Source organism: Triturus cristatus, chromosome 11, assembly GCF_964204655.1.
Source record: "Triturus cristatus chromosome 11, aTriCri1.1, whole genome shotgun sequence".
Lineage (NCBI taxonomy): Eukaryota > Metazoa > Chordata > Amphibia > Caudata > Salamandridae > Triturus > Triturus cristatus.
Window position 1 is genome coordinate 902,284,134 of NC_140594.1, and position 72,089 is coordinate 902,356,222.

The following is a 72,089-nucleotide window of genomic DNA, read 5'->3' on the forward strand; positions in this document are numbered from 1 at the left end:
CCCTATGCACCCGGCTCCTCTGGGATAGGTAACACGGTTACCTCGGTACTCACAAGGGTACTGACCTTAGAACCTTCTATGTTCCAAAGGGTTTGCTTGAAGTCCTCTCCGCAGTGTCCTTAAACTGTAATTTTCCAACCGTGACTTTCCCATAGGATTGTACGGAGCTCACGCCTGTGTTCTCACACTGCACCCGTCCTCCGTGGGTCCCCTGTGTCACTACTTTGCGTGGTTCCTTGGGGTCCCAGTGATTCTATGTGCTCTAGGCACTGTGTGTAGTTAAGTCATGGTTGTTATACCACTTTCTTAGTATATGGTTCGGTCTCCCCCTGGAGCCCACTGTGTATTGTGCTATTTAGTGCCGTTCCAGTGATTTAATATTGTGTGCTTTGTGCTCTAATCTCATAAAGAGGTTAGTAGAGAGTGTTTAGTAATAAATACATATATTTTATATATCTCTTGTGTGGTTCTCTTTTACTTTGGTCATTCAGGAGGTTCTGATCTGGTAAAACAAGCTGGTTTACATTCCTTCGAGACTTAGCCCGAAGGCTGCTCTCCACAGCTACCAGTAGGATAGCTTTCTATAAAGGTTGTCTTTAACCTAATCATCAATAAGGGTTGTTTGGACTGGTACAAGGTGCCCACTTTAATTAGTGGTCAGCATATACCAGGCCAACTTCTCACATTGGTGTGCAGCGGTTGGGATTCAAGCTTGCAATGGTTTTACCAGATAAATCTCATTGAGTGATTAACTGAAAACCACTAAAGGTAATTGGTACATATAAATCAAGACTAGAATAAGTAAGTTATACTGAACTTGGAGTTGGGTAGTCAAGGGTCTAGCACACCCTTTCCCCAACTCAAGAGAGTTTAGTTCCCACTAGGTTAGGTAGGTGCCTACACCACATAACACTAGTATGTCTTCTAGGCCAGAAGCCAGTGGGCCTCTGACAACTAGATATGATAGTCTCTCATTCCAAGAATTGAGAAATATGTGCACATCTAGGAAACTGAAGACAGGGAGAAGTGCTAGCACTCACCGCCTCATAGAGATTCTACTTCTAGATGACCTGAGAAAGACTCCAGGGTCTGATGTAGTAGGTAGGTTGGGTGGGACAGGAGATGAGGACAGAGCAGGAAGTGAACGCTTCTTTGATCTGGACTCAAACCCTGGCCAGGAGGATCAAGATGATTCTATCCTGGAAAATCCAACTCTTCCTTCAGGTGGGGGGGGGGGGGAGGCCCCAGTGGCCCTCTCTTTACTGCACCAGGGAGAGTACAGAGTTTAAATCACAAAAAAGAGGGGGGATCTGGGAGCTAAAAAAAGGTCCAGTGTCCATGCTCCCTAGACTAAGTATATATCACCAGGAGGACAAAGTTCCTACGGGCGGGTGCAAAAAGTCACCCAAGCCCTAAAAGAGGAAAAAAGAGAGTGATAGAGTTCCTAGTTAAAAACCCACTCAGGTCAGTGGAAGACCACTCTATGTCCTCTGTTGCCCTCACACACCCCGAAAGGTGTCATGCTTCATCATCGGGCGGTTGCTCCTCGTGGGGCCGGCGCTGCAATTCCCCACGGGCCCCCGAAGGGTCACTTTGACGGAGATCTTTTAAGAACCGCCGGATGGTGCATGTGGGTGTGTGAAAAAGTGGTTTCGGTGTAGAGGGTAAAAAGGGTGCGTGCAAGTTTGTGAAAATATGGAGGGTCATCATGCAGCGAATCATATAGATGTACCCTGAGCAGAAATAAACTGCTAAAAAAATTGACCCTGTAGGTACATTACGCCCAGGAATCATGGATCAAAGGCCAACATGTTTCGCGCCTCTTGCGCCCAAAGGGTCGGTGGCGCTTCATCAGGACCATATTCTTTTTAAAAAAAAGGTGCACGTGAAATTACATAAACAAGTTAAAAATACCCTCAATATAGGTCTGGGCAATTGCCTGTACACCCTCAGTATGGTAACAGGTCAACGATGAAAAATCGCTCCAGATAAATATCTAGGAAAAAAGAAAAGAAAGAACAAAGGGATGTGTATCAGTACAAATTAATACAACATAAGTGTGCCACAGTCGTGTGCACATCAACCCCAAGCAAAGACGGGACACAGCGCCTAAATGTGTACGAGGGCACCAACATCATGTACGGCATCTTACACAATATCCCACCCAACAGTAGTCACTCTATGGCATGTCAAAAACTGTAGACTAAAAACCATATAATGGGCCAGGGTAACGAAATCTCGCATAATACATCACACTCCTAATACCAATAGGGAAAATACACCCTTAATAACAAAGGAAAAAAGCTGTATAGGTAGAGTAATAGGTTATGCCCGGAGCTAACCTGACTGGTAAAGGATGGATACTCCATCAGTTAGGCGTATGGACTTCCTTCATGTTATCGGGGATTCCGTCCGGGTAGTCACGTAGCTGTGCCACCCCCATCCATGCGGCTGCCAGAGATAATATGGCAACGGCAGTGCATGCCTCTTAAATAGGTCACGGGAACTAGTGACGGGATACTTTTTTGTTCCGGGTCCCGGGCTCACAACAACAAGAGCTGCGCATGCGTATAGCATTTCAGGAAGTGCGCGTGCGTGTAAGAGGAAAACTAATCCCCTCTAACCCAATATGGGAATGCCAAATACATAGGGAATCACGTCACTCCATCGCACTGCCAAAAATGAGCAAGATCGAAAGGTCTCCCATGCGCACCAAATGTGGAAGAAAGTTTGTATAAAAGTTATCCCAGGGTATATTCATAGTATTAGCAGTACATATGCATGATAGTGAGTATGTAAGTGACATGCAGGGTTGGGAATATACTGTTATTTAAAACTAATGGAACGGGGGGGAGTATCAACGTGAGGAAGGTGAATGTATTAACATTATAAATGCCCGTGGAGGATCAGCCCCATCAAATTCGCTGCCAAAATAACTGAAATAGGGTGAGTGGTGGACAGGTAGTGCCATATCTGGATCGTGTAGAGCACTCATATATTACCCATGTAATGATTATCAAGGCTTGTGTGCCCCAAGAAAAGGAACTACAGGTAAATGATCCCACGGCTGCACCGCCGTACTAAATATAAATCCCAAAAAAGAGGGGGGATCTGGGAGCTAAAAAAAGGTCCAGTGTCCATGCTCCCTAGACTAATTATATATCACCAGGAGGACAAAGTTCCTACGGGCAAGTGCAAAAAGTCACCCAAGCCCTAAAAGAGATAAAAAGAGAGTGATAGAGTTCCTAGTTAAAAACCCACTCAGGTCAGTGGAAGACCACTCTATGTCCTCTGTTGCCCTCACACACCCCGAAAGGTGTCATGCTTCATCATCGGGCGGTTGCTCCTCGTGGGGCCGGCGCTGCAATTCCCCACGGGCCCCCGAAGGGTCACTTTGACGGAGATCTTTTAAGAACCGCCGGATGGTGCATGTGGGTGTGTGAAAAAGTGGGTTCGGTGTAGAGGGTAAAAAGGGTGCGTGCAAGTTTGTGAAAATATGGAGGGTCATCATGCAGCGAATCATATAGATGTACCCTGAGCAGAAATAAACTGCTAAAAAAATTGACCCTGTAGGTACATTACGCCCAGGAATCATGGATCAAAGGCCAACATGTTTCGCACCTCTTGCGCCCAAAGGGTCGGTGGCGCTTCATCAGGACCATATTCTTTTTTAAAAAAAGGTGCACGTGAAATTACATAAACAAGTTAAAAATACCCTCAATATCGGTCTGGGCAATTGCCTGTACACCCTCAGTATGGTAACAGGTCAACGATGAAAAATCGCTCCAGATAAATATCTAGGACAAAAGAAAAGAAAGAACAAAGGGATGTGTATCACTACAACTTAATACAACATAAGTGTGCCACAGTCGTGTGCACATCAACCCCAAGCAAAGACGGGACACAGCGCCTAAATGTGTACGAGGGCACCAACATCATGTACGGCATCTTACACAATATCCCACCCAACAGTAGTCACTCTATGGCATGTCAAAAACTGTAGACTAAAAACCATATAATGGGCCAGGGTAACGAAATCTCGCCTAATACATCACACTCCTAATCCCAATAGGGAAAATACACCCTTAATAACAAAGGAAAAAAGCTGTATAGGTAGAGTAATAGGTTATGCCCGGAGCTAACCTGACTGGTAAAGGATGGATACTCCATCAGTTAGGCGCATGGACTTCCTTCATGTTATCGGGGATTCCGTCCGGGTAGTCACGTAGCTGTGCCACCCCCATCCATGCGGCTGCCAGAGATAATATGGCAACGGCAGTGCATGCCTCTTAAATAGGTCACGGGAACTAGTGACGGGATACTTTTTTGTTCCGGGTCCCGGGCTCACAACAACAAGAGCTGCGCATGCGTATAGCATTTCAGGAAGTGCGCGTGCGTGTAAGAGGAAAACTAATCCCCTCAACCCCAATATGGGAATGCCAAATACATAGGGAATCACGTCACTCCATCGCACTGCCAAAAATGAGCAAGATCGAAAGGTCTCCCATGCGCACCAAATGTGGAAGAAAGTTTGTATAAAAGTTATCCCAGGGTATATTCATAGTATTAGCAGTACATATGCATGATAGTGAGTATGTAAGTGACATGCAGGGTTGGGAATATACTGTTATTTAAAACTAATGGAACGGGGGGAGTATCAACGTGAGGAAGGTGAATGTATTAACATTATAAATGCTATAATGTCACTCTCTTTTTTCCTCTTTTAGGGCTTGGGTGACTTTTTGCACCCGCCCGTAGGAACTTTGTCCTCCTGGTGATATATACTTAGTCTAGGGAGCATGGACACTGGACCTTTGTTTAGCTCCCAGGTCCCCCCTCTTTTTTGTGATTTATATTTAGTACGGCGGTGCAGCCGTGGGATCATTTACCTGTAGTTCCTTTTCTTGGGGCACACAAGCCTTGATAATCATTACATGGGTAATATATGAGTGCTCTACACGATCCAGATATGGCACTACCTGTCCACCACTCACCTTATTTCAGTTATTTTGGCAGCGAATTTGATGGGGCTGATCCTCCACGGGCATTTATAATGTTAATACATTCACCTTCCTCACGTTGATACTCCCCCCCGTTCCATTAGTTTTAAATAACAGTATATTCCCAACCCTGCATGTTACTTACATACTCACTATCATGCATATGTACTGCTAATACTATGAATATACCCTGGGATAACTTTTATACAAACTTTCTTCCACATTTGGTGCGCATGGGAGACCTTTCGATCTTGCTCATTTTTGGCAGTGCGATGGAGTGACGTGATTCCCTATGTATTTGGCATTCCCATATTGGGGTAGAGGGGATTAGTTTTCCTCTGACACGCACGCGCACTTCCTGAAATGCTATACGCATGCGCAGCTCTTGTTGTTGTGAGCCCGGGACCCGGAACAAAAAAGTATCCCGTCACTAGTTCCCGTGACCTATTTAAGAGGCATGCACTGCCGTTGCCATATTATCTCTGTCAGCCGCATGGATGGGGGTGGCACAGCTACGTGACTACCCGGACGGAATCCCCGATAACATGAAGGAAGTCCATGCGCCTAACTGATGGAGTATCCATCCTTTACCAGTCAGGTTAGCTCCGGGCATAACCTATTACTCTACCTATACAGCTTTTTTCCTTTGTTATTAAGGGTGTATTTTCCCTATTGGGATTAGGAGTGTGATGTATTAGGCGAGATTTCGTTACCCTGGCCCATTATATGGTTTTTAGTCTACAGTTTTTGACATGCCATAGAGTGACTACCATTGGGTGGGATATTGTGTAAGATGACGTACATGATGTTGGTGCCCTCGTACACATTTAGGCGCTGTGTCCCATCTTTGCTTGGGGTTGATGTGCACACGACTGTGGCACACTTATGTTGTATTAAGTTGTAGTGATACACATCCCTTTGTTCTTTCTTTTCTTTTTTCCTAGATATTTATCTGGAGCGATTTTTCATCGTTGACCTGTTACCATACTGAGGGTGTACAGGCAATTGCCCAGACCGATATTGAGGGTATTTTTAACTTGTTTATGTAATTTCACGTGCACCTTTTTTTTAAAAAGAATATGGTCCTGATGAAGCGCCACCGACCCTTTGGGCGCAAGAGGCGCGAAACATGTTGGCCTTTGATCCATGATTCCTGGGCGTAATGTACCTACAGGGTCAATTTTTTTAGCAGTTTATTTCTGCTCAGGGTACATCTATATGATTCGCTGCATGATGACCCTCCATATTTTCACAAACTTGCACGCACCCTTTTTACCCTCTACACCAAACCCACTTTTTCACACACCCACATGCACCATCCGGCAGTTCTTAAAAGATCTCCGTCAAAGTGACCCCTCGGGGGCCCGTGGGGAATTGCAGCGCCGGCCCCACGAGGAGCAACCGCCCAATGATGAAGCATGACACCTTTCGGGGTGTGTGAGGGCAACAGAGGACATAGAGTGGTCTTCCACTGACCTGAGTGGGTTTTTAACTAGGAACTCTATCACTCTCTTTTTTCCTCTTTTAGGGCTTGGGTGACTTTTTGCACCCGCCCGTAGGAACTTTGTCCTCCTGGTGATATATACTTAGTCTAGGGAGCATGGACACTGGACCTTTTTTTAGCTCCCAGATCCCCCCTCTTTTTTGTGATTTATATTTAGTACGGCGGTGCAGCCGTGGGATCATTTACCTGTAGTTCCTTTTCTTGGGGCACACAAGCCTTGATAATCATTACATGGGTAATATATGAGTGCTCTACACGATCCAGATATGGCACTACCTGTCCACCACTCACCTTATTTCAGTTATTTTGGCAGCGAATTTGATGGGGCTGATCCTCCACGGGCATTTATAATGTTAATACATTCACCTTCCTCACGTTGATACTCCCCCCCGTTCCATTAGTTTTAAATAACAGTATATTCCCAACCCTGCATGTCACTTACATACTCACTATCATGCATATGTACTGCTAATACTATGAATATACCCTGGGATAACTTTTATACAAACTTTCTTCCACATTTGGTGCGCATGGGAGACCTTTCGATCTTGCTCATTTTTGGCAGTGCGATGGAGTGACGTGATTCCCTATGTATTTGGCATTCCCATATTGGGGTAGAGGGGATTAGTTTTCCTCTGACACGCACGCGCACTTCCTGAAATGCTATACGCATGCGCAGCTCTTGTTGTTGTGAGCCCGGGACCCGGAACAAAAAAGTATCCCGTCACTAGTTCCCGTGACCTATTTAAGAGGCATGCACTGCCGTTGCCATATTATCTCTGGCAGCCGCATGGATGGGGGTGGCACAGCTACGTGACTACCCGGAGGGAATCCCCGATAACATGAAGGAAGTCCATATGCCTAACTGATGGAGTATCCATCCTTTACCAGTCAGGTTAGCTCCGGGCATAACCTATTACTCTACCTATACAGCTTTTTTCCTTTGTTATTAAGGGTGTATTTTCCCTATTGGGATTAGGAGTGTGATGTATTAGGCGAGATTTCGTTACCCTGGCCCATTATATGGTTTTTAGTCTACAGTTTTTGACATGCCATAGAGTGACTACTGTTGGGTGGGATATTGTGTAAGATGCCGTACATGATGTTGGTGCCCTCGTACACATTTAGGCGCTGTGTCCCGTCTTTGCTTGGGGTTGATGTGCACACGACTGTGGCACACTTATGTTGTATTAAGTTGTAGTGATACACATCCCTTTGTTCTTTCTTTTCTTTTTTCCTAGATATTTATCTGGAGCGATTTTTCATCGTTGACCTGTTACCATACTGAGGGTGTACAGGCAATTGCCCAGACCGATATTGAGGGTATTTTTAACTTGTTTATGTAATTTCACGTGCACCTTTTTTTAAAAAAGAATATGGTCCTGATGAAGCGCCACCAACCCTTTGGGCGCAAGAGGCGCGAAACATGTTGGCCTTTGATCCATGATTCCTGGGCGTAATGTACCTACAGGGTCAATTTTTTTAGCAGTTTATTTCTGCTCAGGGTACATCTATATGATTCCCTGCATGATGACCCTCCATATTTTCACAAACTTGCATGCACCCTTTTTACCCTCTACACCGAACCCACTTTTTCACACACCCACATGCACCATCCGGCGGTTCTTAAAAGATCTCCGTCAAAGTGACCCTTCGGGGGCCCGTGGGGAATTGCAGCGCCGGCCCCACGAGGAGCAACCGCCCGATGAGGAAGCATGACACCTTTCGGGGTGTGTGAGGGCAACAGAGGACATAGAGTGGTCTTCCACTGACCTGAGTGGGTTTTTAACTAGGAACTCTATCACTCTCTTTTTTTCTCTTTTAGGGCTTCGGTGACTTTTTGCACCCGCCCGTAGGAACTTTGTCCTCCTGGTGATATATACTTAGTCTAGGGAGCATGGACACTGGACCTTTGTTTAGCTCCCAGATCCCCCCTCTTTTTTGTGATTTATATTTAGTACGGCGGTGCAGCCGTGGGATCATTTACCTGTAGTTCCTTTTCTTGGGGCACACAAGCCTTGATAATCATTACATGGGTAATATATGAGTGCTCTACACGATCCAGATATGGCACTACCTGTCCACCACTCACCTTATTTCAGTTATTTTGGCAGCGAATTTGATGGGGCTGATCCTCCACGGGCATTTATAATGTTAATACATTCACCTTCCTCACGTTGATACTCCCCCCCGTTCCATTAGTTTTAAATAACAGTATATTCCCAACCCTGCATGTCACTTACATACTCACTATCATGCATATGTACTGCTAATACTATGAATATACCCTGGGATAACTTTTATACAAACTTTCTTCCACATTTGGTGCGCATGGGAGACCTTTCGATCTTGCTCATTTTTGGCAGTGCGATGGAGTGACGTGATTCCCTATGTATTTGGCATTCCCATATTGGGTAGAGGGGATTAGTTTTCCTCTGACACGCACGCGCACTTCCTGAAATGCTATACGCATGCGCAGCTCTTGTTGTTGTGAGCCCGGGACCCGGAACAAAAAAGTATCCCGTCACTAGTTCCCGTGACCTATTTAAGAGGCATGCACTGCCGTTGCCATATTATCTCTGGCAGCCGCATGGATGGGGGTGGCACAGCTACGTGACTACCCGGACGGAAACCCCGATAACATGAAGGAAGTCCATGCGCCAAACTGATGGAGTATCCATCCTTTACCAGTCAGGTTAGGTCCGGGCATAACCTATTACTCTACCTATACAGCTTTTTTCCTTTGTTATTAAGGGTGTATTTTCCCTATTGGGATTAGGAGTGTGATGTATTAGGCGAGATTTCGTTACCCTGGCCCATTATATGGTTTTTAGTCTACAGTTTTTGACATGCCATAGAGTGACTACTGTTGGGTGGGATATTTTGTAAGATGCCGTACATGATGTTGGTGCCCTCATACACATTTAGGCGCTGTGTCCCGTCTTTGCTTGGGGTTGATGTGCACACGACTGTGGCACACTTATGTTGTATTAAGTTGTAGTGATACACATCCCTTTGTTCTTTCTTTTCTTTTTTCCTAGATATTTATCTGGAGCGATTTTTCATCGTTGACCTGTTACCATACTGAGGGTGTACAGGCAATTGCCCAGACCGATATTGAGGGTATTTTTAACTTGTTTATGTAATTTCACGTGCACCTTTTTTTAAAAAAGAATATGGTCCTGATGAAGCGCCACCGACCCTTTGGGCGCAAGAGGCGCGAAACATGTTGGCCTTTGATCCATGATTCCTGGGCGTAATGTACCTACAGGGTCAATTTTTTTAGCAGTTTATTTCTGCTCAGGGTACATCTATATGATTCGCTGCATGATGACCCTCCATATTTTCACAAACTTGCACGCACCCTTTTTACCCTCTACACCGAACCCACTTTTTCACACACCCACATGCACCATCCGGCGGTTCTTAAAAGATCTCCGTCAAAGTGACCCTTCGGGGGCCCGTGGGGAATTGCAGCGCCGGCCCCACGAGGAGCAACCGCCCGATGATGAAGCATGACACCTTTCGGGGTGTGTGAGGGCAACAGAGGACATAGAGTGGTCTTCCACTGACCTGAGTGGGTTTTTAACTAGGAACTCTATCACTCTCTTTTTTCCTCTTTTAGGGCTTGGGTGACTTTTTGCACCCGCCCGTAGGAACTTTGTCCTCCTGGTGATATATATATAGAGTACAGAGTTTACCTAGAAGGTCAAGATTTCCTTCTGAGGAATCTAATCATTCTGGTACTTCTGTAGGGATCTCTGCTTCTCATAAAAGGTACTCCTCTTATGAGAAGAAGTTTCAATTACTTGAGTATCTGAGGACCAAACTCAGAATCAAGAGGGAACAATTGGCCTTAGACAAGGAATCCCTAGAGCTCCAGAGAGCTTCCAGAATGTTGGGGCTAGAGCCCCATGGTGGCAGCAACAGTGTCCCTAGAGCTAGAGAATATACTCATGATCATAGGAACCTGAACAAGATAGTCCCTTCCTATCAGAGTGGGGATGACATCCACAAATGGATAACTGTACTAGAGAGGGCCTTAAAGTGCAGAGGGTCCCTTAAGAGCAGTGGGCAGCTATCTTGTGGCTCTCCTTTGCTGTAAGAGAAGAGGATGCTGATAATTACACAGTCTTGAAGAGTGCTCTCATTGATGGGTTTGGCTTAACCACTGAGCAATACAGGATTAAGTTCAGAGACACCCAGAAGGCACCCACTCAGGACTGGGTTGACTTTGTAGATTGTGCTACTAAGCTCTGGAAGGCTGGTTACTTGGCAGTAAAGTGTGTGATTTTAAAGGATTGTACAATTTAATTATGAGGGAACAGATCCTCAATAAGTGTCAAAATCAGTTGATGCATCAGTACCTGGTGGACTCTGATCTTACCTTTCCCCAAGAATTGGGGCAGAAGGCAGTCAAATGGGTCAGAACCAAGGTGAGGCAGAAATCCCAGAACCAAGGAGGTTTCTCCAAGAAGCAAGATTGTAAAACCTCAGAGAAGGGTGGGGTGAAGGGTAAAGACCAGAAGTCTTCTCAAGGGCCTCAAAAGCCTTCATCTGGGGGGGAGTCACAATCAAACAAGAATAAAGGAAAAAAGAAACCATTAAGTAATATCTGTAAACAGAAGACCCATTGGGCAAATTATTGTTCAAAATCCAAGGAATCTACTACAGCCACCACTGCCCCTAAGGCAACTGTTCCCCCTAGTTCAGCTCAAAGTGGGGATACACAGAATAAGGGTGTAGTAGGGTTAACCCTGGGATCTGAGATGGACTCTGGCCTAGTCAGAATTCCAACTCAGGCTCTGTTAGTCTGTGATGGAGGCATGGATATTGCTTCCTTATTTGTCAGTCCCAGTAATCTGGGCAAATACAGACAGCAGCCTTTGATCAATGGCAAGGAGGCCTTGGCATTCAGGGACACTGGTGCAAGTGTCTCAATGGAGACAAAAGATCTGGTAGCCCCTGAACAAATCATACTTTTGAAATGTACCAAGTGACCAATGCAAGGAATGTCAGGACAGACCATTCCTTGGCAGTTGTGAATTTCACCTGGGGAGGGGTAACTGGCCCTAAGAAGGTTGTGGTAAGTGCAGACCTCCCTGTTGAATGCTTATTGGGCAATGATTTGGAAACTTCAGCTTGGGCTGAGGTGGAACTCAGGACACATGCAGAAATGTTGGGCATCCCTGCAGATGTGTATGCCATGACTAGGTCACAGGCAAAAATGTCTTCCACTGAACAGGCCCTGTATCCTGGAATAATGGACCAGGTGCCATCCAAGAGAAGGAGCAGTAGGGGGTACGGCAGTGTCATTCCCCCCTGCATCAGAGTACAGATCAGTCTCTTGAGGAAGATGATCTTAGTCCTGAAGAAGGAACTGTCTCAGAGGAAATTGAACCTGATCAGGTTGAGTTCTTGGGGACAGGGGGCCCTTCCAGAGCAGATATGAGCCAGGAGCAGCTGAGCTGCCCCTCTATTGAACCCCTCAGACAGCAAGCTGCTGCTGAGGCTGCTGAGAGTGCCAGTGGGTCCCATAGGATCTACTGGGATGATGGACGATTATACTCAGAGGGTAGAGACCCCAAACCTGGTGCTACCAGGAGGTTGGTTATACCTCTGAAGTTTATGGGCTTCCTATTGACACTGGCACATGACATCCCATTAGCAGGACACTTGGGCCAAAACAAGACTTAGGACAGACCTGTTCCTCACTTTCCCTGGCCACATATGTTAGAGGACACAAAGGAGTTTTGTCACTCCTGTATCACCTGTCAAGCCAGTGGTAAGGCAGGTGGTACTACAAAGGCCCCCCTGATACCACTATCTGTGGTGGGGGTTCCCTTTGAGAGGGTTGGGATTGGCATTGTTGGTCCCATGGATTCTCAAACTGCATCTGGGCACAGATTTATACTAGTGGTGGTGGACCATGCCACTAGGTATCCAGAAGCAATTCCACTTAGGACTACCAAAGCTCCTGTTGTGGCTAGAGCCCTCCTGAGAATCTTTTCCAGGGTGGGTTTTCCTAGTGTCAGACAGAGATGCAAACTTCATGTCTAGTTACTTGACTGCTATGTGGAAGGAGTGTAGAGTAAATTACAAATGTACCACCTCTTCTCACCCACAATGCAATGGGTTAGTTGAAAAGTTCAACAAAACCCTCAAGGGCATGATTAAAGGTCTCCTTGAAAAGCTCAGGCGTAGATGGGACATACTTTTGCCCTGCCTTCTCTTTGCCTACAGAGAGGTTCCTCAGAAGGGGGTTGGTTACAGCCGTTTTGAACTTCTGTTTGGACATCCAGTTAGGGGTCCTTTACCTCTCAAACCCCCTAAACAGGATATTGTGGACTATGTACTTGGTCTCTGCTCCCGGATGGCTGAGTACATGAATAAGGCATCCAAAAACCTTGTGGCTAGCCAGGAATTGCAAAAGGCCTGGCATGACCAAAAGGCTGTGTTGACTGTTCATCAGCCAGGACAGAATGTATGGATGTTGGAGCCTGTGGCCCAGCAGCCCTGCAAGACAAGTGGAGTGTCCCTCATACAATCATTGAGCAAAAGGGAGAGGTTACCTACCTGGTGGACCTTGGAACTCCCAGGAGCCCCCATAGGGTGCTCCATGTCAACAGGCTCAAACCATATGTTGACATGGCAGACATGGGCTTGCTCATGGCTACTGATGAGGGACAGGAGGAAGAGAGTGATCCACTCCCTAACCTGCTCTCACAGAACCCTGATGATGGGTCAGTTGATGGTGTAGCCTTGGCAGGCAGCTCACTGACCAGCAGCAAACTGATTGCAGGAGAGTCCTGAATCAGTTCAGACATATGTTCGCACTGACTCCAAGTCAGACTACCTGGTGCACTCATGAAGTGGACACAGGTGACAGTCTGCCTGTTTGTTTTCAGGAATCCTAGTGCTGACCTAGGCATGCTAACATGCCAATCACGCCAGTGGTCTATTGGGCTTGCAGGGCTCTCTGGCAGCTGCACCTTACATTTAACCCTCTGTGGTGGCTCCCACTTGCTGGCAGTGCATCTGCTGATGTAATAATGATATTCATACTTCTAATTGGACTGCTTTCCACTGGAGGGGAGTCGGTGCAGGGATATGTGTAGTGCCACTTTAGAGCTTCGAAGTGCATTGGCACCTTATATGATAACTTTTGTCAGTGTTGGCAACAATGCTGCTGATATATTAACTTAGTGGCAAATATTATAGCAATGCTGCTACATTGTGCAAGATTTCCAGATATATCTTTGGAGAGTACATCACCTTGGCATTGACATATAAGTCTAAACACATCCAACAATAGAATCTGTTAACATTTATTAATTGTTAATGACAGCCTGGGAAAGAACAGGCCTCATTAAAAGCTTATATAAGTTACAAAGACAATGGGAAAATAGCACTCCAGCCAACTTGCCTTGGAATACTAAAGTCTCGGCCATGCAGCGCTACTCATAGTGCCTAGAGCTATGATGTCACTGCCTCAGTCCCCCTTACTATATTATGAGTCAGGCTCGCCGCAGTGTTCGGAGCTTGAACATGGCCCTTGTTGAGGCCCCCTTGGGCAACCAAATCAGCTGCCTGCAGCTCTGCAGATCATCAAGGACAGCGAGGTCAGTGAATCCTCAACAGACAAACACCTGGGAGGGTTAGAGCTGGCAAGGTGTGAGAAAAGAATGCAGTCTCTTACTCACACATCTACCACAACACTTCCATAAATGCATTAATAACTTACATGACATACCTTGGTGTGGCTAGGCAGGAATTATAGTGAGAAATAAATGCAGTCTCTGCATGCATTCTTTTAAAATAATCATGTAATGTATTTTTTAAGAATATAAAAACACCTAGGTGTTGGTACCTGATTGGTGTGAGAAAAGAATGCAGTCTCCCACTCTCAAGTGCCTAGTAGAAAAGTACCTTAGTGTGTTCAAGTCTGGCTTGCAGGAAGAATGTGTCCAAATCCGAGGGGGGCACAGGTCAGAAGCTCTGATTCTTACATACAATACTGCATTAGAAGACCCAGTTTCTTTACCATAACTTTTCAAACAAATCCAAACCGCAAACACACATTCTCCTCCTTTTCTTTCTGTGTCTTCTGCGTACACAAACACAATCACTGTATGCATCTATAACCTTCTTTCCCCTGCTCTAGCTTTAACACACACTATTTCTCCATTTTCTATCAACAGTTCATTCAACACTTCACACACAAACTACATGTCCCGCTCAGTCTCACTTTCTATTTTATACAGCTCTCACCCTTATCTATCCACCATACCACATAATACCACTGCACAAATACACTACACACCACGCAATTCCACCCCATGTGGAAATATGGATTTTTATGATCAGTTATGTCCCCTATCTTGGACCCCAACGGTTTCATGTATAAATCACAAGTACATGTATGTTCCCTCCAGTTCCAGTTATGAAGACGCAAACACATGTGCGTCCACCGTCAACATGTCCTCTTTCAGATCCGCCATGAATGGGCCGGATATTCCATTCCTAAGTACGAAAGGCCACCGGCTTTATATGGTTCACTTATGCCATTTTACAGTCCAGGCGAGTAGGCCCTGATTCTGCCATCAAGCCTTTTCCTGCCTTCTGCCTCTGAAAGCTCCAGTCTGAGCTCGCATCTGTATCCATGAACGTTGTCCTCATTCTCTGCGCAGCTAACGGTGCCTGACATCAGCCTGTTGCCTGCCAAAAACTGTATTTCACCTTCGAAATTATCTGCTCCGCTCCCTACCCAATGCATTCCTGTCTAGTAGTTTAAGTAAACATTCTTCCAGCTACCGAGCAAAGGCCCGGCTCCTCTGTCATTTTGCAAGTAATTCATAGCCCTGTTACTATGGAAGATTTCTGCCCCCGCATCTAGTGTAGACACTTAGACGCTTGTACACGCACTAACAGTCAGTATAGTCAGTATAGAATAAGATTCTACTCTAAGAGACCTCTCTTTTTGGATAACACAGTTCTTTAAACATAGGATGTTAGATATGATTTGGGATTAGGTTGACTTGACCCTCCAGACTTCTGTCGCCACATGTAGAGCTAAATGTCAAGTCCCCTTCACCCCCTAGTTGCACGTCAATCACACGTCATGCTGCTGCGCGCGCATTTCTGCCAAGTATTTCTGCTGACATTGCGAAATTCTTTCATGGAACCACCCTATTATGACATCATACCTGATGACGTTCTTTAGTTACACCCAGTTACACCCACTTTTGCTACGCATGTATGTTTTATCTTTACTATCAATTGTTACGCCTCCTGCATTTGCCTCACTGTAATGCCTATTGTATAAAAATGATTACTTATCAATAAAGTACGGTCTTCACTTCCTGAACCTTCGTGGTGATGGAATATGGAGCTCATCAATTTAAATTGATTCTGGAATAAAGCCCGTTCCGAACCTCTAATACCACGGATTCTGCCTCTTATTTTACTGAGCTATTGTTATAGATTTTCCGCATCAAATTAAGTTCCGGTAATTAAATTATTTACCACATAAATGGCGCCCGAATAGGGACACTTTCTCATCTCACGCGCCGGCGGTGCGTTGCAGGCCCGGTCTCCTGTCACAGCTGGACGGACAACAACGCGTACCCACAGGATTTCCTGTATCTCCCTCCTGCCGAGCGGGGGTAACTGAGGCTGCGATCAACACCCAGACGAGGCGGTGAGAAGTGCGAAGTATCCCGACCAGAGCCTAGCTGAGAGAGCAAGATCCGAGGTATACAGAGGCCCACCAGTTTCCGAAGTTTCCGAAGTTCCGAGTCGAGTCCAGTCCGGTTCAAGTTCAGTTCAGTTCCGAGGCCTTCCGTTCCGAGCTACCCGGTGAGTACCATTATCGGGGAGGCGTTCTGACGTGCACATAGGTTGTGCCGGTCAAGACGGGTTTGGGTACACAAATCCGGTCTGCACTGTTTCAGCAGTGTATCTGTACTGTTTAGCAGTATATCAAGTATGTCTAGTATATAATTCAGAATTACCTAGTTAGTATCGAGTATTATGCTTAGTGACGAGTTTCCCTAAATGGCCATCATTGTCTATTTCATTTAAATGTTAAATGTTAAAATGTTTTAAATACGTTCTGTATACTGTGGTGTGAATGACTGTTCATTATTGTGTTTTATGGTATTAAACGTGTTCAAAATTAGGTATCAGATCAGTTCTCAATATGCCGCTCTTTTCGAAATTAAGACAGATCACAACTAGAAAAGGGGTACTCGAAGAAGCTGTTCCCATTCCTCCTAGGGACACTCCAGGGTACTTCATGTATCATAAACATGGCCTAGACGCCATATTATTTCTTGATCTATGGGTAGACTACACCAAGGAATTACCAGAAAGTCAGAGGTGGCCCGCAGCTGGGACCTGGGATGCAGATTGCATTATGAAAGTAGAAGAAGAATTGTGGAAAAAGAAAGCTAGACAGTCACAGAAAGATGCCATTGAATTATGGCGTAAAGAATCATATAGACGTACAGAAAAAGCGCTCAGACAGGAAGAGAAAAGTAAGGAGAATTCAAATAAAGTTCGAGAAAGTGTATTAATTGAAGAAGGTACTCGAGTAAAGTCAGAACAAACAGATAGACAAAGAAATGCCATTGTGAATGGTATGTATCCTCTTCTGGCCGAAGGATTACCTAAGGCTACTCCGGAAATACCAAAAGACTTGCCACCCCCATTGTTTCCGATAAAAGTACATCTCAAAGGGCATCCCAGAACCGCAGAAGATGTTTTTCTTTCCTCTTATTTAGACGGCGCAGCTCCCGAGTATGCTAATGCTGCGCCACATAGACCGTCTGCCGAGGGGGTTCAACGCCAAGACCCCCCTTCGTCTGTACCTCTGCAACAGCAAACTCCGACACAAGTTCCGGCAAGCACATCTGTTTCTACATCCGCATCCACACCTATGGTTGCTATATCCCGTTCAACGAATCCTTTCACATCCAGCACCCCAGGTGGTGCTACCGGAGGTGCATCAAGCATTTTTTCTACGCCACCCAGAACAAATAAACTTTCCTTTCAAGAATTAGCCCACCAACGTACACCCAAACTAGTAACTCCCAACACGCTCAAGGAACTTCTAATAGATTGTAGATATGACCCAGTGCCCGGAAAAGGGGACGAAATGATGCTGGCATCATTACGTATCCGACGAGCTGCAATATACTTAGGGAAGCTACCAGGAATGACTGCACATTTAGAAAATATATATCATTTTGTTCAGTCAGGGCGAGACCCTGAGAGTATTACCAGAGCCATGGAGTACCAAAAGGTGGAAATCCAGGGGGAACTGTTACGTTTCCTCATAAACTGTGTGATCAGAAATCAAGACCAACCAGGGGTAAATCCGGAAGAAATGCAAATTCTTACCACATGGGGTAAGAATATATCAGAGGGGAGACACGATAAACGATCATGTATAGTAGCTATGAGCCGAAAGATCCGCAAAGAAATAGAACGAATACACGAGGAAAGATTAGCAGTAGACGAACCAGAACAAACCGAGGATGAGGAAGAATTAGAACTGCCCACAGGACAGTTAGAAACCATGGCCTATGTAGGTAGAGGAAGATCTTGCAATAATACTAGATGCTTTACTGATCCGATATGTCCGATACGTCCAGATAATAATAGAAAATTCCAAACTCCTATAATAAATACAAGGTCCCCCGAACATTCATTCCAAGCCGCTGACAAATTACTCCGAGAACGAAGGGGTTATCATATACTCGATTCTATGGACGAACAAGAATTAGCCAGGTCAGCCGTCCACTGGGTTGATAGTCCTGGAAAATATGGTGATGATACACTAGTGCATACGTTTTTGAACCTCGCCCCAGACGAACAGCGTTTAGCTGGTATGTATATGATTCAACAACTCCTTATATTATATAAAAGCCAACACTCCGATCCTGGCCCCTTACCTGATATATTGACTGAATTACTAACGAATAAATGGAGAGGTTCCGGTACTAAGTTAATTAGAGAAATACTAGAATTTAGAAGGCAGTACAGCCTTTTTGTATGTCCTGAACATGTCTCACTGCCCATCAAGGAAAGAACGACGTATTACATGGATAGACAGAATCCCTTACGCGAAGTACACCCGATAAAAGGTGATGACAATGAGTTTAAACGTGTGTTTGTATACATACCCATATCCAAAATAGAACTATTAGAAATGAAGAAAGTGGTACCCAGTCATGACAAAGACCCAGCGGGTTTCCACCGTGAAATTAAAGATATGTTACTCATGGGAGAATATACCTACCCCGACATTATGACAATATTGAAGGTATTAATGCCTGCGGGCATTTACGAAAAACTCAAGGAAAAGGATTGGGAGGTGGGAGACCAGAAGATAGATTGGACAGCATTAGAAAACGAAGAAAAAGCTCGAGGTCCAGGTTCAGGGCTCGGGGACAAGACCAAAGCACTACCAGGTTTATTAGTACAGGTATTGCCACGTTTATTAACTACGAAAAAGGAAGACTGGGGTGCAATCTCAGCCTGTAAACAAAAATCAGATGAAGACACTAGTGATTTCTATTCCCGATTTGAAAAATGTTTTGGTATAAATAGTGGAATAAAAGCAAGTAGCGAGTCGTATCCACACCTGTTTGTGACAAAATTGGTTGAAAATGCCTTGCCCCAAGTTAAGAATAGAGTATTGAAGTTCGAGAGTACCTGGCAAGGTAACACTCCGTCACAAATGTTACAAATGCTACAGTACCATCACAATAGAATTAGAGAGGAACAAGAACATGAACATAGACGCATGAAAGACACGAAAATGAAAATGCTAGTTTCCCAGACAGTTCCAGCTGACGGTCATAAGAAGGGTATAACACAGTCCAGTGTTTCAACAGGTCCTGTAAAAGGGACATGTAACTATTGTAAACAGCCAGGTCATTATGTACACGATTGTCCAGTCTTAAAACATAATATCGCCATAGGTAATACAAAAGAAAGACCAAGACCACTTAGACAGGATCAGAACCAACAAGGAGCACTGCAGCATGCACAGTCCATGCCAGCTCCGCAACAGTCTATGCCAGCTCCGCCACCGCAGCCTATTGCTGCCACACAAACAACGACCCGACAGATGTATCAGACCGCACAGTATGACTATCCTGATTATCAACGATACTCATGAAACAGCCTAGAGAGGGAAGTTGGCTTACCCCTTATTGAGGTCCCTGTAGATCAAGAAGGACCTTATGTACACAGTGAACTGTTAGGTCAAGATAGAAAATTCTTACTTGATACAGGGGCAAGCCGAACAACAATAAAACATAGTGAAGTTCCAGGGGCACCCCTCTCAGGCTTACAGAATATTTCCCTTGGCTTTTCAGGAAAACCTATCATTAACGAAGTAACACAGCCTCTTCCACTTACGATTGGTCCCTTGACACGAACTACAGATTTACTACTTACTAAATCATGTCCAGAAAACTTGTTAGGCATAAAAACTTTGAAGGCTCTAGGAGCTATTATATGTTGTTCTCCAGAAGGAGTAAGATTGTTTTTACGTGATTTCAAAGGGCACTACGTGTCCCGAGACATGGATCACCGACTGCAGAATTTACCCACACATTTATGGGCACAAGGCCCCACTGATGTTGGTTGCATGAACATTACACCATATCGAGTTACACTGAAACCAGGAATAGTACTACCACGAATGCGACAATACAAGTTACCACCAGATGCTGTAGTGGCTTTACTACAAATCATTGACGAGCTTATTACCCAAGGAGTGGTTGTGGAAACTGACTCCAATGTATGTAATTCACCGATAATTCCGATTCTTAAACGAACCGATCCAACAGCCCCGCCAGTATATCGATTGGTTATTGATCTGCGCGAATTAAATAAATGCATAGTACCACAATACCCCGTAGTCCCAGACATTTCTTCATTACTGACAGCCATTGATTCCGAAGCAACATTCTTTACTGTAATTGATCTCAAGAATGCCTTTTTCAGCGTCCCAATAGATCCGGAAAGCCAATACTTGTTCGGATTTAGTTTAAATGGACGAAGCTTTAAATTCACACGCGCACCTCAAGGATTTACCGAAAGCCCCAGCATCTATAGCCAAGCACTGAAACGAGAACTCGACAGTATCCACATGCCAGTCAACACTGCCCTGCTTCAATATGTTGATGATCTGCTGATCACCGCTAGAAGCGAACCTGAATGTGAAAAAGCCTCACTGACGGTTTTACAATTTTTGGCCGAAAAGGGGCACAAGGTGTCCCCTTCTAAGCTGCAATTCTGTGTCCAGCGAGTTGTTTACCTTGGTCACTCGCTGTCCAAGGAGGGAAGGCAGCTTACACCAGATCGCATCCAGCTAATTGCTAATATGCCGATACCCAAGACACAAAAGGAGGTGCGGGCTTTCATAGGCCTCACTTCATATTGTAGGCAGTGGATCCCTCAGTATGCATTTCTAGCAAAACCACTCATTCAATTGACAACACAGGAGGCAGCCACATCGACTGTTCTCCCTTGGACTCAGGAACATACACAAGCTTTTGAAAGCCTAAAGAAAGCCTTATGCCAAGCACCTGTTTTAGCAACACCATGTTACAATAAACAGTTTACACTCTTTATTACAGAACGCGAAGGTACTGCCTTGTCAGTACTCACACAGGAACAAGCAGGATCACACAAACCATGTGCTTATTTTTCTAGTACATTAGATCCCGTAGCTCAGGCTTTGCCTGCGTGCCTGAAATCAGTGGCAGCAACAGCTTTAGCAATCAGACAAAGCGATGCCATAGTATTAGGACATCCATTGACAGTACAAGTACCACATGCAGTAGAGGTTCTCTTGAACCGCACACAAACACAACACTTGACTATAGCACGACTTACTGGTTACGAATTAACATTGTTTCAGCCACATATAGAAATCAGACGTTGTAGTACATTGAATCCTGCCACACTGTTACCAATAAACGGAACAGACCCACTTGCACATGATTGTATTGAAGTTATCACTATCACGACGAAACCCAGACAAGATTTGACAGACGTCCCATTGTCAGACCCAGACCTGACGTTGTATGTAGATGGTTCATGTATGAGAACAGGTACAGGAGAGCTAGTGGCCGCTTACGCAGTCACAACAGACACTGAAATCGTTGAAACAAATTGCATAAATACCTTGTCCGCTCAAGCCGCAGAGCTCATCGCTCTGACACAAGCCTGTATTCAAGCCACAAATAAAAAAGTCAATATATACACTGATTCACGTTATGCATTCGGAGTTGTACATGACTTCGGCGTGCTGTGGCGAGAGAGAGGTTATTTAACTTCTCACGGTGCCCACATTCAGCACGGACCCCTCATTCATGCCTTATTAGATGCAATATATCTACCCACTGCAATATCAATTATGAAATGTAAAGCTCATACGAAAGTTACTGATATCATTTCTCAAGGCAATGATCTAGCTGACAGAACAGCTAAACAGACTGCTCAAACTCAAACATCCGACATGACAAAGACAATAGTCCCGACACCAACATATTGCATGACGGTTAAGGATCCCGCTCTTGACGTAATCGACATACAGACACATGCTACACCAGACGAAATAAAGAAATGGACTGAATTAGGAGGGATCCAAACGGATCAAGGATGGATGACGAAGGAAAAATCTGTGTGGTTCCTTCCTGATTCAATGGTCCAAGTTATAATTAATACTGTACATAGTCCAGCGCATCTAGGAGAAAAAGCTATGCTAGACAGCATCCAACACATTTGGTTCAACAAACATTTACGAGCAGCAGCTAAACAAAAAGTTCGTACCTGTATGATCTGTTGTCAGTTTAACCCAGGTAAAAGCATTCCCGTAGAACAGGGTGGATTTCAGCCTCCTGATCACCCTTTTGAAGTCCTCCAGATGGATTATATCCAGATGGAACGATGTCGAGGATTCAAATATGTTCTCGTAGTTGTCTGTGCTCTTTCCCGTTGGACAGAGGCATACCCGGTTTCAGATTACACTGCCCCGACTACTGCCAAACAGTTAGTTCGAGAATTCTTCCCACGGTACGGTTTACCACGTGTTGTCTACTCAGATAACGGCCAGCCGTTCTCATCCGAACAAATGAAACACGTTTCACTTTTGTTAGGCTATCAGTGGAAATTCCACTGTGTCCGACACCCCGAGGCAGCAGGTCTCGTGGAACGACATAACCAGACCCTGAAAATTAGATTGTCCAAAATATGCAGAGAGAAAGGTGTCGACTGGGTAGTAGCGTTACCAGTTGCACTCTTTTACATGAGAATGGTAGCACACTCTCGAACAGGGCTATCCCCTTATGAGGTGATCTTCGGTAGACCACCAAATATGTGGGGGACGCCTATACCACGCAAAATAACTGATATTGACTGTAATATGCTGACAGATTACTTGGCTTCCTTGATGTCTGCACTACAATCTTGCCGTTCACAGGTAGCTGCAGCCTTTCCCGACAACACCGAGGTGAAACCCCATGACGTAATTCCAGGAGATTTAGTTCTAGTGAGGAACTTTGATCGGAAATCTCAACTGGATCCTAGGTGGAAGTCGCCTCAACTCGTATTGTTAACGACGAGGACAGCCGTGAAGATCGAAGGTCGCAAAGGCTGGATACATTCAACTCATATCAAGAAATTTCATGGACTACCGTCAGACGTAAACGACACACCTTGCGTGTCTTCACCGATTGACTCAAAACTTCCTTTGGTTGAACTGAATAACCATGAACTATATAAACTAAAACTTAGGTCTAACAAGTCAGGCAATTTGATTGTTTAAGTCCTCTCCAAGGTGAATCGGTCGAATTTGTCTCTGACATGTATCCCTTAGACCTGTATAGAGTAAGAAACAGAAGGATAAAGTTGAAACGACATGCGTACTGTAAATCACTGCGTAGTCATTGCACAGTGACGTTATTAATTTTGTTTTTCTTAAATCTTTTAATAATTACTGCAAGTATATTGTTGCACATATATTATCCTATTTCTAGACATGTTTATAATGTTACTGCTGAACATTCTTTTAGTGCATTACCTCCGCATGAGTTGTCCTATAGATTTGCGCTGCGCAATAACACTTTTATTAGTATGTTACATCATTCCCATCAGGTTAGCAATGCTACAAATTGTTGGATATGTGGTCGACTCCCTCCCTATCAGAACTATAAAGGAATTTTACCTCTCTTTCCATACCCGTTCACACACAACGGCTCCTGTGGAGCATGGTTTAGTTTAATTAATTCCCTAGATTCGAATTCTGCAGGTTACCAGAATAACTGGGTATGGGGAAATTTGAACTTAGTTTTACTCAAAGTCTGTCACCCTAACAAGGAGGGACTTCCCAAAAGAACAGGAACTGATCTAGAAAATGAAGTGTATGGATTAGGTAATTTTACGCTTAATCTCATGATCCTGAATGTCGAATCCGAAGCTACTCCAATTTTGCCCGCCATGTCAGTATTTCCAGTTAAAGGTGAATTATGTGTAAGAAAGAATGGTTCCATACATATGGGCCATAGTAGATGCACCACTGTAATAAAATTTAGTGATCAAGGCAAGTCTACATTTAGAGCTTCCCGCCATTCCTACTTCATATGTGGTCAGACGGCATACATACGTTTGCCACTAGATTGGGATGGTACCTGCTACATTGGATTCCTTTTGCCACCTGTTTTCCTAGCTCCTCCTGATAATCACAGAAACACTCATTTAGTACACAATAGAGAAAGAAGAGATCTCCCAATAGTCGATTACACTGAGACAGCATGGGAAAAATACACAGATTTCAATAAAGGTCTCTTTCCCTATATAGGTACAGTTACCAATAGTAAGCTGATACGTAGATTAACCAGAACCCTTGAAGCAGTAGTGAACGAAACTATTTCCGCCTTAGGCAATTTAACAGAAGAGCAGTCTGCTATGCGGATTGTTGTGCTTCAAAATCGTCTTGTCCTTGACGTCATCTTGGCCGATAGGGGCGGAGCTTGTAGGGTCATCGGATCGAGCTGTTGCATTTTCATACCAGAAAATTCGCCATCTGTATATAAAGCCATAACTCGCCTTCATAAGATTGTAAGCCAGATACACCAGAATCCAGGCACCTGGACCTGGTCCGGTTGGTTTTGGAGTGTATTATCTACCTTTGGATGGAAGGTCCTATCCTTCCTAGGTATTGGCTTTCTCATACTATTCAGTTGCTGCTTATGCCTACAATGTGGACCAGCGATCTGAGGTCTGTGTGCCACATCGTGTATTCCACCACCAAGATTTCATTTATCACAGAAGGAAAAAGAAGAACAAATGATGCTATATGAACAGATCGATGGATTGATGAAGATTGATATCTCTTAACGGGCAAATAGGGGACAAGGAGGGAATGTGGAAATATGGATTTTTATGATCAGTTATGTCCCCTATCTTGGACCCCAACGGTTTCATGTATAAATCACAAGTACATGTATGTTCCCTCCAGTTCCAGTTATGAAGACGCAAACACATGTGCGTCCACCGTCAACATGTCCTCTTTCAGATCCGCCATGAATGGGCCGGATATTCCATTCCTAAGTACGAAAGGCCACCGGCTTTATATGGTTCACTTATGCCATTTTACAGTCCAGGCGAGTAGGCCCTGATTCTGCCATCAAGCCTTTTCCTGCCTTCTGCCTCTGAAAGCTCCAGTCTGAGCTCGCATCTGTATCCATGAACTTTGTCCTCATTCTCTGCGCAGCTAACGGTGCCTGACATCAGCCTGTTGCCTGCCAAAAACTGTATTTCACCTTCGAAATTATCTGCTCCGCTCCCTACCCAATGCATTCCTGTCTAGTAGTTTAAGTAAACATTCTTCCAGCTACCGAGCAAAGGCCCGGCTCCTCTGTCATTTTGCAAGTAATTCATAGCCCTGTTACTATGGAAGATTTCTGCCCCCGCATCTAGTGTAGACACTTAGACGCTTGTACACGCACTAACAGTCAGTATAGTCAGTATAGAATAAGATTCTACTCTAAGAGACCTCTCTTTTTGGATAACACAGTTCTTTAAACATAGGATGTTAGATATGATTTGGGATTAGGTTGACTTGACCCTCCAGACTTCTGTCGCCACATGTAGAGCTAAATGTCAAGTCCCCTTCACCCCCTAGTTGCACGTCAATCACACGTCATGCTGCTGCGCGCGCATTTCTGCCAAGTATTTCTGCTGACATTGCGAAATTCTTTCATGGAACCACCCTATTATGACATCATACCTGATGACGTTCTTTAGTTACACCCAGTTACACCCACTTTTGCTACGCATGTATGTTTTATCTTTACTATCAATTGTTACGCCTCCTGCATTTGCCTCACTGTAATGCCTTTTGTATAAAAATGATTACTTATCAATAAAGTACGGTCTTCACTTCCTGAACCTTCGTGGTGATGGAATATGGAGCTCATCAATTTAAATTGATTCTGGAATAAAGCCCGTTCCGAACCTCTAATACCACGGATTCTGCCTCTTATTTTACTGAGCTATTGTTATAGATTTTCCGCATCAAATTAAGTTCCGGTAATTAAATTATTTACCACAATTCCACAACTAACAATTCCAATTCAAACCACATAATTCCACTACATTCATCCACTCCACTACAAACAAAATAAAGAAAAAACAATATCATTCAGAACGCCAATAGCTCCACCTTTGACAAATGTGAGAGTGATTACATTGCACATGCTTGTAAATTGGTTTGTGATTTCTTACTGTTTAATTTTCTTTAAAATTCTTAGTACTGCTGAAACGTATCACACTTGTATGAGGAACTGCCTCCTTCTTGTTCCCCAGCTACTAGAGGGTAGCAGAAATTCTCTTAGAAGTGTGTTGTGACCAGACTGTGATTAATAACTTGGTAAGAGAGCACTGCCTTCCCAAATTTGAAGTATATAACCCACTTTGTGACTCTAGTTCCCAGTGAAGAGTGTGCACCATGATGGAACATTTCCAGTAAATTATGCAGATTTGAACCCTCAACTTTTTATGGTGTGAGTCACTTATTCACACTGTAGGATGCAAGAGGAAGGCTGTAGGGGAAGCCTAATCAAGCTGAGACCGGGGGAGTGTAATAAGCCATCTATAAGCTATCATAGAATACAGAACTAAGGGCCAGATGTCTCAAGATAGTTATTTGCGATTCCCTAATTGCGAATCACATGGATTTGCAATTAGGGAATCTCAGAATGCCATGTATGAAGGTGTATAGTACACCTTTTGCGATTCCTAGGGGGTCGCAAATGACCTACCACATGAAAATTAATGAGGTAGGTCGCAGTTAGCGACCCCCTAGGAATAGCAAAAATCACGGGGATGGTGGCCTGTTGAGATCAGCAGACCACCATGTCCGTGATTGCTTTTAAATAAAGCAATCTTTTTTTTTGTAAAGCAGCCTGTTTTCCTTAAAGGAAAACGAGATGCTTTACAAAACGAAAACTGAAAAGTTTTCTTTCGATTTGATAAGAGCAGGCAGTGGTCTGCCTGCTCTTAAAAATTGTTTTACAAACATTCACAAAGGGGAAGGGGTCCCGTGGGGACCCCTTCCCATTTACAAATGGGTTACCACCTACTTGAAGTAGGTGGTAACATGCGAATGTTTTGCGACCACAAATGCGGTCACAAACATTCATACATACAGATGCAATTCGGTATTAGGAAGGGACACCCTAAACAGCCCTTCCTAATACCGAATCGCAAACCCATTTTGTGATTCGGTAACAGGTTACCGAATCGCAAAATTAGGTTTGCTGCATCGGAAAAGCAATTTTTGCGTTCGCAAACGGGTAACTCTGCCCGTTTGCGAATGCAAAAATGCTTGATGCATCTGCCCCTAAATGTGTCCATAACTTAAAAGGTTAAAAGTCTTACTGGCTGTGAGCCTCTCCCTAAGATGTAGTGTGGGTATTACTAAGATGTCGGAGCTGAGGTACAGACTATTGTTGAGTCTGTTACTAAACGTATGCTCGTTTGCATGCAAAACCTGTTGTTAGAATATGCATCACTGTCTTTTAGCTGCCACATAAGCTTCAGATAATTATACGTTTGTGTATGACGCCTCACTACAGCCCTGGTACCGCCCTTAGACAGTTGTGCTACATCTAGTCTCGGCAACGACGCTCCCCATCCTGTGATTTTGGGCAACTCACTTCATTTTGTAGCGCCTAACAAAAACAAAAATAAAAGAAAAATAAATGAATGTGTCCTTGTGTAACGCAACTGGTGCTCTAGTAAAGCGCTCTGATACTGGATACCTTCGGGTGAAGTTCGCGCTATATAAAACTCCGAAAGCAAATCTATATCACAAAAATTGGGAAAATAAATTAGCTGCACAGCTAGCGCCAAGCTAAAGTGCAAGGTCCTTTAGCACTCTATCTCAGAGAAAATTCAGTATTTTGACCTGAGACTTCTCACTGGCACATGATGTTAGCTTTCGGCCTTGGAAGATTATAACGATCCCATTGCTGTAACTGGTCTCTGTGAATAAGTGAGAGGTGATTCCTGTGGGGGCTTAGCTGATAATATTTTGGCTTGCATGTTGGGGCAGATGTTTTAAACTGAAGACAAATGTGTTATCAATGCACCATTGTGCAGATGGTTGTAATAGAGAAGGGTGTGACACAGGTCACTGTCGCTCTTTAAAACTCTTAAGTTTTATTTGCCTTTCATATTGCCAATTTATAACCTTATTTTTACTCGTGTTCTGTATTTCGAATAATTTGCATTTGAGGTATGATTTTGGAGTTAACATTACTCGCTAGTCATGCCTTTACATTCTGGGGAAAACCTGTTTCTTTCTGTTTTTTGGTGTTCTCCTGTCTGTGTTGGTAGATCATAGGCAGCATTGAGAAGAGTGGTTTGGATGACATACTTCAGGGTTTGCTTTTTGTAGAATGATGCTTTGGGATAAACTGCAGCAACCCAGTATGTAGGGAGAAACACAATGGGCCTTATTTATGAGAAGTGATGCATCGCTGCGTGAAAACAAGTATGCGTCACTTTCTTAGGGGGATATTCTCAAAAACGTGCGATAATCATCGCCAAAATAGGTTAACTCAATCATTCATATCACCGTCCATCGCGGGAAAATAACTCTGTGTCAACGTCCTATTCACAACACGGCAGTAACATGCAATAGATTCCCGATAACGCGTCAAATGTCCGCGATAGAATCACCTGGACAGCGATAAAAATCTATACTCTAATGTGAAAAAAGCTGCGATGGGCCCAACAGTGATAAAAACAGAGCGATAAGCAGCACCATGCCTGCAAGACCCACAAATCAGGCGGGAAAAAATCACTATAAAAACGGCTGCAAAAAACACAAACAAAACACATACATCTGCGAAGCACCATGGAGGTAGCCGGAGCAAGCACAGAGGACAACCAGAACCCCACAAGCCCCACGGAGGACCTGCCTAGGACCATCATTGGGGAGACAATGGCAGGAGTCTGGGGACTGGAAACATCATAACAGGACCTGAGCCAACAGCAACAGGGTGAGTAACGACCAGGGACTGGGGTTACGGGGAGATGGGTACAATTGCACACATGCACAATTAAGTATAGCACATCTGCGGACAAACCATGCCCAGGAGCCACAACTCTGACCAAGAGCCAAATTTACCCAAGTCTGCAACATCTCAGCACTGTATAAGCACAGAAGTGAAAGGCACACCACCTGAAAGGGATAAGGGCCCGCAAAATCAGAGTCGAAGGGGCAACTTACCCACAATGCAGCACACACACATAAGAATCCAAGCACCTCAACATTGTCAACAATGTGGTACAAACTGCAACACTATCACAACAGAACAGAGGACACAACTGCTGCCACTTGTGTGCAGAAAATGGCCTTTCACCTTTGGCATAGCAGGAAACTGTGCGATGACAATGTACAAGTACAACCTCACATCCCTGATGGTGTAGAAATGTCAACTGCCCCACATCAAATAGGCATCCCCTCACGAACAGTCACAATGTGCATTGTCAGGCAGTCTGTTAGTAAACTTGTACAATGCGTGACCATACATGTGAACACAATGTCAATATGCATCTTCCCTTCACATTGCAGAGGGACAATTAACACCTCCTGCAGAGCAGACCCAACAACACAGCACAGATGATGAAGAGGACCCCCCAACATCAACACCGACGCCCTCCAACAGCTCATGGACAGCTCAGGCACCCAACCCCCAGAAGCAGGGCAGCCCAGCTGCATCCAGGAGCCCCCACCCCCTGCACAGACCACACAGCAGGAAGCACCCACCACCACGGCTGTCACCCAGGAACCCCACGACCAACACATGGCATTCCAACACCATTTGTCAGGGTGCCATGAGAAGATGGCTGATCAGCTGCGGGTGGGGTTTGACCTCATGGCAGCCAAACTATATGCCATACGTGGGTGTCTAAGTCCCATCAGGGACCACTTACAGTCCCTAACGGTCACCCACTGACCGCTCAATGCTCTCCAACAATCCATGGCTGACATCGCTGGAGTCATGACTCTGAGACAAGAACAACTGTCTAGTCAGAGTGGCTCCAGCGATGTCACCTGGGAGTTGGAACACATAAGGAAAATGATGGAGAGCTTGGAGTGGATGCAGGCGCAAACAATGTTTGCCACGGCTGCACACCAGGGAGATGTAGCTGAGATCTTCCATGCCCTGTGGATCTTCTTCATGGCATTGCCACCACAAGGCCTGGCGCGGATGAATGCTGCTGCTACCACTCCATCCACATCTCCGCTCACTGAAGTGTCAGTGCCTCATAGTGCGCCAGACATTCCACCTCCGGCTCCTGATGTGTCACTGCCACACAGTGATGCAGACAGAACACCACCACCCACATGTGCGGCACCTGACACATCAGAGGACGATGATGATGACGAATCTGGCTCTGTGCTCAGAATGAAGTGGTAGCATTCATCTCCCCCATATGGCTGGTTTCTGCTTGGTTCCGCATTCTGCATTATGCCCTGGAATAACACCTTTCACTGTCCCCCGATACACTCAGTGACACTCACCTTGGACCTCGACATGGACTGCAATATCTTTCTGGTTACCAATGACACCGCAATCACACTGCAGATTGAGGTCTTCCACTTTCGTAGAACTAGTCAATCCCTAAAGGACTCTGGCTAGCCCTCCACGGGGCAATAATGTGAAGTGGGGTTTGCATGACCCTGTACTGCTCTAGCTACAACACAACCACTGAATGTGAATAAAAAATTTCAATTCACACAGATGTGTCATGGCTATGATCAATCAAGTATGTAAGTATGGATGAATGCAGCAGTATGTCAGAATGAGGAACGTTGCCAAGCACTGCTGTCCACTCCGGGGTAGTGCCTCAACTTTCACAGGTGTGTGTTAACCCGCGTTGTTGTCCGCTCATGTAGTCGGAGTCCAGGCGAATACAGCCATGTCCACTGTTGTTGTGGGATATGTGACCAGATCTCCAAGATGCAACAAGGTATCGGGACATGTGCAATGGGTTCAAATCAGTTGTGGCTGCAGGTACGTAGTTACTCGTCCATGAAAGCGATTGCAGCTTAGTAGGCCATCATTTCCAACATGAGGTCGTTGTTGACTTCATCAAACAGGAAGGCGAGTCCCTCCATTAGCAGGTCCAGATGTGCTGCGTCCACCCCCTTTCACCAATTAGCACTACAGCCCAATAGGGGAGCGGTTCAATGGGGTCACTGCACATGAGGATTTGTGCAAGCTCCCAGGTCCAGCTGCCAGCATGTATGCCAAGTAGCAAGGCATCCCATAAACGGGTATCACGGTGACACTCCTGGTGGTGTGTCAACAGGGGGTGCACACACATGTCAAGATCCAATTCATCTACCGTTCTGTTGGATATGCAGACATCCATGCACCACTCAAATTTGCACGATCGACAATGCAACACAGGCGGAACGCAGGTGACGTTGGCAAGGCGGAATCTCAGCCGGTAACTGATCTGCCAATGGCAGTGCCCTCAGTAAATGCAACATTCATGCACAGTACAGTTTCACGTGACAGGGGTTGTGCATGTGTCCAGGATGTTTGGCCATTGCGTTAGTGGCTCTTGTTGAAGCGGCACTGTTCTGACCTGCACCAGTTCTGTGGATGAAATGCCACATCTCCGATCAATGAGTTGTTTTAGTGTGCACCGGTTGTAAGCCTGGGATGTTGTGTGAGTTAGTGTGAAGGCCATTCCATGCAAGATAACTTCAAGCAAGGACTTCTGTGTGTTGGGTGTGTATATGTTGGTCTTCTGTCAGGCTGTGCCTAGTGTGGGAGTCGTCATTCCTGCTATGGTATCATTCAGGGGGTGCCGGGCACATGCAGTTCCGAGGTTGGAGGTGCATATGTGTTTCTGCCTGATAGTTCAGACAAAGGAGCTTTCATCCCTAGGGTAAGTTTGTCATCTGCTTGCATTCATGAAATGTGAAGTGAATTGTTGGGGGTGGGGACTTTGGGATTCATTATTGACATGTCTTGCATGTGGCATATAAGCGGCATCACTGTGTTTTACGTTGTCTCACAGCTGCTCCTCCTTCCCTCCAACCCATTTACTTATGTGTGCTGCGCGATTACATCACTTGTACTCCTATGGCAGAGTATTGCCATGCTTGTCTGCACATGTCCACAAGCCTGACAACGACACTGTGATGTTGGCCGTTGAAGGTGGTGGGCCACATGATTGTAGGCCTACGTTAAGGATAGGGCAGACACAGATGTAGAGTACATGCCTGGCTGAACTGGCGCTGCTAATGTGGCTAGGCATTTGGCTCATGCTGCGGCAATATAGATACACACAGCACTTGGCATGTATGATTCTGGACCCGGAGCGGTTTTACGCTCATTCATTACTCTGTTCGTGCAAGCCCGCCCTCCGGCTGCATGCTCCATTACAACATTGTCGCTTACAGGGGTGGGGGACACATCTACATGACCGAGGTCTTCCCCACTGCCTGAGGTAACATGGTTGCGTCCACTGAACACAACACTACAAACACCAGCAGCATATGTCCACATGGACAGGTCTGTGCTCTGCATACTGAGGTCTGTCCAGCACATCACCGCCACACTTGGCATTGTGTGCATTCTTATTCAAGAGTGACTTGCCTCCTTCACACATACTTGGTTCCCACCTCTCCCCACATTCTGCTATTGTGTGGCTGAGGGACCATACTGTTTTCGGAACGTCCGCTGTCCTGTTCTGCGCTGCCTCGGTGGTAGTCGAGGGGGGAGGTGGTCGGGGGGGCTGGGGGTGGTGGAGGTGGGTTTTGTGGACTTCTTGGGTCTCCGAGCTGCATGGTCAGTGTCTCCATGATATGTGTTGGTCTTCAGATGTGGCTCTGGGCTGGGCTCCCTTTCATACTGCAGGTAGTCATCCTGCTTTACATCAGTAAAAGGCAGGTGTTAAATCCCTGCTGCTAGCGCGACTTATCGCCTATTTTTGGATTGCATCGCTGATCTGGCTGGTCATTGTGAATATCGCAAAGTGGTGTTTTCGTGTCTTTTTGCACGAGAACGCCTACTCTGCATATCATTACCATTAGTTGTCGCTCTCATCCGTGGCAATGTTTTTTACGGGAGCTATCGCTGGAAAACTGGTGATATGGGCAGTTTGCAACGGTTTGAGAATGGGGCGATAATTCTTTCACCACTTGTGCTGGGCTAGAGTGCTGATAACTCAGCGATAAGTCCTTGAGAATATGCCCCACTGTGCACCATCCTTGCGACATGATGGATGCATCATATTTACTGCATGATGCATCATGTCGCAAGGAATGACAGATACGTCAGCATTACTGACATATCTGTTAGCGCAAAACTGATGCATTGCTGCAGTTGTGTCGGAAGCGTGACACAACTCCAGCAAAGCACGGTTGAGGGCTATGAATATAGAACTGCGTCACCCTTACGCCTGGTATGAGGCAGGCGTAAGAATTTGACACAATGGCGTCATAGAAGTGGCACACTGAAATCTTATAGATTTCAATGCGCCACTCCTACGAGGCTTGGATGCGAGGTGACGCCTACCCTGCATACATTATATCTGAGGCAGATATAATGTAGCGCAGGGGTTTACAAAGTGACGCATCTGCCCAGATGCATCACTTTGTAAATAGGGTGCAATATGGCGCATATTTTACACCACCACTGCGTCATAAAAAGTGACGCAACAGAGGCGCAAAAGTGACAGAGGGGCTCATAAATAAGCTCCAATGTCCTCACTGAAAACCATTGCTTTAATTCATGCCTATTTATGGGTAAAAAGAGAAAGCACTATTACAGATGTTGCCTATCTTCTGGTGTATTTATCGCCACACTAAAACAGATATAGGATAATTAAATTAAAATTACACATCTATAACAGCTGGTGATTTCTTTGAAGAGGGGCGTGGAGCAAGGCACTCCATGGGAATGTGTGGAATTTTAGCATATTAATGTGTATTTTTAATATTCTGCCCACTAAAGAAAGGTGACTGGCTAGTTTTCTTCTGCTGTGTCCACACTAAACACAGGGCCTGGGCCTCAACACAAGGGTAGCACCTCCTTGCCTCCTTATCCAGTGGAGCCACAAGGTAACAATCTGGTATCTCCATGGCCAGCAAGCAAAATTCTTTCCTCCCCCCTCAGAAGACCACCAGAACTAGTCCTCCCTTCAAACCCTGCAGTCCCTTAACACATGAAGCAGTACCAGACCTTTGATTATGTTTGTAGCAAATAGAGTAAATGCACACTGAGCATTGTTCAAAAACATGCTTCATGAGTGAAAAAAAAGCTCATTTAAATTGACAAACTACTTGTACCCCTGTAACATGCTCACATAAAGGCCTTGCTTATGAATGGGTCATTGAAGTCTGATTCTTGCATAAACCCCTGTTTGTGCAGGGGTTTGAATTATCAGTTAGGTTGTAGTTAATACATCCAATAAATATCAGGTGTGTTAAACATCTCAATCTTCATTACATGTCAACAAGTCAAACTTGCCGAAATTTAAAACGGGAAAAGCATCCAGGATTTACCGTATCAGGTGGAATTAACACCAAAATCCGCATGTTATTTCCTAAATGTCCGTAATAGGTGCTATTATGTAAATAACGTACCACTATCATTATTTAGCATATGCAATAAATAGCACCTGTAATTGTAATCAGGGCCATTTTGCTCCACTATTAACAAAAAGCCTACCAATTCATCAAGCTTGACATTACCCTACTTAAATCACCTTTGGGAAAAAGGTACAGGTGAAAAGTCTGCTGAGACCCATTACTGTGAATCAGGACACCTTGGTTGACATCACCATTCATCCTCAAAGGCTTGGAAAATTAATTGAAAACTAACTGCTGGCCTTAAACTACATGCAAGGTGCTATGCCTGAGACCAAAGTCTAGTTGATTACATTTAACGTTGGCTTATAGTCAACTATTGGACACAAGCATCATTGCGGCCCCTATTCAGAACACATGCAAACACAAAGCAGTAAATGTCAGTCTCATGTACTGCACCAAAGAAACTATAACTAGTAGTCTGATTCAGGGGACTTGAGTCCTCAGGGTTACAGCATTCTTTTTGTCTGTTATGCCCGGGGACATCTAATCGTTTAATTGCCAGGTACGCCATTAAGTGGTTTAATGCATCTCTCAGTGCACTTCAGCCTCCATCTTCCCATGTTCATAAATGCTTCTTTAACCATGTTGGCAATCACTACTTTTGAAAAAATTAGCTTTACCACATATTCCTCAGTGTTAGAAATGGGATTTCAGGTTGGCTAGGCCTGGCTCCTAAGCCAGGCAGAAACCACCACTCTAGTCAGGGCAAGGGAGTTACACGCTGAAGATAACCCCTGCTCACCCCCTTGGTAGCTTGGCACGAGCAGTCAGGCTTATCCCAGAGGCAATGTGTAAAGCGTTTGCGCAACACCCTCACACAGCAGCAACACACTGGGCACACCACAAAAAAAAACTCCACTCAAGTTTATATCAAAAATAGCCTTTATATTATACAAAACACATTAGAATCATAATCATGCATGTGGTGCAGCCTGGAATGCGAGCCATTGTGACACCCACTCCCACATGGCGGACCCGTTTGGTGCCACGACGAGAAGTGAGGCAGAAGTACACAGGGGCTTCAGTCTGAGTCCAGGACTAAATGGTGGCAAGTCAGTGAAATCCGTTAATAAGCTTAGGGCATAGCGGAGCAGCGCCGGGCTGAGAAATAAAATACGTCTGCCAATAAGCCCATAAACACAGAACCTTCCAGCACTAAGCGCTAGGAGACTGAACTTAACAGTGCATGAAAGATCGTACACATCTAGGGCATAACCAGCAATTTGTATTTCTCGAGTGTCCCTTCTGAAAAGCGCCTGACTTAAAAATGGCGCCTCCTGCCGATCGTCACTGGGGGTCTAAGTTACACCCCTCGCTCACTAGGAGACTTACGGACTCTGGCTCCTACCTCATGCCGAACTTCTGCAAAACAAGCACCCCCCTTTATGATTCATAGATCATAATTATAACCCAATGGTATTGAAACAGCAAAGACCTATCCTCCTTGCCTGACCACAAGATGGCCGCCACTGTTGAGCTCACCACGATTTAATTTGACTCCTGGACAATCAAACAACTGGTCATCAACCTGACCTTGATCTCAGTCCTCAACCGACCTGGATCCTGCACACCCTTCAGGACATTTACCCTGTGAACATTCCCTCGACCGCTGAGACCTTGCTACCTGATCGATGCCCGGTGGAGCTACCCCGATAGATATAGGGGAGATGGACTGTGGATTCCCTCCTAGGACGTCACCTACCCAGCCAGACATTGGGCAGACCTTCCTTCGTCTCTTCTGCCGTTATCTTCCCCCTTCCCCCTACACCCTTCCCTCTTACCCCTATCTGACCTGGATCCTGCACTCCCTTCAGGACATTTACCCTGTGAACTTTCCCTCGACGGCTGAGACCTTGCTACCTGACCGTTGCCCGGTGGAGCTACCCTGATAGCTATAGGGGAGATGGGCTGTGAATTCCCGCCTCGGCCGTCACCTACCCAGCCGGACATTGGGCAGACCTTCCCTCATCTCTCCTGCCGTTATCTCCCTCCTTCCACCTACACCCTTCCCCCTTACCCTTATCCGTCCTATTTATCCTTCCTCCATACTATTTAAATGTGTTTCATATACCCGATGTAACCTGTAACTGTTTTTAACTGTGTAATAATGTGATTCCTAATGTAAAGCGCTCTGATACCCACGGGTCTAGCCAGTGATTCTAGTAACTTCTAGTAACTGAGGTAACATGTAACTGATGTAATTTTGTAATTTCTGTGGAACCTTATGTAAAGTGCTCTGATACCTCCGAGTCTAGCCAGCGCTATATAAAACTCTCAAAATAAAATAAAATAAATAATCACACATATACACTGTGCCAACTGGCACTGGGCAATATTCACAGGGGATTATATACAAGACAGGGCCAATCGAGCCACTGTCAGAAACATCACAAGCACAAGTAGTAAAAATAAAACACTACCAGTAACTACTGGCAAAATACTGTACTTAGCATCACCTTAGGCATAAAACATCATAAGCATAAACACATTATACCATCTCATTAGACCTAAACATCACAGCATGACATTTGCATTAGGTATCACATTAGCATAAACACGTTATGCAATCATCATATTAGGCATAAACACATTATACCTTCTCATTAGACCACACCATAAAAATGACCCCAGGCCTACTGGCCTTTCACTGGGGCCCAAAGGCCCTTTTTCCCACATGACATGTCAGGGCAACCAAGGTGCGCAATGAGCTGGGGGCAGGGGAGTGTAACTCAGCACCTCCTCATTATGAAAACCAAAATGACCTCTTTGTTGCAGCTGCCCTCTGTCCGGCGGGGCAGCTGCAGGAAATTGTTTTTGGCACCACTGTGCCTGGGGAGCCTCACTCTGGGGCTCCTACAACAATCTTGCCCCAACGTTGCAGCTGTCCGCTCTCTCTCGTGGTGCAGTTGTAGACATTAGGCCTGGCACCACTGTGTCTCCTGAGTCCCCACTGGGACCCTAAAGAAAAAATGGCCCAAGGTTGCAGCTGCCCACTCTCTCTCGCGGTGCAACTGTGAAGATCAACAAGCACTGGCACAAACAGTGCCCTAGAGAGCCCCGTTCATGGGCTCCTCCCAGTGCACTTCACTCGGCACCACATTGTCCTCAATGCAGTGAGAGTCTCCTTCCCTGGGACTCTCATGGTGCCACTCATACAGCACCAACAATGCGCCATTCCAGCCCTACTCGCCGGGCTCTCCTTCTTCCCCGAGCCACTCTGGGGATTAGGGCGTGTGCATGTTGCGTCGTCCTGCGGCTTCTCCGCGCTCTCCTCTGTGCGCCTGGGACCTGCACCGGAGTGAAGCTGGAAGCCTGCGAGGCTCCGGTGCCCACTACACCATCAGGCACATGCAGGGCTCTCCTCATCCACGAGAGCCCCGCCTACAGCCAGGCAGCAACTCTGCCTGTCTTCCGGCGGCCTCTCCACCAGATTGGCTGTGTGTCGCACGTCGCACGTCGCTGCAGAGCAGCAGGCCCCGCCCTCAGTCAGGCACGGGCGCCTAACTTCCGTTTTTCAGTGCTCCTCTTCTCTGAGTCAATGTGGGGTGGGCTCCCGCTCTTTACAAATGCGGGGTGGGCTCCTGCCTTCAACAAGGACACAATTGCGGGGTGGGCACCCGCCACAAGGAGCACATTAACAGCAGGGTAGGCTCCCGCTTTCAGTGACGTCAATGCGGGGTGGGCTCCTGCATCCAAGGCATCCATGAGGGGGATCCCCATGTCGGGATTCCCTCTACATATGCTGCAGCTTCGCGCTGCAGGCCACCAGCACTCCTCCTGCGGTAAAAATATAGTGCTCTCGAGGCGCTAAGCCCACAGTCTCAGGGGCACAAGGCTGGGCCCAGGCAGGCCAGCTCACAGGGCCCTCCAGAAGGGAGGCAGTCCCTTGTGGCGGTTCCTGCTGAGGTCCAGCAGCAGCAGGCCCCTCCCAAGTCACAAGGAAGCACACTTTTACATGGGGTCACAGCCCCAATATTCATACTACATTTTCTATGTCTGCCCTGGCACAGGGCTTGAATCCAGCCTGAACTGGTTCTGGGGGGTGTGGAGCACTTTGTTTACAGGGCTCCCACCCTCCTTTGACAGGTTGGGGCTCTGTCATCAGACACACCACAGGGGGGCAGAGCTAGCATTCACCTAGGCAGGCACAGACCTATCCAGGGTCAGGGGACTACTCCTACCACTACTCCAAATGCAGATCTCCCATTCAGCCTAGCTCTGACTCACTCTGCCCTCCCTGGAGCAACACGCACCTCACCAGCCCCTGTAACTCCAAAGCCAGACATGCAATCCACATCAGGCAGGCAGACACATAGCACACAGAAATGCCAACTGCTAAAATTGGTGCTTCTAAAATAGTGATAATAAATCTGTGCACACCATTGCGAAGTATTTATTATGACTATTCCAACCATACCAAACTTGACCACGCTGCTCCTCTCATATCAGGAATTACCACTGAAACACTTATCAGGGAATCCCTAATGCATTCCTATGGGAGGGCAGCCTCACAGCAGTGAGAAACCAAAATGGCTGTTTATCACTACCAGGACATTTCATACACTTAAGGTACATGTCCTACCTTTTACCTGCAATGCACCCTGCCCATAGGGCTAGCTAGGGCCTAACTTAGGGTTGATTGACATGCAGTAAAAGGGAGGTCACAGACATGGCACACAATTTAGGTGCCACCTCACAGCGGCAGTAACACTGCATGCACAGGCCCTGCAATGGCAGTGGCCTGAGACAGGTTTGAAAGGCTACTTTGGTGGGTGGCACAATCAGCGCTGCAAGCCCACCAGTAGCATTTCATTTACTGGCCCGGGAATCTGAGATACCACTTTACAAGGGACTGACAGGTAAATTAAACATGCCAAACAGGTTTAGACCAATCTTACCATGTTTACCACGGAGAGCACATGCACTTTACACTGGACAGCAGTGCTAAAGTGCCCAGAGTCCTAGAACCACCAACACCATGTCAGAAAAAAGGCTAGGAGGAAGGCAAAAAGTTCAGGGATGACCCTGCAAAAAGGACCAAGTCCAACACTCAGCTAATAATATATTAGGCTCTGCTAAACTGGTGAATGGTGAGAGGGACCCGGGCCCTTATTTATGAGGCCCTTACGCAGCAGTTGAGTCAGTTTTTGTTATGCTGCGGCGGCGTAAAAAATGCACCACACTGCATCATACTTACAAAGTAATGCATCTTGGCAGATGCGTCACTTTGTCAACCCCTGCGCTACATTATACCTGCGTTAGGTATAATGTATGCAGGGTGGGCGTTCCAACGCAGGAAAACCGCATAGAAGTGATGCAGTGAAATCACTTCTAGGGTGTCACTACGCCAAATCCTTACGTCTGCTAGAAGCAGGCGTAAGGAATGACGCAAGGCTTTTCACATGTGGCTTTTCAGACACAATCCAGTAATGCGCCACTTTTGCGCCTACAGATACGTCACAAACATTGATGTAGCTGTAAATTCTTGCGACATGGACCGCCGTACAGTAAATATGGTGCATCCATGCTGTCGCAAGGATGGCGCAATGAAAAGTGTTGCAACGCTGTTTTCCCACAGCGATGCAACACTTTTCACAAATCAGGCCCCCTGTTCTTATGGATGCGATGTGTTTTCCATTTTCCCATGCGAATGAATAGCAAATCATTTGTGAACTGTACCAAGGACTTTGGGGTATTAGCCTTCAGCACTACTCATTCTCTCTGCTGAAGTTTTTGACAGAGGGTTCCTATAATCCATTCATCTTGTCTTCCTCAATCCATAACCTCGAGCACACAACTAAAGCTGTCTCTAGCAAGACCTAAAAAGATGTGTAGATCATTCACTATTACACACCTATCGGATAAATAAAAGATCGCTTGGTCCCGTGTGCCAAGGATATGTTTTGGAGTTAGCTTTTTCTAGGTATATCCTTCTGTGTGGGAAACCAGCTAAGCAAGCAGCAGTGTTTGATTACTTCCTTTGAATTCTGACTCTTGTGTGTAGCGCGGGAGCGCTTGAACTTTGTTGTGGAGACTTGCCTCAGACTTGCCTCAGCGGTTCCACGAAGTGTTGGAGGTGTACCGGAGGGAGGAAACTACATCTCCCTGTAGTCTTTGCGGCGCGCACGCCACCTTCACTGCCCACGCGTCAGGAGACACTCAAATTGGGGCCAGGACTCCCACAGCGCGGGAAGGCACGGGCGTGCCCGGGGCGCACCCAGGCGAAGCCCAAGCCTAGGGTGGGCCCGTCTGCGTCCGTCGAAGCCTGGAGAAGGTTCGGCTGGGCCCACTCTCTTGGCTTGTCACCAATCTCTCGCCTTATACCCCCAGAGGAGTACCTCTGAGATACGCCGATCGTCCCTGCTCGCCACAGGCCCTCCCTCAGCAGCTCTATTGTCTAAGGTAAAGGTAGGAAGGTGCCTGTCGCACTCCATATCTCTATAATACACCACGTATCTGTTGAGTTGCCTGCTGATGATTGTCCCTCTAGCCTGGTGTTTGGGGTACCCCTGTTGCTGCATTCTGTCCAGCTTTGTTTGATTGCTATTTCACGCCCTAACACCTGACAATCCATTTGAGCAATATTATCGTCCAGTGCCAGTTAACTGTTGTGACTGCTAGCTTCAAATCCACCATGGTTAGAAGCAAAGTGACATCAGCCTCAGGAAGGGCTGTAGCTGGCACTACCGCCTCAGTAACCACCATGAACGTGTTTCTTTAGCGTGCTGCAGCTGTCTTGGACAAGGAGATCGAGCTAGTTAACCGTCGCCTTTCTAGGTCACCGGTTACTGCTTCAACTGTCTTTCACACAGATACACCAATGGTATTGACCAGCACGAACAACGATCCTTCTAAATCCTTAGACATCATAGAAGCGCACAATTGCAGTGGGGTTAGTCCCCTTCCCACAGCTCAATGAAGGCCCCTCTCGCCGGTTGTTACAATCGATAATCATGGGGGCACTAAGGCTAAATCAAATCAAGCAGGGGTGGTATCAACCCCCTGCATGTCCACTTCTCGACTTGACGTTTCTACGCAAGGGAACCCTCCCCTGACTAAGCTGGGAGTTAAGGGGACGGTCACAGGCACTAAAAGGAAATTACAAACCGTCGGGGCAAGGCCAAAAAACAAAAACCTAATCTGCCCCCTAAAGCTCAACCATCTGCTATATCCACACTGCCCAATTTTGATATGATGATTGCTTTGGAGTCCCTCAGGGTAACGATGGAGATCATGTTAGACTCTAAGCAGGCCCCGATATTCCAACGATTAAGGGCAATCGAAAAGAGTTTATTGGACCTGAAATGTTCTACTCCAATCGTTCAGAATGGAGGCACAGCTGCCCAACCTGTACATCAGCCTTTACCAGATCCTTCCAATCTGGATCGCCCGCAAGATCTCGACAGGGGCCAGAAACAGAGTCAGGGCAGACAAGATGTCGAAAGTCATCCACTGCCGACACAGAGAGGATCTCATTACCCCAGTAGCAGCTCGTCTCTGCAGCCACAGCCCCAGCCTCAGACAGGAACTTATCCAACAGGGGCATGGCCTACAAGGGGAGGGGAAGTTCATCCGCTAGACCTACCAGTAATACATCTGCCCGCGGAATCTACCCCATAGGTTGTGGTACTGGGGAATGTGCCAACTCTCCCCAGGGGTAGGAAAGAGGACTTTTCCCAGTTGAAGAATAAAGTTTTACACTGGCTATCACATAATACACATCTGGGATCAGGGGTGGAAAAAGTCTTATTATGGTGCGAAGAGTGAAGTAAATTGGTAGCTCTCATAATCATTATTGGGGGATTGTATCATTGTTACATTTTAACAGACCACACCTGGCATAAAGGATTTTATCCTCAAGGTTATGTTCTGGTTCTTTGAGTCACAAGTTGGCAATTGTGGCCCTGCCACTCGGTGTTTTTTATAAACCTGTCTTCGCAGGGAGTACACACATGAACTATGTTAAAACGGCTCTACCTGCTAACCTGCCGCAGAGAACGTTACTATCAGGAATGTTGATCCGAATCTGTTTGCCACAACAGCATATCCTGATGAGACGACCCCGTATTGATAGGGATTTGGTTTACCGCCCCTAGAGCTGTCAAATAGATTCACTCCTCTGTCTAGATTGAATACATGTGATTGACTTGGTAGGTCCCCTGCATCGGATCCGGACCCGGCGAATCTTATTGTTCGGGAGGACCCTCCAGGGAAAAACCAGCAAAGTATGTGTGGGCATGATACCAACGTTATATCCTGGAATGTCGCAGACTTGGTTAACAAGTTCTCTGACCCCCTGTGGATAGCATTCATGAGACAATTTCAAGTGATTTGTTTACAGGAAACATGGCTGGTACATTGCAGCTTATTTCTAGAGGGCTATAAGTCTTTTTTTGTCCCAGCTTCCCCCTCAACGGCTAGCAGACCTAAGGGTGGTTTAGTCATTTTTATTTCTGTTGCAGTGGACTCTCAGATTCAGGTTTCACCCTCACACAGTCCCTGTATACAATATTTGACTCTAAGAAAGGGATCTGGAAAACTGGGCTTCATTAACTTCTATAACTTAGTATCAAGTGCGTCTGGTGAGTGTAACATTGGTCTATTGGGATCCTTTATAAGGCATCATTGTACAACTGAACACCAAAACCTTATGATTACAGGGGACTTTAACGTACACCTCAGTGGAGATCCCCTGTTGACCAGATTGGGTGATTTAGGTAGCCCTCATGTGAGGGGGTTGCACTTTGAGCATACCTGCTAGGGGGGATGCCCTGAACATCCTCCTTATTGAATTTGATTTGATATCCCTCTTGTCATTAGGTGACCCTTGTAGTAAGGCAGCTGTTCCTTCCTTTAAAGGAAGAGGGTGTGGTACAATTATTTATTTTATGATAATTTCATCACTCTTGAAATCTTCATTTCGGGGTTTTTTCATACAAGAAAGTGCCTACAGTGACCATAACCCATTGTGTGTTGAACTGCGAGGTCCACTAATGTCAAGTAAAAGGGGAATTGCAGAAAAGGGGTTATTTAGACCGACAGATGGCAAACAAAGGCTTAAATGGACACAGATCTCTCCAGATGCTTTTCATAAATCTGTTATAGAACTTTGTGCCAGCGAACTGGCCACATGTACCTCGCTGCATACTTCACCAGGGGGGATCATTAGTGCCTTTAATACCATTTCTGCCAGAGTAAGTGACCTCTTAAGTGCCCCGGCCCGCAGAACAGTCTCTCCCACTCCTAGGTGGTTTGTTTCTTCATGTTCGAAGGCGGCAAGATCCTTGCGGGAAGCTCTTGGTAGGAGTCCTAGAAATCAGACCCTGGTCAAGGCTTGCCGTAAAGATTATAAGATGAAATTGGCCAAGCGCAAGTCTATTCTGAAGGAGGAGGCCTGGAGGGAGCTGATTGAGGCTTGCACCCTGAAGAATAGCTTCAGATTTTGGAGCATTATTAATAGCCCGTTCCTTGAGGATGTTGAAGGAAGTGCCATATGCACACACATCACGGAGGACGACTGGGTGTCTCACTTTAAAGTAATGTTTGAGAGTCCCCCCGAGTTGATTTGTGAGACCGGTCAGGAAGTAGCTTTTACCACATTGACCTTTGGGTTGGGGGAGATAGAGTAAGGTATTGCAGGACTGACAAGCAACAAAGCGCCGGGTCCTGACGATATTCCCCCGGACCTTTTCAAATCTGATCCCTCGTTTTGGGCCACGGTACTTACGGCCTTAATTATTGTGGTGGCGAGGACTGGTTGCCCTGAGTCCTGGGCCACCTCGACTATCGTGGCAGTTTGGAAAAAAGGCGATCGTGATAACACACAATGTTACAGACCGATATCGTTGTTGGATTTGGTGGTCAAGGTAGTGCGTCATGTGCTCCTAGATAGACTGACCGGATGGGCAGAGGAACGCAAGATCTTATCAAATGTTCAATACGGGTTCCACCTAGGCCGGTCTACTGTGGCCCAGTGTCTTAACCTCACCCTGATTCTTAGCAAGTACACAGTTGCACGCCCTGGTACCATCTACTTAGCTTTCATGGACTTATCTTTTGCGTTTGATCGCATGAATAGGACCAAACTGTGGCAGTCCATGAAAGATATAGGGGTAGATGGTAATATTGTTCACTTTCTAGAAGATCTCCATCGTGCAACCAAGGCTAACGTCAGGTTTTTGCAAGATTTGCACGTGTCTCGTGATTTTGATATCAAAAGAGGCATTCGTCAAGGGTGCATTATGGCCCCCTTTCTGTTTAATTTATATATGAACAATCTAGACAAAGTTCTCTTGTCTACAGGGGTGGATTACCTGTACGTAGGCAGACGCGGCCTCCCTGTATTACTTTATGTGGATGACGCAGTCCTTACCTCTAGGACTGCGAGGGGGCTACAAACCCTACTTGATGTTTTTTCCACCTTTATGGTGGATCGGGATTTATCTATTATTGATTCAAAATCCTATGTCATGCAAGTGGGGACTCGCCCCAAAAACTTGTTTCAATTCAGGGTCAGCCTGGCAAAGGTGCTGCGAACAGACATCTTCTCATATTTGGGGTTCGTTCTGGAAACGCGTGGGAAAGTGGGGCCCGCTTAAACAAAGAAACAAGGGGGATCTGACGCGGGTGAACGCGGCTATTTTCAACTTTGCATCTAAGCTTGGAAAGAGAGCTATTGCAGCCTTGTTGAAGATTTATCAGGCAAAGAGTGTTGCAACAGCCTCCTATGGAAGCGAAATTTGGGGGCATGTCCCCTTAGATGGCATCCAGGTAGTCGAGAATAGTTTCCTGAAACTTCTATTGGGTGTTCCTCGTGGCACATCTAATATGGTGGTACATGAGGAACTTGGGGTGCCTTTCTTAAATGATACATTGGCCCTCCGTCCCTTAATGTTTTGGATAAAAACCTGGTTGAATAAGGACCTAACCCTGAGTCATATGATTTTAAAGGAGTGTATGACCCTTGACCATGCTCTTGGCATCCCATGACTCAAACACATTAAGGACAGCTTTGAAAGCTTGGGCCGAGGTGAACTGTACACTAACCCTGACTCAATAACCAAACAGGATGTGGGGATAATAAGGGAGTCCTTTGGCAATTTCAGGAGACTGGAAAGGGAAGAGCTGGAGCTGTATAAACCCAGCGTACATAAATTTATAATGTTAAAGACCACATTATCAATCGAGCCTTACCTCCTGAGACCTTTTAGCACTTATGAACGTTTTCTATTGTCAAGGTTCCGACTGGACCTTTTTCACCTCCTGCTCGCCGTACCTAGGGGAAGTGGTAGAGGGCAAGTGTTAGCACCCTGTGGCTGCGACAGGGAGTCTCCACAGGATCTGCTACACTTTGTTTTATTGTGTAGTTTATACGTGGTCCCTCGGAAGTTGTTTATCGTGCCGATTTTGAAAAGGATGGATTTCAAACAAGCTCGTCCAGCTCTCCTGTTTTCACAACTATTGAAGGATAACTGTATCCCTTTTGTTCTTGGGTACCTGAAATCTGTGGCAAAATCCAGGGCCTGTCTTGATTGAATATTAACTGTTGTCAGGGTTCGAGGTTGCTCTTAAATTCAGTTATAGGTACGGACGGTGCAATTATGTTGTTAGTTAATTAACTTACTGTTCATGCTCAATGATATCTGAATTCTGTCGTTTTATCTCATTCACTGATTTTTCTGGAATGTTGTGGAATGTGTTTTATTTGTGACAGGAAAAAAGATGTGATTTTTTTCTAACTAATATGTGATGATAACTGTTATGGTTTTATATTTCTGAAACCGAATAAAGTTGAATTGAATTGAATTGAATTGATTACTGCCATTTTGAAACTCAAAGTTGCTGTATTTACTTTGACACGTTTCAATCGTATTTTACTGTATGCTCTGAACAGTTGTCACTGTTCATTGTTGCCTCTTAAACATGGTCACCCTGACCTCTGAACACCAGTTCCCACACTGCACTCCATTGTTAATTTGACTTCCATGCTGAGACAACACTCAGTCAGCTAATTAGCATTTTCTTTGTGCCAGTTTCAAACTACATTTTGCTGCCGATTTTACTGGTTCATTTTGTTTTTGTAATTGTTTATTTGCTATCGCACTTCACCCTGCTGTCATGTTGCCAGTGTATTGTCCTGCTGTCAATGTGACCGTGAGGCTGGCAAGTATTCGATCTGGTCACATGACTCTGCTTTCAGGGGTGAGAAGAAAGGCAGGAAATACCCTAGGGAAGGAAACAATCGACAAGCGAGGAGACAAGTAGTGGAAACAAAGTAGCAAGCTGCAATGCCATCGAGCAATGCATATATGAGAATCCAGTGTGAAAGTATCCAAAAAAGGACAACAAATATCCTACTTAGTGTGTTCATTGACCATCTCAGGGAGATATTGTCGTGTCCTCCTCAGTCCGGAAGCGTGCACAATAAACACACCACACAAGGAGCTCGTAACCAATGTCTTTATTCATCAGCGTACAACATTCAACTGAACTTCTCATTATCTCTTAACCATTAATAACCACACCTTAACACCTCCCTCAATGGTTACGCAATTCTTTCATTGAGTCCACCCAGAACCACGGGGCGCTGGCACTCATAGTCCTAAGACACTACATATAATGCAACTGGTGATGAAAATAGCAAAAAAGAACCCTATTCCCAGAAAAAAAAGCAGCTGTGAGTAACACTGCCATCAATGCTCACCCTGTATTCTCCAGATTTGATGGCCGCAATGCAAACTCCGTGCACCATGCACATCCAGGACAGTCATCCTCACACAGATTTCCACATGTGCTCACAGCAAAAGAGAAAATGTGCTAGTAGCTACTGCCTACAAAGAAAAGAAGTGACTTTCTCCACTTCCCTGGCTGAGCAAAAATACAGCGGGCAGTGCTGCACCCAATCTCGCACTCCAGGGACCAAGTGAACCACAGAGCAAGTAGGAGGCAACAGGACTGGGCCTGACTGTGACTGCCTCAGAGCCTAGGCGGAAGAAAAGTGTGGATAAGAAAGAAAGATTTGACAATCACAGATTGAAGAAAATCTTATGAGATGAGAACCGGAAGTGCGATCGTCATACCATCGCACATAATAGGGCCACTCTAAAGGAGCAGTGATGTCCCATTTAATCCCTGGAGTGGCCATCTTCAAGTCAGGCTGACTCCAGCAAAAGAAGAGGGAGCAACCATCTTAGAGCTAAGTAGCATTCTGAAACATAAATAACCAAACTGAAACCAAACCCAAATTACAGAGAACAAAAAAAGTAAAAAACATAAAGGGGAGAGGAAGACAAAGGACAGTCACCGACAGGTTCTCTAACAGAAAACCACACAAGAAGCTCGGCCCTGTATTTGAGAACCCAGGTATCATAGGATTGAACATCAGGTAGCTCAATTTTGTTTATTATCGGACACTATATTTCATTAGAGCTTTATTTCTAGTGATGCAATATAGAATATTGAGTGTAGAATTGTAAGAGCATCAGTTGATCCTGGAGATGGTGTGAGACAGCTGCTTTACTGTATGATGCTGCTCCACTGTAAGCTGTACCAAGATTTTTTACACTACAATAAATCTACATTTGGCAAGCCGTTTTGAAAGTAGTTCTTGCAATCCTGGCTCAAGAACCTATTGTTTCTGAAGTTTTGCCATAGCTACTGGAAGCTGAATGTATGATTATTCATCTGGACACTACATATATCCTTTTGTGAGTGCATCGCTGCTACGTGTAATGCTGCCTTGAACACTGGCACCACCTAACACAGATGCAAGAGTATGAGGATTGAACAGCAGACTTAAAGTCACTTTCTGGAAAAGAATACTTTCACTTTCTTTAGAAGAGAGAGCATTTACCACAGCATTCTTATTTTTTTTGTCAATGTGTCCCATGATGGTGAGGTAGGTGTGCAGGGTGAAACCATTATAAGGGTGGGTGGTGAACTCCGCTCCACTAACGGAGCTTGCAAAGGGTTGCCTTCTCCACACTCCAACTCTGCCTCCCACTGCCACTTAGCAGAGTTTACCAGCCCCGGCCCTCCCCTCATATTCATTCCCCTCTCCCCTGTGCACGGCAGTGTGTTACTATAATTTGCTTCAAATGTGAAATCCTTGGCCATAATCCCAGCGAGGCCCTCTTCTGCATGCTAAAGAGTAGGGGTGGGTGGAATTTGCGAAATCCACTTTCGCAAATTATCGCGAAAATGTTAAAAATCTCTGCAAACACGCGGAAATATCGCGAAGATGCGGAAGTTTTTTTCCCGCCCGTTCGCGGTATTTTCTGAGTGGTCGCGGCTCGCCAACTTACCCATGTGGTTGCTCGCGGGCGCGGCCATCTTGTTTTCACTTGTCTCGCGGTGCATGATCGCGAGAAGAAAGACGTGATTGTGTGATGAATGACGTTACGGCGGGCTCGAACTGTTGCGAGACAGCGCAAATGGCTACCAACAATCCAACATCTCGTGGAGAACGCGACCGGACCGGGAAAACTTGTCGGCGAACGCGGGGATTCAGGTAAGGCGATCGCGCGCACGCGAGAATGTATTATTTTACAGCGTGAGCAAGCAAAAAATTTCCGGTAAAATGAGTATTGCGGAAAATTTGACATTTTCGCGCTCTCCGCGGAACGCGAAAATGTCAAATTATCGCAATTTCCGTGAGCGGAACGGAATTTTAGCCGAGGCCTACTAAAGAGTTGGATCTTTGCGAAAACTAACAAGGCAGCAGCAACAAGGTGTTATCAAGCAGGGAAATGGTGAACGCTCTGGAGTCATGAACCCTCTAAAGTGAGCTCACTTCACTATCATACTTACCGCTTCACGAATCGCTGTATTTAAACACTTTGCAATATCGGCCATGATCAGTTGATATTTCCATCCAAACTCATTCTGAAAGGTCCAAGTGCAGTAATTTAGCCAATATTGCCCAACACGGAACCTGCTCGTTTACCAGGCGTCTATTGTCTCTGCCAGGGCCAAAGTAATTCAGACATGGGAACATTTAACGCAGGCTTGAGGTCTTCAAGACAAAATAAACCCTCGTTATTTGTACCTGGCAGTCTTATATATATCATTACTGAGGAAAGGCTTCTTGGTGGGGTCCCGCGGACCCACGATTTAAAGAGTTAACAGTGCTCCCAGGGAAGGTGTATTGGCTGGCTGATTACTACCAGGTCTTACATTTCTGTTCATGTTTATATTCTGTTTATAGGCACTTCATTTGAAAGGCTTTATGCAGGGCGATGGCTTCTGCAAGGGCTTAAATGTTACGAGAACACTAAGAGTCCATGAAGATCTGTACAAACTCCTCCCAGGGGGCTCGTGCGTTACAGAGACCCACTACAATGAAGTTAGACGTCTGTTTTTAATTAGCAGCACAAATGGCCTTAATACACATCCTGTTCCTCAAGCACACACAATATGTTCCCCTCTATATTGAAACTTTTCTCTCATGCCTGGAAACATACAGAACTCTCTCTGCTCGGGCAGGAGCAGCCCCAGACCTCTGAAGGGGTCTTCACCCACCAATTTCTCTCTGACATCAGCGCCTACACCTCAAAATCTCTTTACACCCTCCCAGCTCTCCAGTGATGCAGCGGAGTTTACCAGCTCTATTCACACACATACACACAACTCTCGTTTGGGCCCATATACATTCATACATTCAATGAACTAGTAAATATCTGCTGGTCATCAATTTTGATTTACCTTAGAGACCTGTTACACCAGTATCATTACCATTCCCTGTCTCCTTATGTAAATGTACTTTGTCGAGAGATCTAGTTGTAGATTAGAGTAGGGAAAAAATAATAACACATTTAATTTTTATTTAAGAACAACAGACTCAGTTGGAGTTTTAAGACTTTTATCTGAATTAATAATTTTGTGAGTCAAATCAGAATACACGTAGATACATAAAATCCTCCATCAGGAATGTAGTACTGTTAGCTTATATTCAATTCACATAAAATTAATTTCTTGTGATGACCTGAGGAGAGAAAGAACAGAGAGCCAATACGGAGCATAACCCCACAGAACTATATTTACCTAGAATGGTGTGAGGACCTGGACACCAGAGTATCAAGGATTCAGGACAGGTTCAGAACCTGGAAGGTGACCTCTTCTAATGCAACGCCAGAGTTGCACCCCTCTCTGGTGCTACTCTCTCCAGCTTGGGCTCGTCCGGACCCCTTCCTAGAAGTGCCTCTTCGGTTCTTCTGCGATTCTTCCCTAGTGTTGGATTCTTCAATCAGCTTGATGCAAATTCAGGCAGCATCTCAGCATTGCATCAGCATCTCGGCATCAAGTGTGTTTTTAACTAACTAAAGCTTTCCTCTGTTATACCAATTTGAGTGTATGATCCACCTCCAAATGTTTCAAATCCATGTACACCCCTCAATTTGATTGGGCCAAGCAGTGGGGTGAGGGCATCACACAATACTAAGTGCAATAACTTTCTTTAGTTCTATTGTCTAATTCCCCACCCCTTAATTTTAACACCCACAAGCTTTATTTCCACAAGCATTTCATATTTGGTTCGATAAATCTGTAATACAATGTTTCTGCTTCTTCCTCTCGTAGGGTCAGAAGTTGATCTTCCCATGTCCTTGCTGGGCACATGGGTTGGCAGCCATTTAATGACTTAATTGGTCTCAGGACTGTAGTGGAGACGGAACTAGGGATATACACATTGCTATGTTAGCATAAGCGTCTTAGGCATTAAAACGCCATCTTGCCACTTTTGCTGCTTTTGCACACGACACTGTAGATAGATGTTATTATATGAAAACTGCTTGCTTGCTTTTTCTTCACATGAGAACGGTCTGTTGTTCACATCCCTAGACGTGCACCATGACCTTGGTCTGAACATTGTGTGCAGAAACAGTCAGGGCCAACAAACAATGTATGCTTTTGAATTCAGGTTGATTGGCCCACGCTCTAGCCATAACACGCACACAGCTGTGAATATCTGAAATTCGAGCGCCTTTAATATTGCAGTTTGCATGCATGAGACACACACTTTGGAGAAGACTTTTTCCAGACACAGAGCAAAGCTGATCCTGTGATTCACCTAAGCTGATATTTACGGTATGGGGTTCCCCATTCAAACCTAGAGACCTTCTATTAGTCTAATAATACTAGCTTACTAGCGAAGGGAGGGTGGTTGTATTCCACTATCATTTGTAACATGATTTCTCCCTCCATTTTCTATGGTATTGTAACAATGCTGATGGTTTTATTCTTAATCATTTGTCTGCTTATGTTAGCCAAAGTACTGCATCTTAGGACACGTACTTTATAAAATAAACATTTTAAACTTTACTGTGTCTCTGATTACTCTTGTTGTGGACTGATATGAGAATAATAACGAACAGGTATTTCTGATTCCCACCATTCCTGAGAGTACTCTAAGTCACATGTTCTGGGTTGTCTAATCATTGGTAGCTTCGAGATGATACGGAGAGCGAATGAGACACTGATGCTAGTCGGATAGGGGTTCTGGGTACTGAGGTGAGTTTTTGGTACACCACAATTCACTGAGGTCCTGGTTTCCTGCGCATAGTTCTGTGCATGAGCAGAATCCCTGCAACAGGACAAGAGGTTTCATGCATCCGTAGTTGCCGCAAAGAAACAGGGACGTTGGTCACCCTTCAAGGCCCAAATGCGAGCTATTAATAAAGTCAGAGAAAAACATATTAGAATACGAAATTAAATGAATTCACTGTATACCGCTTACTTCTACTCTAACCCCATTTACTTAATATATCTTTTGCATTAATAGCTTAGTAAAACTTGCACAGGTTAGTTTCAGCACAGGATGTGCGTTAATGCGAGGTTTTCGAGCAGCCATGTTAAAAGCTATTGCGCAGCTGCTAAGATTTCCCACCAAGCTACAGGAGACGTCATACTACGTAGGCGTAGTAGACGCATGTGCAGAAAAGTTCCCGCATTTTGGCGGCCATTTTAAGGACACTCGGGTTACTTATTAGTAAAACACATAGAAAAGCTTCCCCTAGATACAATATGTAAAATGTGATGCAAAGTTAGTACTCACAACAGGTTGGTTATAATGTTAGAGGTTATTCGAGAGGATTGCATACGAGCAAGTTTCTTTTTACACAAAACCTTACTCCATCACCAGTAAGATCCAGCCTCTCCTCCGCTCTCCAGCGGCACCATGGGGGGGGGAGAAGACTAATAGGAAGAATGGGATGCGTGGCGGACCTGTGTTGGGGGGACCCACTGGGCACTACCAGAAGTCTTGTCTGACAGGACAGAGCCCCTTTAGCTGCTGCCTGTGATTTCAGCGCCCTACGCTACCCTGACCCCCTCACAGACAGACATGGTGGCGCCACGGTGGCTCCTCTCGCACACCCACCCCTTTGGCCAGATCTAGCCCAGATCAGAAGGAATCAGCTGGAGTTAGACCATCGGCAAAGGCAACTTCGTCATAGCAAGCATGGCTGCAGGGGAAGATGTCTGAAAGGTTCTGGACATCCAGGTGCAAGCAGTGTTTGAGGCATTGGATGCCTGAAGCAGAGGAAACTTACAAGTAGAGTTGTGTATCATTCACATACTGGGGAATCTTGATGCTGTTGTCTGTGACAACAAAAGCCACAAAGCTTCATGACAGGCAATACTATAGAGCTTTGCTGGACTCTATAGGGGATAAGGATCTTTTTGGACCTGGAGGTGACTATGTGAACAAACTGGAGCTGGTTGGAAAGGTACGGGTTGAACATAGACTGTTTTTCTAACAAGCTTGCCGATGAGTTGTAGGTGAGTGATATGCTGGCAATTGCAAGGTCATCAAGGTCTAGTGTAGGTTTCTTTAAGAGTGAGAATATCTGGTAAAGGGTATTGGGATGTCTTTCAGTTAAGCAAATTTAAATCATAGAAACATAATTTCCCTAACTAACTCATAAAGGAAGCAATCTGCCAAAAGCAATGGAATTCACAAAACTTTGAAAACAGTCACATATAACGTTAAAAAATGATAGGCAGCATATAGTGTCTTACTACACTGTGTCATCAGCTGTGGCACTGTAGACAGAATTGGAATAAGAATGGTGGACCTGTAAGGTGGATTTTGGATAATCAAGGAGTGGGAGAGAAGGGTGCATGCATTCTTTAATGGTTGTACAAAGAAGGTTTTTCATGGTGTAAGAGAGGATATAGTAAGCAGAGGGAAGAGGGAGAAAAAAATGATGGATAGGCTTGAAAATCTAAAAAACATGAACATTTTCCATTTATAGTGATGTTACTGATGTTATCACATCATAATTGAAATCATTAAAGAAATTACTGAAGTCACCCTGGACCCCAGGGCTCTGAAGTAATTTCACTTCAACTTGAGCTGTGTCCACCAACCTCTGGTGACAGGTCCTGGTCTTCAGCCAGGTCATTACCCTTCAGCTTTGGCCTGCGTGCACCACATGAGTATAGCTATGTAGTCAGTATGGTAAATATTGACTCACTGTGTTCACAGCAGCTGTCCTCTAGCCAACCTGGCACTGCCAAAAGAAGCTGTGATTGCCATTGATGTCTGATGTTCCTTCAGGCCTTCAGCTTAAATCCCACATAGGTCAACAAAGCCTAACACTCTTCCAAGGTAAATACATTAATTGACTTAATCCTTGGAAATATTAGCACCTATTATTCACAGTGACTAGATATGGCCAGATTCTTAAAGTTATAAGCAAACACTCAAAGCATCTCCATGTCTCTATGAAATGCTAGATCAGACATAAATAAAGGTTCTTTAACAAAGACACACGCCACTTTTAGCTAATCAAAAACACCTAGCCCATTCCATGCAACAATCACAACACCACAACTATTGCAAGAATTCAGTCTAGACTTTCTGCTAATGGGTTTTCAACCATCAATAGAAAAACTAAAATCATCAATATTAAACACTCCTTCTCCACCCCGCTCGTAGCCTTTCCCAGTTTTTTCTCCTTTCCCCATCTTGAAGCCAACTCAACATCTTCACTCCTTCTAGATCATGAACCAGAATAAAGGATTGACTGAATACAAAAAGTTCATTTTTTGTATAGCGCACATCCTGAGCTCACCTATTCTGAGGCTCTCCCATATGATATCATATGAACATATGAGAGTGTCTCAAAATGCATGAGCCCAGGATGTGCGCTGTACAAGTGGCTCTCAAAAGTGTCAAAGAAATTATTAGCACATTAGACAGCGCTTCAAAATTAACCCCGAGCAGAGCTGACGTAGTGCCACTACACGGAGTTCCATGGAGTTGGGAAAAACTCAGTGTAACTCCGCTCTTCTCCTCCTCCTCACGTGCTCATGTGCAGTTCTCGCATGACGTACGTCGATGTAGGGGTTTGCAGGAGAGAGACCACGGCGAGGAGGGCAGCCCGCAGATGCCACAGTACAAGTAAGTGCATTTTTTTCCTTTTAATGGAATGTTTTAATATTTTTATTAGGGGGGTGGAGGTGGGGAGCCTTTTTTGTTGGGGGTGGGGGCTGGCTAACTCCACTCTGCTGCGGAGTCAGAGTTTTGCCTACAACTCCGTGTTCTCAGTGGAGCGCGTAGTGGGCAAAACTCTGCACACTCCACTGGCGGAGCAAAGTTCTCTGCCCGCCCTTATTGAAAATGCGTGAGCCCAGGATATGAGTTGTATATGAGAGTCCGATATGTGCTAATCAAGTCAATTGCAAATCAAATTAAACAATACATTATTCAGCCATTGAACCACAAAAGCCAAATAAATACGCATACATAAAAATTTTGAAGTATTAAACTTTTCAAATCATTTACAATTAGCTAAAAACAAATTACGTCTCATATTACACCGAGTAAGACATTTTCTGGAATTATTTCAGGCACAATCATGTCAAACTTAAAAAGGATAAGTCTGCAGGGATACTCCAGCTACAAAAAGATCCTTGAATAAAGTATTATCGTAATGCAACCATTTAATGTCCTTTCCTTAATTCAATAGCCTTCCTAATAACATTTATTACAGCATAGCATATCTCTGGAGTGGGTAGTTACTGTAAGAAGCTCAAGCCTTCTTTATATGTTATGAATTTTGTATTCTTTAAAACAGGGTTTAAATAATTTTGCCTGAAATCAATTTACAAAGGACAGAACAATATAAAGTGACTTGTGCTTTGTATGGAAACATGATCACAATTACACTGGGGTAAAACAAGCATCCAAACTCTTGTTTGAGGGAATGCTACCTTGTAATGTACGCTTAGGTGTCAGCTGAAACAACTTCCAACATTAAATCCACACGAGGGTTCCGCCAGGGATGTATTCTTGCCCCTACATATATAAAGGGAATTGCCAAACCTTCATCAAAAGTGGGGAAGGAAATTCCTCAGATACACAAACATCTAATTCCGATCCTCCTATATACAGACGAGGCCGTCCTTATAGCACATACGGTAAATGGTCTCCAGTTACTGTTGGATTGTTTTCCTTCCCATTTGAGAAATCTGGATTTAAAAGTTAATCAGTTTAAATTCTTTATTATGACCTGTGGGCCCGTAAGACACAAACAAAAACATTTGTAATGGGGAACGCTGCATTAGCAAAAGTGTCAGATTTGAACCATCTGGGGATTCTGTTTAGTTCTGTTATTTTGGTTAAATGTCTTTATTGCAAATGTTCACATCAGGTGACATCAGCCCATGGCCTGTTAATCACAGGATGCATTACATTTTATTTAATTTACCCTAAAACTCCCCCCTCCCTCCACCCCAGACCTGGTCAGTGTAGATCTAACTAATGGCCATTGTGTTGCGTTACCCTTCCCAATCATGTCCCAGCTCAGTATTGTGGGATGGGGTTCATAGGGGCCTCCGAGAGGCGCAAAAGGCGTAGATACTTAGGGCAGGTGAGTTCGCAGAATTCTGACGTCAGTAGGTTAAAAAATGGCTTCCATAGCTTGTGAAACGCTGAGCTTTGATTCAACAGTGTATGGTTAACTCATTCCATACCAATACCACAGTCTATGCAGCCATCCGTGGTATGTCAGGATGTGGTCTTTACCCCAGTGCAACAGTATGTTCTGCATAGACACTATGAGCGCTAGCTCAATCTGCCTGCCTCTATGGGATTTTAGCGGGAAAGTGAGAGTGTTGGGGAGGCCCAATATGATGTAGGCGGGGAATCTCGGAAGTTCTGTTTCAAAATATGTGTCAATATCGTCAAGGACCCTTATCCAGTAAGGCGCTGTTTTCTGACAATCCCATAAAATGTGTAATAAAGTGCCTGGAAGACCACATTGGGGCCAGCAGCCCAGGGATTTGGATGGTGCAAACTTATGAAGTCTATTGGGGTGAGATACCAGTATGTTATAAACGTAGTTGCTGTTTCGATCCCCTGCACATTGTGGGCAGTGTGCCTAGCACAATAGTAGATATCTGCCCATTCCTTCGGAGTAAGTTCCCTCCCAATCTCAGACTCCCAACGTAGTTGACCTGCAGTTTTCATAGGGGTACTCGGTGGGGTTAGGGATCTATATAACTGTGTGAATAAGTGTGAGTTTGTGGGGGTGGAAATCAACCAACATTGAAAGGGTGTGAGGTGTCTTGGTGCCCCTTGACGGACTGACGGTTGCATCAACAGTGGCGTACCTGTGTATAGTGCCAACGCTCACTTTCGGGAAGCCCTAGGACTGCCCAGAGGGACTCGAATGAGATGGGGCCTTCCGTGTCGAGCAGATGTCTAATCGATCTACATCCTAGTTGAGTCCACCAGTGGAACACTGGGTCATTCAGGGCCCATGTGAAATCGGGGTTCCCTACTATAGGTGTCTGCGGGGAGAGAAAGGAGATAAGATCTTGTTGAGCAGCTAGTTTATCCCAGATAATCAGAACTGATTTGGTGATTAAGGACAGGTAGAGGTTAGGGGGTCGGGCATGCTTAGGGAGGAAAGGGATCCTCCATAGGGGTTGGTCTGCCTGGGCCCGCTCGATGAACAACTAGTGCTTCTCCGACTCTGCGCAAGACTATTCTACCAAAATTCTAAACTGGGTAGCCTGGTAGTATCGCTTTAGATCTGGGACCACCAGCCCCATTCGAGTGGGCCCCGGTAGGTGATATCTCTGTGCAGGTGAGGGCGCTTATCTGCCCAAATGAAATGATTTACCTCATCTTGGAGGGAGCAGAGCATGCCCTGCGGAGGTCCTACTGGGGGGGCATGGAATATATATAAGATCCAGGGAAGGATCGTCATTTTAATGGCTGTGATCCTCCCAACCAGGAGAGGGAATGGTTTCGCCAGCGGTTGAGGTCTTGACGTGTTTGGCAAATCAGGGCGTTATTGTCGCAGTCCAACGTCCTCAGGGTCGCACGATGCTGTAAGGGGTCCACCTCCCGATAGCCCCTTGGTCTGGTATGTATATGACAGACACAAAAGGGTGATCAGGCGAGGGAAGGAAAGGAAGGGGACTGCGGGGAGGGAGATCTGAAAGAGAAATCACAAGGCAATATGGTTAGGACAACCCCTAGACTCCAGTACCCAATGTTTCCCCTACTTCCCCTGCTGTACCTGTAAAGGAAAGAAAGCACTCCTGAATGGGAGACCTGGAGAGCCGAGGAACAAAGCAGTTCGTGACCTATAGAAAGGACATGGTTTAGCCACAAGATACCCCTACTTGCTTTTCCCCTCCTTCTCCTCCTTTACACCCAGAACAAACGGACCTACCACAATTCCTGAATCTCGGGTATAACAGGGGGAGGGGAAGGACGTATGTCAGAAGTCCTCTCCGTCCCTGTTGGAATACAAATAAACAATTGAGGTGCAGCGAAGCTTAAGCCCTGTTCGGTGCCTGCAGCTCCGTCACCAGTTTCTGCACAAACTTAGAGCGCTACTCCCATGCTCCTGGGATAGCGTGAACTAAAGAGAACCCCATCGGGTGAGCCTACTATCGTTCCCCGGGAAGGCCTCCCTCTGACAGGAGGAAAATAGGAACGGCTCAAATCCTTGGAGTCGCTGGTATGCAATCAATCATAAACACAGTGCAATAGTCTCACCGCTCGGGCGATCCCGCAATGCCTTTGAAAGGCGTCCAACGGAACCGCAGCGGTTCTGTTTCACCCACGGTCTTTTAGCACGGACTGGGGAAACCACACACACACTAGTGCGCGACAAAGGCAGCGGGAAGTCAAGGCTGGTGCGAAGCACCCCTACCAGAACGCCACTATCGTCAGCACTCGATCTCGTCCGTACTCGAACCTGGTAATCCAAAATAACCGGCACCCGCTAGATGCCGGAAGTTCCTTTTCATCGTCTTCGCGCCGTGCGCGATGACGTCGGAGCGTCATCTCGCAAAGCGCGCTGGGATATGTAGTTCCTTTACGCCCGTCTCCTACGGGCATGTCGCCCCCGGGCTGTCAGTGCTCTACGGTGAGCTACAACAGTACATCCCTCCCCCGAAGAGCACTGACATAAGCACGCTTTCGTGGGATGTTTCTTGTGGAACAGGGCAACGAGTTTAGGAGCGTGGACCTGGGAGGCAGGTTCCCAAGAATTTTCCTCCTCCCCGTATCCCTCCCACGCAAGGAGATACCACAACCTGTTGCGGTAAATCTTGGAGTCCAGCACACCCCTCACCTCGTACTCTGCCTCGCTATGTACCACCACTGGTGCAGGCTTTCGATTGGGCCCCACCCGTGCGGGCTTCACTAGGGATACATGAAATGCAGGATGGATGCGTAACGTTGAAGGCAGGGATAGCTTCACTACCACAGGGTTTACCAACTTAAGCACCCGATATGGACCAATGAATTTGGGATTAAAAACGCTGAAGCGTTTAAAACGTATGTGTCTTGTGGACAACCACACGTAGTCACCTACTTTATAGACAGGCCCTGACCTTCTGTGCTTGTCCGCGGATGCCTTGTAGTTGCGCTTCGCAGCCCTTAGATTGCTCTTTGCTTCGAGTAAGTTTGCCTGTATGCGTTCTATCCTACTCTGCGCCTCAGGGACTTTGGTAACCTGCGCTGGATTCAGGAAGGGGGAAAACCAAGGATGGAACCCATAAGAGCAATAAAAAGGTGTCAGTTTGGTGGACGTGTGCGTAGCTCTGTTATATGCTACCTCCGCCAACCACAGGAAATCCACCCACTCGTTATCAGAAGCGTTGGAGTAACACCTAAGGTATTGCTTAAGGGTTTGGTTAACCCGCTCTGTCTGCCCATCCGTCTGCGGGTGGAAGCTGGTGGATATGTTGGATTCGATTCCCAAGGCTGAACACCAGGCCTTCCAGAAATGGGCAGTGAACTGGCCGCCTCTATCGGAAATAATCTTTCTAGGCAATCCGTGTAAGCGTACCACGTTCTCCAAGAGCAAGTGCGCCAACTGGCCTGACGAGGGCAGAGCTTTACAGGCGACGAAGTGCGCCATCTTCGTCAAGTAATCCACCACCACCGTGATCACTGTGCATCCCTTATCACGCGGCATGCCCACAATAAAGTCTACCGAGATGTTCTCCCAAGGGAGGTCGGGTGTGGGAAGAGGTTGCAATAAACCTGCTTGTTTGGTATGGGAAGCCTTCATTTGATTGCAAACCCCGCATTCCTGGACCCATGTGATCACATCCTTCCGAACCGACGGCCACCAGAACTGTCTCAGGATTCTGTCAAGAGTTTTTTCCCTGCCGTTGTGACCTGCACAGGGCAGTTGATGGCACCATTTGAACGCTTGTAGCCTTAATGATCTGATGGGCAGGAGCAGTTGTTTTCCTCGTATCGGTAGCCCCTGTACTAGTTTCCAATCAGGATTGTCTTTCAGCCAGTTCTTCCACTTTGGTGTCCGCACGTTCTGTGATACGCTCCTTAAGAATGGATCCGTGCAAGTCGCCCCAATTACGTGTTCTGGGCTGATTATGGCTCCTGTAGTATCAGCTGAGGTGATGTCTTGGGATGCTTGCCGGGATAACGCGTCTGCTTTCTTGTTATCCTTTCCGGGTCTGTAAGTGACAAGAAAGTTGTACCCTGCGAAAAAGAGTGTCCACCTCATTTGACGGGGTGTGAGGTGTCTGGCTGCAGTCATAAACTGTAAATTTCTATGGTCCGTGTAGACCGTAACTACATGTCTGGCGCCCATCAAGTGATGCCTCCATTCACTGAAGGCATTCTTGATGGCTAGCAGCTCCTTTTCTGCAATATTGTAGTTGCATTCAGCGGGGTTCAGTTTTCTGGACATGTAGGCCACCGGATGTAAACGTCCTGTCTCGCAATGTCTTTGTGACAAGACTGCTCCCACCGCTGTGTCGGAAGCGTCCGCCTCCACGATGAAGGGGTATTCAGGGTGAGCATGGGCCAACACCGGGGCTGTCGAAAAGGCTTCCTTTAGCTCTTCGAATCCTTTTTGGGCTTTTTCAGTCCACTGAAACGTCGACTGTTTACGCAGCAGTTGCGTGAGAGGGCTTGCCACTTCCGAGAAGCGATCGATAAAACGACGATAAAAATTTGCAAACCCCAGGAAACACTGCACATTCCTAAGGTTACGTGGGGTTGGCCATTCCTTTACGGCCAATACTTTTCTTTCCGACATTTCCTGACCCCACGGGGTGAGGTTTACTCCTAGGAATTCTACCGATGTTACCCCAAATTCACATTTGCTGATCTTGCAGAATAAGTGATGTCGTCGCAGGGTTTGCAGAATGGTCTTAACGTGTTGTGGATGATCTTTGGTGTCCGTAGAGTAGATCAGGATGTCGTCTATATATACTACGACGAAGCGGTCAAGGTGTTCACGAAGGACATCATTTAAGAAGAACTGAAACGCCGCTGGGGCGTTACACAGCCCAAACGGCATAACCAAATATTCATAGAGACCGAAGCGCGTTTTAAACGCGGTCTTCCACTCGTCTCCTCTCCTCATACGGACCAGATGGTATGCCCCCTTTAGGTCAAGACGTGTGTATATCACTGCCTCTTTGACCTGCTCCAGCAAGACATTGATTAATGGAAGGGGATACCGGTTCTTCACCGTAACAGCGTTCAAGGCCCTGAAATCCACATACGCGCGCAGCTCGCCGTTCGCCTTAGGGATAAAAAAGAGAGGCGATGCAGCGGGAGATTTCGACACTCGTATAAAGCCCAAGCTCAAGTATTTATCCAAATACTCCCTGAGGTGTTTATTTTCGGGCTCCGTTAGGGCATATACGCGTCCAGCTGGAATGACCGCTCCGGGGATCAGGTCGATTTGACAATCGTACGACCGATGCGGTGGTAAGACTTCTGCCATGTCCACATTAAAGACGTCCTCGTATTCCTTGTAAGCGTCTGGTAAGGTAACTGCGTGTTCTACTGCAGTCGCTACTTGATAGCAGATAGCCAACGATGAGGCTGGGTTCTTGGATGAGCCGTTGCAATTAACCAAGCAGTAGCCTGAGGTATATAATATGGTCTTCTCCTGCCAATTGATGAGAGGGTTGTGGAGGCGTAGCCACGGCAACCCCAGGATTAATCCATAATGGGGTGCCGGTATGACATTGAAGGAAAGAAGTTCCTGATGCTCAGTCCCCTGTCTCATCGTTAAGGGCTCGGTATGATATCTCACCGGACCGGAATCCAACATCTTCCCATCTACGGCGAACACCATCTCAGGCTTGTCTTTCTCTTGCAAGGTGATCCCTAGCCTTACCACCTGGGCTTGATCCATAAAACACCCCGTGGCCCCCGAATCCACCAATGCACTAACCGGAATCCACTCCTCGTCCACCAGGATGTGTACTTCGACATAGAAGTGGTTTTTGTTGTGTAGGTGTAGGTCCTCCAAAGAAGGGATGTACATTGCGCTCAAAGGACTCCCTTCCTCCTCCTTTAAGCAGAGTCGTTTCCCGCAGTGGAGCCGTTTGTGCGGGTTACCGCGGCCTTTTGTTCTGGACGGGGGACCTTCGGCCTTAGGCTGCACTCTCGTATGAAATGACCCTTTCGACCACAGTACAGGCACAGCCCTCGCTTTCTCCGGTAGTCTTTTTCTTCCGCCGATAGCGGGGAACGAACAGCGCCTATTTCCTTGGGCTCTGTCTTGTTCTGTACCCCGGAGTTCGTAGATCGAGAGTAGTCCACGCTTGGCACGGGTTTCTCCCTCTTTCGGTGCTCCCCTTTTCGTTCGCTCATGCGATGGTCCAGCCTTAGGGACCAAACTAATGAGAGCTTCACAGGAGGTGGGTTGCGGGTCGATCTGAGCCAACACATCTTTCATGTCTTCACTCAGACCCTGGTGGAAGATGGCCGCATGTTTCCCTTCAGGCCACTCGGTTTCCGTAATCAGTCTCCTAAAATCGTTGAGATAGGAGATGACGTCCCGATTGCCCTGACGCAACTCCAGGAGATCTCTGTCGGCCGAGAGCGTGGCCGCTCGTCGATTAAAGGTCTTCTCAAATTCTATCAAAAAGGCGTTCCAATCATACAAGATATGATCGTCTCTTCTCACCAATGGAACGGCCCATTGTGCAGCGTCCCCGGATAAATAGGAGAGCAAGAAGGCGACTTTCGAATGGTTGGTGTTAAAGGCCCTGGCCTTACAGGTGAAATGTAGCATTACCTGTGTGAGAAAGACCTGTAATTTCCCTCTATCCCCGCTATACCTTTCGGGGGTGGCTAACGGAACAGGCGTGGGGATTTCTACCACCACCAGAGCAGCTGGGATAGCGCGGGGGGTGCCAGCGTCAAAGGGGTTACGCTCCAAGCGGTCTACCTGCGCCTGTAGTGTGGCAGTTTCTGTTCTAGAGGTGACTACCTCGGCCTGTAACAGGGCCAAAGCAGCCAACACGTCCTCTAAGGTGGCCATCCCACCGTGCGACTAGGAGGACTGCTATTCGTAGGCCGGTTATTTTGTCGCAGTCCAACGTCCTCAGGGTCGCACGATGCTGTAAGGGGTCCACCTCCCGATAGCCCCTTGGTCTGGTATGTATATGACAGACACAAAAGGGTGATCAGGCGAGGGAAGGAAAGGAAGGGGACTGCGGGGAGGGAGATCTGAAAGAGAAATCACAAGGCAATATGGTTAGGACAACCCCTAGACTCCAGTACCCAATGTTTCCCCTACTTCCCCTGCTGTACCTGTAAAGGAAAGAAAGCACTCCTGAATGGGAGACCTGGAGAGCCGAGGAACAAAGCAGTTCGTGACCTATAGAAAGGACATGGTTTAGCCACAAGATACCCCTACTTGCTTTTCCCCTCCTTCTCCTCCTTTACACCCAGAACAAACGGACCTACCACAATTCCTGAATCTCGGGTATAACAGGGGGAGGGGAAGGACGTATGTCAGAAGTCCTCTCCGCCCCTGTTGGAATACAAATAAACAATTGAGGTGCAGCGAAGCTTAAGCCCTGTTCGGTGCCTGCAGCTCCGTCACCAGTTTCTGCACAAACTTAGAGCGCTACTCCCATGCTCCTGGGATAGCGTGAACTAAAGAGAACCCCAGCGGGTGAGCCTACTATCGTTCCCCGGGAAGGCCTCCCTCTGACAGGAGGAAAATAGGAACGGCTCAAATCCTTGGAGTCGCTGGTATGCAATCAATCATAAACACAGTGCAATAGTCTCACCGCTCGGGCGATCCCGCAATGCCTTTGAAAGGCGTCCAACGGAACCGCAGCGGTTCTGTTTCACCCACGGTCTTTTAGCACGGACTGGGGAAACCACACACACACTAGTGCGCAACAAAGGCAGCGGGAAGTCAAGGCTGGTGCGAAGCACCCCTACCAGAACGCCACTATCGTCAGCACTCGATCTCGTCCGTACTCGAACCTGGTAATCCAAAATAACCGGCACCCGCTCGATGCCGGAAGTTCCTTTTCATCGTCTTCGCGCCGTGCGCGATGACGTCGGAGCGTCATCTCGCAAAGCGCGCTGGGATATGTAGTTCCTTTACACCCGTCTCCTACGGGCATGTCGCCCCCGGGCTGTCAGTGCTCTACGGTGAGCTACAACAGTTATAGTTAAGAGCAACAGTCATTGGTATTGTTGGGGCAATGCGAAGTCCCAAGTAAGAAAGATGTGACGTGGCCCAACCAAGAGGGAATTTTTTCTTAAGAGCATCTATCGTTTGGGGTTGCAGAGTTGGGCTCAAGGCCTGCGATTTCTGGATGTTCACTTTGAAGCTGGCTGCCTGGCCCGAACGAGTCCAATTCTTTAAGAAAAGCTGGTAGGGAGATGGAAGGGTTCTCCATGGTTGCTAAGACGTCATCTGCGTACATACTGACTACATGATGATCTCAGCCGAATTAGATCCCCGTTATCGCTGAGTTAGTTTGAACTCTATGTGTCATGAAGCCTAAGCAAATACAAGAATCAAGGCCACGCTTTCGCATAAAGCGCCTTGATTTATCCCCCTTTGAAACCCGCCCCTGTCCCGTGCAACCAGCACTCCTTAAGGTGTGACCTATGACATGGTGTAAACATATGGTATGATTTAATACTGTATTGGTATATGACTCACGATGTATGTAAACTACTATTTGCCAATGATTAGTGATGGTTGTTTTCATAACAGTTACCAATGCTTAGTGATATTCGTGTTCTTATTTGATATGCCTAATTTCTTTGTTAATGCTTTTGGAGTCCGTTTTTAGCATAGGTTGGATATTTTCAGCATTGTTTTCCAATCTGGTGCCTTGAATGCAGAGCCAGGGCGCAGCAAGTGAAGCGCACTGCAATTAAGTCCGACCCGATCTTTAACCGGGATCGGAATGATGCATCTCGCGCTACGTGCGTGAGCAACGTAGGGAACGTTCTGGGTGTTCTGGGTGTGGCATGGGTATTTAATGCCACACCCAGCCATTTCCTTCGCTTATCCTCCTGACTTCGACGAAGAACTCACCTGGATTCCGTAGTTGCCGCGTCTTCTGTCTTCATCCACAAGAGGGCACCATAGCATCACTCAAGGGATCTAGGACAGAGAAATTCAGAGAAAAGAAGAGCTAAGTAACAATTTTTCGTTTCTGGCGCCCAACGCAAGAAAGCTTGAAGCCACTTAACAGAAGTTGAGTAAAACGATAATTTTTGGAACTTTCTGCTTATGTTTTGCATAGGCTAGACCTTGGACATTCAGTTGAAAGAAAAAGACGTTAAGAAAAGTATTGTACATGCATTTTGTGTAGTATGTTTTTGCCCTGGTATTTACAGGTCTGGTGAAGGCATAAAGAATTGTTGGCGCAATCATACAAGAGTAAGTGAGGTAGTTGGTGAAGAAAGAATTTACTGATATTTAAATGTGAGAATAGAATTTAAGGTTTGTGTTTATTTATTTAGATAAAAGCACTTCAACATCAAGCTGCATCGCGTAGTCGCAACTACACTTCATCAATCTGCATACCAACACCTTCACAAGACTGCTGGACGCAATATCAAGAAATCCCCAGATCGCAGGTAGGAATACGTACTGTTAATTAAAAGACAATAGTAAGATTAAAAGACTAGAATAAACACTTAGCGCAAAAAACAGAAACTTAGGACCGCATTGTTTATACATATATTCTGTTGCCTCGCAGGTCGACAACAGGACTTCAATGTGCGTCCAGTATCCGGCCCTCCTCCCGGGGCTCTATTTAGTAGCCTAGTGTAAATTAAAATTCATAGGTTATCCAGTAGAGTTCTAGGAAGTTGGCTCATAGCGTCTCTGCGAAAACAATCAAGTGCTCCTGAAGGTAAGAGAGTGCTTGCACAACCTGACAGAAGGCTAAGCCCACGTAAAACATTTCGCCCGGACGCTATGAATCAAAATCCGCAGATCTCATTACAAGATATAGCTGCACTGTTAGCTGATATCAAAACAGAAAATGCAGCCTTACGTAGAGATGTTTCAGTCTTACAAACAAATATGCAGGCCACAGCTTCTCCTAGTGTAAACCCTTGGAGGGGTCCCTCTATAGACAAGCCCATTTTAAAACCATCTAGTTTTACTCCAAATATGCAAACTTTGCATAGTGCTTCAGCCTCTACCCCTACGCAAATTCAAGTAGTAACACCAATTTCAGTTCCATTGGCTCCTCCAGAACGGTTTTTTGGAGACAGCGCAAAATTTACTATTTTTATGAATCAATGTCACCTACATTTTATAGCCAAACCTACAGCTTTTCCTGACGACTCCTCTAAGGTGGCTTTCATTTTATCTTATCTAGGGGGAGATGCAGCATTATGGTCAGTACCATTTGTGGATAGGAATGATCCATTACTATATGATCTCAGACGGTTTAAAGAAACCATGAAAAAATTATTTGCTAAACATGTCTTTGTTCAGTCGGCCGATCATGCACTTCTTAATTTAAAACAAGGATCATCCGATCTAATTCATTACATCTCTTTATTCAATCGACTAGTTATAGAAGCTGAATGGCCAGAAGAAAAAAGAGTGTCATTATTTTACAGAGGACTAAGAGATGAATTAAAGGACATGGTTACTCAAATCTTAGACCCACCTGAAGACTGTGGGGAATTTATAGATCTGGTAGTTAAGTTAAATCACAGGCTGAGTGAGCGAAAAGGAGAAAAGACCAAGACTGACTCCAAACTGTTTGTCTTTAAGGATAAATCTACACTGAGAAATGAATCTTCCCCCAAACTAGATATGGGAGAACCAATGCAGATTGGCACCGTGAGAGGCCCTCTCACAAAAGAAGAAAAAGAGAAACGTAGAAAGTTAAATCAATGCTTATATTGCGGAAAATCTGGACACTTCGTCAAAGAATGTCCGACCCGTCCTAATAAGGCAAAAGGGAAGAGTAACGAGGTGGCTCTTCTAGATCAGTCGGAAAACTAGAATACTCGACAAAAGATGAGGCCGCTTTGTCGAGTAAGCAGGCAAGTTTGGCCTCTACTGTTCCTACTATGACTTCAAATCATCTTAGTATCAAGGTAACTTTGCAATCTTCTGACAATAAATCTGTGATATGGTCAATAGATGCCTTAATTGATTCTGGAGCTACGGGCAACTTCATAGACACAAAATGTTTACGTGAATTAGGATTTTTAAAAGTGCAAAAAGAGAACCCTGAAATAGTAAGAGCAGTAGATGGAAAAGAGTTAACATCAGGCCCCATACAATTTCAGACTGACACATTACTCATGATTTCTTCAGCACACTCCGAGAATATATCCTTTGACATAATCGATGCTCCACAGTTTCGCTTAATTTTGGGAATTCCGTGGTTAGCTCTACACAATCCTCAGATAGATTGGGTAAAGAAAACCTTGTTATTTAAATCTGAACATTGTCAAGCCAATTGTTTACCACATCATGTTCCAGAATTATTAATTCATGGTTATGATTTTCCTAAGACATCTGAAACTGTGTTGGCCATTCAAGGAGTCCCATCTGAATATTCAGATCTTTTGGACGTTTTTGATAAAAAAAAAGGCTAACACGTTACCACCTCATAGAGATTTCGATTGTCGGATAGATCTCGTGCCAGGTGCAACTCTCCCTTGTAGTCGCATATATGTGCTTACCGAGTCAGAACATCAACATTTGAGAACCTATCTGGATGAATATTTTGAAAATGGTTTTATTAGGCATTCTAAATCTCCAGTCTCTTCGCCTCTTTTCTTCATACCGAAGAAGGGGGGAGATTTGCGCACGTGCATAGACTATCGCGCCTTGAATAATGTGACAATCAAAAACAGATACCCTTTACCATTGATTCCCACTTTATTGGACCAGATAAAAGATGCCACAATATACACAAAACTGGATCTGCGTGGGGCATACCACCTTGTACGAGTCCGAGAGGGAGATGAATGGAAGACCGCATTCCGTACTAAATTCGGTCTATACGAATATCAGGTCATGCCCTTCGGACTCTGCAACGCCCCAGCAGCATTCCAGTTTTTTATCAATGAAGTCTTACGAGATTTTTTAGACATTTGTTGCGTGGTGTATATTGATGATATTTTGATTTACTCAAAAAACAAAGAAGACCATGTAAAACAGGTAAGGGCCATTCTTCAACAACTTTTACAAAATTCCCTGTTTGTCAAACTTGAGAAAAGCATGTTTCATGTTACTAAAGTTGACTTTTTGGGTTATATTATTACCCCATCTGGAATCGAAATGGATCCAAAGAAAATACAGTCTATACTCACCTGGCCTAGCCCAATATCTGTGAAGCAAATCCAAAGTTTTTTAGGGTTTGCCAACTTTTATAGACGGTTTATTCAAGATTTTTCAAAACTTATAACCCCAATCACAAAATTATTACGAAAACATGCAAAATTTGAATGGGATCATTCTGCCGAGCAGGCGTTTCAAAAATTGAAAAATCAATTCACCACAGCTCCAATTTTAATGCATCCTGACCCATCCCAACCCTTCATTGTTGAAGCGGATGCTTCCCAATTTGCTATTGGAGGAATTTTGTCACAACGACATAAAGAAACTGGCCAAATGCATCCAATAGCCTATTATTCTAGGAAATTAACTTCTACAGAACAAAACTATGCCATAGCTGACAGAGAATTATTGGCAATAAAAGCTGTTTTTGAAGAATGGCGCCATTACTTGTTGGGTGCTCGTCACCCGGTCACAATATATACTGATCATCGTAATTTTAATCGTTACGATCAGCCAAAGCCCTTTCTGCTCGTCAGTTACGTTGGACTTTGTTTTTCAATGATTACAATTTTATCATTACGTATCGTCCTGGAAAAGAAAACAATAAAGCGGATGCTTTATCCAGAATCGGAATTACAGAAGATTGTCTTCAAAGTCAAGAAATGTCACAAAAAATCTTACCCGATCAATGTTTTCAAGTTGGCATAATTGATAAAGACATCATATTTGAAATAAGGAAAGAACTAAAAACTAAGACTTTGCAAGAGCTGAAATCTGAATATCCTATGTTACAGTTTAGAAATGATCTTTTGTATATGGGTGATCAGATATTTGTACCAAATGTATCTTTACGAGATCAGGTAATGCATTTACATCATGATAACATCTTGTCTGCACACCCTGGTATCACGAAAACTTATCAGTTAATCAAACGAACTTTTTGGTGGCCAACCGTTTTTGAAGATGTAAAAAAGTTTGTCACAACATGTGCTGTATGTGAACAGAACAAGGTTATACATCAATCCCCTAGTGGTTTATTACGTCCTTTACCAATACCTCCACAACCTTGGCATACCATATCTCTTGATTTTATTGTAGAATTGCCAAAGACTTCAGCTGGTTATACTACTATTTTAACTGTTATTGACCAGTTCACTCGTATGGCTCATTTTATACCACTGAAGAAATTACCCACAGCTAAAGATTTTACTCACATCTTTATGAAAGAAGTTGTAAAATTACATGGAATTCCCTCAGTTGTCATTTCAGATAGGGGTCCCCAGTTCATTTCCCATTTTTGGCAACAATTGGGAAAAAACCTACAAATGGACATTCGCTCATCATCCAGTTATCATCCACAAACGGATGGTTTAACAGAACGAACTAACCAAACCATTGAGCAATTTTTACGTTGTATGATACATAGTTGTGAACAAGAGTGGTCAGAACTTTTGTGGGCCTTAGAATTCGCATACAATAATTCTGACCATGTATCTATCGGAATGTCCCCGTTCTTTTGTTCTCATGGTTATCACCCGCAAGGTGTTTGTATTGACAAACCTCAAACTACTTTAACTCCCTCTGTCTCTACTTATGTACAAGAGTTAGTGTCTATTCAACAACAAGCACGTTATCATCTAGCAGGTGCTAAAGAAACCCAAAAGAAGCGAGCAGATTCTCATCGCTCAATTCAACCATCTTATGTCATTGGTGATAAGGTATGGTTATCCACAAAAAATGTAAAGATTCAAGGTAGTAGAAAATTCTGTCCTCGTTTCATAGGACCATTTCCTATAGAGAAGGTGTTAAATCCAGTTAGTGTTCGTCTAACTTTACCACCTCACTATCGATTTCACCCAGTCTTTCATGTTTCTTTATTAAAGCCATTTCATCCTTTAACTCGAATTAATGCCCCTCCTCCTGCTGTTGAAATCAACGGGAGTCCTGAATTTGAAGTTCGAGCAATTCTCGATTCAAAACGAATCAAAAAGAAATTACATTATTTAGTGGATTGGAAGGGTTATGGTCCAGAAGAAAGATCATGGGAACCTCTTGCAAATCTCCAAAATGCTCCACGTTTGGTGAAACTTTTTCACAGAAAATATCCTGATAAACCAAGGCCAGTCCCTCTAGTCTTAGGGGGGCTTTTGAGAGGGGAGTACTGTCATGAAGCCTAAGCAAATACAAGAATCAAGGCCACGCTTTCGCATAAAGCGCCTTGATTTATCCCCCTTTAAAACCCGCCCCTGTCCCGTGCAACCAGCACTCCTTAAGGTGTGACCTATGACATGGTGTAAACATATGGTATGATTTAGTACTGTATTGGTATATGACTCACGATGTATGTAAACTACTATTTGCCAATGATTAGTGATGGTTGTTTTCATAACAGTTACCAATGCTTAGTGATATTCGTGTTCTTATTTGATATGCCTAATTTCTTTGTTAATGCTTTTGGAGTCCGTTTTTAGCATAGGTTGGATATTTTCAGCATTGTTTTCCAATCTGGTGCCTTGAATGCAGAGCCAGGGCGCAGCAAGTGAAGCGCACTGCAATTAAGTCCGACCCGATCTTTAACCGGGATCGGAATGATGCATCTCGCGCTACGTGCGTGAGCAACGTAGGGAACGTTCTGGGTGTTCTGGGTGTGGCATGGGTATTTAATGCCACACCCAGCCATTTCCTTCGCTTAGCCTCCTGACTTCGACGAAGAACTCACCTGGATTCCGTAGTTGCCGCGTCTTCTGTCTTCATCCACAAGAGGGCACCATAGCATCACTCAAGGGATCTAGGACAGAGAAATTCAGAGAAAAGAAGAGCTAAGTAACCATTTTTTGTTTCTGGCGCCCAACGCAAGAAAGCTTGAAGCCACTTAACAGATGTTGAGTAAAACGATAATTTTTGGAACTTTCTGCTTATGTTTTGCATAGGCTAGACCTTGGACATTCAGTTGAAAGAAAAAGACGTTAAGAAAAGTATTGTACATGCATTTTGTGTAGTATGTTTTTGCCCTGGTATTTACAGGTCTGGTGAAGGCATAAAGAATTGTTGGCGCAATCATACAAGAGTAAGTGAGGTAGTTGGTAAAGAAAGAATTTACTGATATTTAAATGTGAGAATAGAATTTAAGGTTTGTGTTTATTTATTTAGATAAAAGCACTTCAACATCAAGCTGCATCGCGTAGTCGCAACTACACTTCATCAATCTGCATACCAACACCTTCACAAGACTGCTGGACGCAATATCAAGAAATCCCCAGATCGCAGGTAGGAATACGTACTGTTAATTAAAAGACAATAGTAAGATTAAAAGACTAGAATAAACACTT